This window comes from Folsomia candida, unplaced genomic scaffold, assembly GCF_002217175.1.
Source record: "Folsomia candida strain VU population unplaced genomic scaffold, ASM221717v1 Fcan01_Sc013, whole genome shotgun sequence".
Taxonomy (NCBI): domain Eukaryota; kingdom Metazoa; phylum Arthropoda; class Collembola; order Entomobryomorpha; family Isotomidae; genus Folsomia; species Folsomia candida.
In genome coordinates this window covers 405206-476514 of record NW_019091205.1, presented here as the reverse complement: position 1 = coordinate 476514, position 71309 = coordinate 405206, and the positions used below count along the sequence as shown (strand labels likewise).

The window sequence follows — 71309 nt, the reverse complement described above, 5'->3', positions numbered from 1 at the left end:
CTTTACATAGACAAATGCACAAGTTGGCTCTTATTTCCAATTTATTTAATCAATGAATGCATATTTTTATTACTTTATAACAAAGAGGAAGTAGGTCATCATCGATCATCGTGTGTAATTATGTAATTTTCCTTAATTAACCCTAAAAATTACAGTTGCATGAAATGCATTGCGCAATCTTACTCTCTTACTATCACATCGCCATTCGTTACACTATACGCAAAAGTCGCTTTATTTTGTTCAAGTTTGATAATAAATATGACTAGGGAACGTGCATACATTAAGTTATAAAATAAACGGCCATAACACCCACCCGTTCCCTATCCTACTCATGGTAAGCTTAACGTGAGTAGGATAAGTGACCAAAACTCACCCACCCACCTTTTTGATGACGTAATATATGCACGTTCCCATACCTGATGGTGTCTCATTACCAACATTCGTAGACAGTAACCATGGCTACGCTACACATATTTGTAAGCATGAGCCGTTTTACTTTGTTTAACTTTACCAATAAATATGTATACCAGATCGTGTCTGGTGGTCACCAAGAGACGCTTATTCTTACATAGACAGTAACCATGGAAGTAATAACGATCCCAGAAAAACGTAACCCAGGAAATTACATAACAATTTTAAAATTTATAATATACATATTTTCCTACGTATTATTCCTATTTTTACTGCTGTCTTATATCCTAAGTTATATTTACAAATTAATTTTAAAATCCTGTCTCCTTGGAAAACATATCAAAATATTGCCCCCATTAGATTCCTGTTGGGCGAATGAATCTATTTCCCCGTCAAATATAATATTTAAATTTAAACTTAACAAAACGAGCGACAGTTTTTATAGTGATTTTAACACCAAATTAACCAGGACAATTAAAAATGAAAATTTTTCCAAGTTAAAATTAATCATTAAAGAGAAATATGGTTTTTACGTGTATGAAGAAATTAACGAATTAAATTTAAGTAATCATTTAATTAAAGTGGAAAATATTGATATTAAGGAATTTACCGAATTGTTAATAAATACCCGGTTGCCTAGCGACCAGCCACAATGGAGGATTTATTTTGTGGAAAATAATCACCATGACTATTTACTATTCATGTTCCATCATTGTTACGGCGATGGAATTTCGTGGATTAATTTTTTATCCACGTTACTTGAAAATAAATGTGATTATTTTATTAACCCGTTCGAGGGTGTGGTCATTCCGGTAAATTTGGTAAAAACTATGCTTCTAACGCCACACTATTTCTGTTCCCAGTTAAAAAATATATTAACCGAGTATAACGAATTTCACGGTGATTTAGTAAAAAATAAGAAAACAATTAAAGAATTTCAATTAGACTTAAGTGACATTAAGAAGAAGTGTAAAGTGGAAAATGTAACAATTACGAAATTTATAGAAAATAAGATAAAATCCGGTTTCCTCTCAACCTTTGACACGTTACCGAGCCAACTCTTGTTAATTTCGCCCTTTGCTAAACTACCTTACTTGGATTTTAACCTAAAAAATCAATTTTATCCGTGCTTCAGTTTAATTGAATTTGACAACAAAAACTTAAATAAAAATATAAATAATGGAAACCATGGCAACAAAGAGTGTAATTTAGTCATAAATAAATTAATCGGTGGATTGATCGCTCCTCTGCAAAAACTCCTCGCTAATTATGGTGCTCGGGGGACAATGTCGTTCTCAAACTTGCCCACTTTTAAGAATAAAAGCTACATTTGTACCTCGGAAATTTTGGGGATACATTTTTTCCCTCCGATCAAATTTCGGACGGGGTTAAGTTTAGGATTGTTGGGGGCAGAAGATAAAATTTTTGGGACCCTGGGTGTCGATCAGAGCTTAATTGACCGGGGATTTGACATTGATAAGTTCTTAGGCTGTGATAATAACTGCGGTGGTCCAGGACGTGGTCGATTTTTAGATTGAGCAGGAAATATCAGTCTCCATGACGACGAATTGATACCAATAGTATAACGCGGTGAAGATTAAAATGTGCCAAATATTGTGGGAGCTTAAGATGTAGTTGAATTTGCCTGGATACAGTCGCTACAAATGTATGGAAATATAATAATTTTATTAGGGGGTGTGTGCCTCGAAATAAAGGGTGGTTTAAATGTCTCGGTACAATGGGAAATTTTAGAAGGAAAAATTGAAAATTTCGTGAATTTGGCAACTACATACGTCATTTCGTCAGTTTTGAGTTGAATAATCCCTTATGCATTTCATGACAATTTTCGCATGTCTGCAACCACGTATGTACATACATAAGTTAACCAAGATCAGTTTACACAAGAACCAAAAACATGCTTTTATCCTCTTAAATTTTTGCATGCAAAAATTTTCTCAGAGACGATTAATTTTCGTCAAAAGCTCTTTCGTTTGATAAGTTTACGTAGTTAAGGACGTACAAAGGTTGACATGCAATGACTCAATAAAAATTTAAATCCAAAATCCTCGTAACTACATAATCGAGATTTATGGGGTCTTCACTTTACGAAATTTTCCTTCGTATATACTACGAGACATGTAAACCACCCTGCATTTTATAAATTTTGTTGATTTCGTAAATACCTCAGGAAATTTGGAAACATAAAATCCAAACGCCAAACTAGAGATGAGATACATTGTAATAATTCGTGGAAGCAGGTGCTGTGTAAAACAACAAAGAAAATGATTATTATGAATGCCTCGTAACCATGACAACCATAACTATGCATCAATCAAGAAACTCACCTTGACCTCCTGATCCAAATCGTCATGACTACCATTGAATACTAAAAAGTGGACCAATTTCCCCAAATACTCGAAATTGCCGCCACTACCCCTCATCCACACCCACTGAACGGTCGGAATGACCCCGTACGCAGCCCACGCCCCGAATAGAAATAATCTCCACTGGAAACCACCCTCACTGTCGGCAGGGATAAGTTGAGCGGCTAAGGCGATCAGCAAAATTGCGAGGACGGTAAAGGTGTAAAATTTGAGCCAGAACTAGATACATATTAATTTATAATTAATTAGTATTTTTAATTGTAATTAATTAATTAATTGTAGTTAATTTTATCCATTTACCTGATCACATTTATACGCGAAATATATTCCACTAAGGTAAATTCCTAGTAGACTTAGCGATACCCCAAGTAAATCGGCTCGTAACCTATGTGAATAATTTAATTTTTAATTAAGGATTTAATTACTAATTAACTTTAAATCCATACCAACGATGATAACTTTTGTCACTGCAGCAACAAAACGTATGATAACACGACGATAGCAACATGCATGCCTGTAAGTAACCATGGAAACAATGTATTATTATTTTTAAATCATGGAAACAATAATAAATTGTTGAATCATGAAAACGATAAATTCTTTTTTTAACCATGAAAACAAATTATTTTTTTCTTTAAAAAATCACCATGAAATTTTATCACATACCTGAAAACAAACTAAAACACTTAACCTAATCCCCCACTCTGCTCCTCCCCCTCCACTAAACAATTCCCCCACCGTTAAACCAAAAAATACAGCCCACCCCACAAAATGCGTCCATATATTGATCGTCTCATTATTCCAGGAAAACGCACTTTTCACACAGCTATGAAATCTGTCCACATTTTTCCTGTATCCGTTCGTTATGTACGGATTAAATTTTAAATAAGGGGGAGCGGACGTAAAAGGAACCACGGCGGGATGGGGTGTGCCAATTAATTTTCTCCTGTCAATATTTTTCTCACGTGGTGGGGAGGGAAACTCTTCAAATTCATTATTATTATTATTATTTTGGGGGGGCATTTTGCCAGGGGACGTTGCCGTGGCAACGAATGAATCAAGACTGAGGGCAAAAGTGTGACAAAGAAAAAGTGAGCGGAGGACGAGTTATTGTGCAATTTTGTGGACTTGCTTGACCTAGAAAATGTTGTCATGCGTTGCCATACCAGCATATGAATTATACGGCGTTTAAATCGTAGAGTTATTGTAAATAAGTGATCCTCCATGCCGATACATGCACGCGCTGGGTATGCGGATTAATAATTAATTCTCATACACGCGCCGGGTAATTAATCGATTATCGATTGTCTTAGTGACAAGGTTTGGTTTCCTGGTTATCATTATTTACTTGTGGAGTTGGCGTGAAAGGATCGATAGTTATTGGAAATTAATGAAGCACTTTTGGTGGTAAATATTTACCTGGTGGCGACTGATCATATTTTCTGGGGATGTTTGTTTTAATTAATTCGCCCACTCCATATGGAAAATGAAGAAATTTAAAGGTGACACGTGGAGATCGGATATCGTAGGTACATGCAGAAGAACATTTTAAGACCTTGACCACGATTGCTTGACTTTGAGTTAAAGTGTCAAATAATCGTGGGCCTTGATCTATTCAAAACAAGCATCGTTAATTAAATACATATAGAGTATGTATGTACATATATGTATATTATTTGATGATGCCGGGTAAAATAAAGGAAATCATTAAGTGAAACATTTTTGAAAAAATTTGCAGACGTGAAAAGCTCTAGCATTTGTTAGATTACTAATTTACTACGCTGATGGGTCGCGTGCTGAAAGCCAAGCATGAATTTGTACTGAGAAATTACGGCTATGAACTGAGGACTGCTTATTTACTTAAATTATTCATAAACAGATTCTCATACATAGGTAGGTAAGTAAATGCATACGTATGCATGTACATACGTAGGTACATACATGCATTTATGATGTATGTAAATAGGTATGAACAGGTGCATATCGTCGCTGCAGATCCATAACATGCCAAGTTGAAAACCAGTTGGAAGAAAAAAATGCCAAGTTGAAAACATGTCGGAACCATAGCATGCCAAGACTGCTTTGAAATGTAGTGCAATTGGCATGTTATGGTTCCAACATGTTTTCAACTTGGCATTTTATGTTCCCAACTGGTTTTCAACTTGGCATGCTATGGATCAACAGCGACGATATCACAATGAACTTACGCATTCGATGGTCAAGTTGTATCTACTTTTTTGCAGAGCTGGTGCGCATGCACACCAAACTGTACATGTATGTATGTATGTAATATGCTACGTATTATATACGTAAAATAATAATGTGCAAATTCAAAGCACAGCAAACTTTGTAGTTTGATTTGTTAATGAAGTATAGAAATTTGTTGGCAGAGAATGCATTACTAAATGTGTATGTTATTATCATTTTACATGTTACCTACATATATCATTTGATATCTTTATGAAACTGCATAAACGACCAGCGCAATGTCCAAGTGCATATCTACATATGTACACAGTTGTACATATGTTCAGATGTCAATATTAAGTGCATTCTTGCATAAGTTTGTAGTTAGCAAAAAGTACAGTAACAATGAATCAGCGTCTTCTTTTGTGCAAAATATTATTCTTACGTCTGCATTAATGGTGCACAAAATGCAAGCAAATGAATGAAATGTAAATTCACGCAGGGAATTGTATTTTTTCAAGAAATTTCATAAATACATACATACATATGTTCCTATTATACCAAATGGATTTAGATTCAGTTAAATTAACTTAAGATTCAGTTATACAGACGTCTTTACTGATTTGAAAATATATTTATTAGCGATTATTTCATGACTTGATATACGAGCCAATGTGTATTATCATACATATTATATATCAATTTTAACGTTTTTACCCGAAAATGCTTAATGTGTGTAATTTTTTAAGCGTAAAATATGCTGCAAACTTAAAGCAAATAGTCGTCGACATTCTTACCTCGAGACTTGTTAAATATTTAATCCAAAAAGAAATGCTGACATTCACTGCATATTCCAGAATATTCATGCAATCAACAAGCCACCCTTCTAAGACGTGCTTTTTGCAAATAATGCTTTCATTCAGTAAATTATGAGGTTGTTTATGAACCAAAAGTCGATAAACTTACTTAGCATGCATTTGCAACTTTTACTCTAATTAGCTCTCAATAAATGAAGCATTCATGCATTTTCTGCAAATGCATACAATTTTACATAAGCGAGGTGCTTATTTAGCAAATGAGACATCATTTATTTATGACAGAAGGACATTGTCCATACCTATTAATTAATGGGTTGGAATCAACAACATTCCGAATTATGTAGATGAGTATAAATACAAGCCGCAGAGGAGTTCCCTGTCATCATTCTTTAATTGAGATTTATTGAGTAATTAAACCCAGCCATACATACATACATATATTCGAAGAATTAAAGGTCTCAGAAACATGGAAGTTTCTGTGGTATTAATTTTACTGGGTATGGTCTACTCAATTGTTTATTTACCTATGTCATATTTTTTTTAATTACAAAATAATAATTTTAAGTATGATCGCGAGACGTGCTTTGCAAGTTAATTACAGCATTGTCCAGTTAATTTGAAAATTTTATTTCAGTTTTTGGCAGCCACGCGGTCACTGGAGCCCCCAAAGAAATGGAAACGACTCACGTCCACTCGGCGTCAGGAAGACTGCAACTTCCAGAGGTTTTCGGTGCGACACCGATGTCATTTTCATACCATGCCGAAATTACTCCCATTGGCCCGAGATATCTTGCACTTGACAGAAAAATACGTTTCCAAAAATTACTTAATTTTTTATTTTATTTTGGTTCGCTATTAAATTGTCAAGATCAGTGGCTCTTCTGTTAAAAACACCTGCAGGAAATTAGTCTACAAAAATGTCTAATAACACCTACGAAAAGTGCACGAACATATTTTTAATTTTTAATCTGACTCTTTACAGATGGAATCAATTTCTGGAAACATATCTGCCACCGTGCGTCCCAATAAGTTTGCATCCACCTTGATCCATATAATTTTCGAACTGTTTTCCACCCTTGGAAATTCGAGTCGAGCCCTTATTCCTGCAAGGCTGGAAAGACCAAAAGATTTTCTAAGACATTCAGTAAGTTGTCGTAAATAATTCTGTTACAAAAAATAGAAACCAAAATCCTTTAAAACATGGTACTTCAAATATTTTTTGCTTGAGGGAACGTCCATATAATTCGTCAACATTTTACTTAGTGGGTGGTTTACGTCCTCCTATCTGCCCCATATTAAAATATCCTACATATCCCTTAATGTATACGTGGGGTGGGTGGGTGCTAAAATCGAAACCTTTCGGTGACATTATACATACATAGATAGCCCATGATTTTAACAAACTCGGCCAGATAACATCTCAGACTTTTGTTGTCGCTATTAATTATTTTGAACGAACAAAATATTTAAAAAAATTCTGCTGTGTTTTCATACCATATGTTACTCAATAAAATAAATTTTAGGGGCAAGTGCAACATAACATAGATGACCCACGACCCTTTGTGTCCAACCAAGAAAGTCTTTCCTTGCCCCATACCCGTGAAAAAATGTCACCCTACCCCGAAAGCAATGCCACCCCATCGCTTCGTCTTGAGCCAGAATATATACCAGGATGGGAGGCAGATATCGATGACTTGGTTAAGAGAATGATCGCTGCACAATTTCAAGTCGCCGTTGGAGAAGTTAGCAAGAGCACGGCCCTGGCCGACGACTTGGGCGCAAATGGTATCGAGCTCCGCTATATTGCACAGACGATTTGGGACAAGTTCGCTTGCAAGGTAACAAACGAAGAAGCCGAAAACTTCAAATTGGTTCTTGATGTGATCAATTTTGTGAATTTGAATTGTTTCAAATTTTAAATGTAATGGGTTAAATTAACCTAGAAATTGTAGTGTTGTTATGCATATTTGGTTTGCGGGGCTGTCAAAATTATGAATTTTTAATAAATATTGGTTGAATTATTTAAGGTGAATAACAGTAAATAAATAAATTGGATTGTATGTATGCACCTGTCCACTAATTATGGAAACATATTGGGGAAAATAAGCATGTATATACATACTTATTTACCATAGAAAATGTGGCGACTATTTATCCCATATTTATTTCAATTCCATCTCTGAATAAAATTGTTCTGTCAAGCTTACATATGTTTTCCTGTTTTAGAAGAACTCTAGCATTCCGATTTCTCGGTAATAAAATTGTTATTATTTGATATTAAGATTATACCGGTCCGTAAAAAATCGACATTTTACAACTTTAATTCCAATCTTAATGAACATATGTATGCAAATTGTATGTAAATAACTCATCATTAGCTCAAATGTGAACAATCCCCATCCTCCATGGTACATATATTGGATGTCCATCCATATGTAAATATTCCAAGCGCATTGTAACTCCGTTTCACAACTTGTGATTTTACCGCGACATGTAATACCACCTCACATTCCCAATTGTCAAACAGAATTTAATAGCCCCATATATACAGTATTAAAGCTCCCTCTAGTTATGCTTGATTCTCTCATTAAAAATAACACCATTGACCCGCCACACCCCACCGCCCACACGTCAAAGCCAGGGATCAAATTTGCAAACGAAATTTGCGAATCCTCCCCACGACTCGAGAAATAAACCACTTTCGACAAAGTGACTTCAAAGCTGTACCAATCCCTCCAAAGCGATAGAAATCCGGCTTCTCTCAACCGGTCAGCAACATTGGTCAGTTCCCTAAAATATCTCGGTGGAAATTCATCCACCCAAATTTTTTTAGTTCCCAGATTCTTCGCGGTATAACAATCCCGCCTCCAATGAAGTATTTCAAATTGAATTATGTGAATTATCGCCGGCCCAAGGCCCGATTCGACGTGATGAGCAACCTTTTCTTGTCCAATGGCCTCCCATGAAATCCCATGAATTGACATTCCCTCCGTAACAATGGTCCTATTAAAGGCGGATGAGATGTTTTCAAGTTTGAAATCGTGTTCAAAATCTGTCCTGAATTCACCTTTCAAAAATATCACGAGTTTGTACCCGTTATCCACAAATTCCCGGTACTTCGAAAACACGACACTTTTCGCAGGAACGGTCAAATTTGCGGTGAAGTAATTTTCATAGTTAGATTGCAAACATAGCATGGCTAAAAGCAGGGCGAGATATAGTCCTTTGTCGGCTTGTTGAACAGAATCTGATGCCTGTTTTAGAAAAATATACGTAACGCCCCAAACCCGGTCGGAAACGGGTCGACCCTTGTGCCGCGATAGGGTGGACACCCTCTGTATAATAAATAATGCCGTGATAGCCACAAATGAGACCAGGAGGGCGACATAGACGTCCACCTCGTACGGAGAAGTCCACGGGATAAGCGCCATGTCTTCCGAACTGTCGTAAAAGTCGCAGTAGATGAAGTCGAAATTGTTAAATTCTAGATTGGCGAAGGTGTTAAAGTCTTCGCTGAATCGGGCCCTGTTTAGGTTTAGATTTCCGAAAGATTTTACCCCTTTGAATTTCGCGGTGTGCGGAATAAACGTTATATTCACCACGTGGCTCAGCGTGTCCAGGTATATGTCCCGCCAGTGACAGTCGAACGGGAAGGATGCCGCCATCGAGGTGGCACAGCTGGTGTTGTAGGGGAAAGTAATTTTTAGTGAAAAACTGTCCACCCGGTAGGAAATGAGAGCCCAGGATTTTTTAAAAGTGTGCAGTGACACTGGAAAATTTTCAGGGGGCAGGAAATCAATCGGGACACCGGGAACGGTGCAGTAACTGCAGTGATATAACGTGTGAAACGTGTAGGTGTTAACGTTTTTCACGGCCAGAGTTTTTCACGGCCACTTTACAAGGGCAGAGGCTTGCGTAAATTGGCAAAAAGCTTCCGCCCCATTGTTCTCCTGAAATCATATACAAAAATTTTTGAAAGATTCCTATATAATAGACTCCTGGCTCAAGTAAAACTATGCGATCAACAACACGCGTACAGGAAAAAGAAATCATGCCAAACAGCTCTGTACGATTTTACCAACTATGTATACGAAAATCTTGATGTTAGAAAAGGAAAAGTTGCTGCACTTTTCATAGATTTGAAAGATGCGTTTATATGTATATCTCACAATCTGTTAGTACGTAAACTTTTAGACAGATTTAATGTAAACCCTCACTTAGTTAGGCTAATATTTGAATCACTGAATGGTAAATCGTATATATTTATTGCTGGTGAGAAATATTATAAAATGTATGCAGGTTCTGGACAAGGCTCGATTCTCGGGAGTCTCATTTTTTGTTTATTTCTTGATGACATTTCTGAAATTATAGATATACAATTTTTAATGTATTCTGACGACATCGTAATCTATACCCATGGATGTGACACCGAAATTATAAAATCCTCGTTAGTAGCCTGCTTCGATAAAATGTGTACCTGGTTTGATGCTAACAAAATGTATGTAAACTTTGACAAAACCAAGTTCATGATATTTTGTAAAGAACACGACTCTGTACCAACTAATATTACCCCATTTATTGTACAAAACCATACAATTGAACGGGTCAATAGCTTTAAGTATCTCGGCATTCTACTCGACCCAGCGCTGAACTTTAACTTACATTTTGACTCAATTTACAAGAAATTGTGCGGTAGAGTTAAATTCCTATATGGTGTCAAGAGATACTTAAATCTGCAGGCCTTAAAAGCCATGGTTAATGCACACCTACACTCTTTGACTGATTACTGCCTTGACATTTGGGCCATACATAATGACACTAAACTTGACACCTTACAAGCAAAAATCGATAAATACCTATGTATTTATTTTTACTCGAGAGTTGCTAAGAAAACAAAAAAGAGTACAAGTATTTCCTTCTCGTGCATTCGCAACTCGGCTGAAATGACACGGATTCGTGACGATTGTAACTTTTTGACATTAAGTGAGAGACTGAAGTTTGTAACTCTTAAAAATGCTTATAAGAGATGGTCTCTAGGCAAGCTTTCTTTTTCCGACAGTAGAGTTTCCTCGAATTTATCCATGCCGAAGCTTGACCCTATTGTGCACAGGACTGAGTCCCGTAAGCGGGCCCTCACATATCGCACCTACAAATTATGGAATGCCCTCCCAAAAACCTGGACATTCAAAGACATGACTTACTCAACGTTTTGTGACTCTGTTAAAGATTATATTTTAAGTCTTCGTGAAACAGTGTAAAAGCAACTGTATGTATTATTTAGTTTATAGTTATAGAACATTGTATTAGTTCAAATTTTATTTGAGATTGTCGCTGGGTGTCCAGGGCTGAAAACCAGCACTTGTGCTGACGCTCGTACGACACCATTAATAAAAACTTCAATCAATCAATCAATCAATCAAGAGTGAAGAACAGATTGGTCGCCATCTTCCCGCTTTTTGGAATTCGGTGGAAAGTTGTGGCTATGAATTTGGCGGGTAAGGAATACATTTGAATAAAGGCGGCAAAATTTTAACCGCGATAATACTCGCGGTTCCTTTCATAGTACCGAATGAAGTTGGAGATGTCATTTGAAAGTATGAAGTTTATGGCACATCTTTCCATTGCGTGTGAATGGAATGAAGTTGTCAGGGGGGAGGTGGTGTCCAAACTGGGGGGAAAATAGGTCGGGAAGAAGATCATGTAGGAATAAGGAGATATTTTTGGTGTTATAAAAAATGAGGAAAGTTGTAAAATTTGTGGATGAGTTTCGAAATATTTGATACGTACGACGCAGGACAATATTTGTGGGGAAATAAGGTTTAGTAGGGTCAAAAGGGACGACATGACGGTAAGAAATGGGGGTACGATTTCTAATATTCCTGGTTTTGTGTCAGTCGGTTAGAAAAAGAAAATTGCACAAAAGGTAACAAGCACAAGTGGTAAGTATGTCGGGATTTTGATAAACTATTGTAATACATTTCCTGTCGTGGCAAGTACTGATTGGTTCCATGTTGTTCAATATATATGCGTCGTACTGGCAGAGAAGGACGTGCATAAAATACGTAACGAAGAAAGGCCTGGTAAACTTTCATGTAATGAAATCTGAAGCCCGTAAATATATATGTAGCATGAACATTAGCAGATGGGGGATGGATTATGATTTTTAAATAATGTATAAATTAGTGTTACATATTTCGTGAGCCGTCCTTACTTTTGTTCCACTCATAAATTTATAAAGAAACAACTTATTGTACAAGTTTAACTGCAACAAATTTGTCAATTCTAATCAATAACTAATACCGCACTCATCAGGTATTTACCTAGTTTCCCAAATCATTAAAATAGCTTGGTGGTCTGAAATATTCCGGTGTCATAAATACTAAACGTACATAAATACATACTGGTAAATGAAGAATTGTTCGTAATTTCGCAACATTAAGAATTCACCTTACTTCCTACACGCGTTAAAGTTATACAAGGCTTTGCGGAATTAATAAGTATATCCTTTAATAGGTTAACATACATATTCCAGTGTAGTACTTTAGGACGACTACAATTAGAAGATTTTTTTAATATCCAGATAGGGACACTAATGTAAAGGGTGTTAATAAAGTCCGATCCCATGAATTTTTTGGAGCGCGGTTGTTACAAATTCAGCTGGAACTTTTGAACCAGTGAAGTTATTTATTTCAAATTTTTACCATGGGAGGAACAACTAAACGTGTAAGTCATGAGCATCTTAGAGTTAAGATACAAACATTGCATCAGCAGGGGTTTAAACCTGCAGAAATTGTGCAAAAATTGGGCTGCAGCCGCAGAACTGTTTGGAAATGGAAGAACAAAAATTTTGTCCACGACAAAAAGCGACCCGGGCGACCCAAATTAACTATGTGACCGTGCAAAAATTTGTGAAATCTACGAGGTGGGGTCACACAGCTTACAAACTAACCAAAAAACCTCTCATGTCACAAAAAAATATCGATGACCGTCTGAAATTTGGAGAACTCCTTCAGAAAAGTGGCCATTTGAGTGAAAAAAGACTTGGTGAAGAATTGCGCAGTCACATCCTTTGGACTGACGAATCTATTATTGAGCTATATCCAAAATTGAACCAACAAAATGTTCGTTACAGGACAGAAAACAAATCGGATGTACCATCAAGAGTAGTCCCAAAATTCGGGCTTAAAGTTATGGTAGCGGGTGGATTTTGTGCACGTGGCGTGACTCCTCTACATATCATACCAAAAGGCCAAACAGTCAATGCAAAGTATTATATGGAAAAAATATTACCTATCTATTTCGATAGCATGGGGAACAAGGAAATATTTCCGAATGAAAGAAAAATAGTTTTCATGCAGGATGGTGCTACAGCCCATACAGCAAAAGCGAGTTTGAGTCTCATCAAGACGCAAGTTTCAACGGTCTGGAGCAAGGGGGTGTGGCCCGGAAACAGCCCAGATTTGAATCCCCTGGAGAACCTGTGGTCCATACTTAAGGAAAATGTATACAAAGAACCACAACCCCGGACGAGGGAAGAGCTAGTAAAAAAAGTTCAAGATGTATGGAATTCGATTCCCACAGACACATTGGAAAAATTAGCACAGAGCCTTAAACAAAGAGTTGAGGGCATGGTTAAAGTAAATGGTAACAAGACCAAATACTAAGGTAAATATGTCGAACATTTTTTGTAAGTATGACGGGTAGTTTTTTTTATACTAGCCTTCACTTTTTTATAGGAAAAATGGGATCGGACTTTATTAACACCCTTTACGGCGCTGGTCATTTAACTTTTTCGAAATAAATATATGTAAAATGATTTCATGGAAAGGACAATAACAAATGCTATTAATGCCGATGTCACGTTTTTATCTGAACCGTGGTACAATTGTTGCACGGCAAATGTGGAAATCGATTATGCTGTAAATTAAAAGAACAGTCATTTCCATAACTCGGCACTTGTTATATATTATTTCCACAAAGAAATGCTGACCATTAGTATTCCAGATTATTTGTGAATAAGCCATGCTTTTATGTAAAAGATGATTTCATTCTGCGTATCTTAATTATGAGGTTGTTTATTAAGTCAATAATCCCTCTGCATTCGCATGTACCGTAAAAACTCAAATAGTAGCCGTTGCTCAAATAGTAGCCTTGCTCAAATAGTAGCCCTGTGTATTTTCATAGTTTTGTAAATAATGACCGTGCTCAAATAGTGGCCCTACCCAAATAGTAGCCTTACTAGTACTCGAATAGTCGCGTCTCCATTTCCATACAACCACACTTCTTGTCAATTCGTTGAGATAATTAAATTATAATTCAATATAAGCGCAGTTACGCACTATCGAAGCGATGAGTAGATGACAAAACACGAATTTAGCTCATCAAATGAATCGTTGAAAAGCAGGTCGAGCAGTGTAATATTCTAATGGACTACAGAGGGTGTTTACAGATTTTGTGGAAAGACAATTTTATGGGTAAACTGCGAACCCTTTAAAAGTTTTGGCGCTAAATTTCGAACACGCAATCCCCAAGATCACGGTCACACATGTACCAAGTTTCAAATTTCTATCTTCAAAAATGAGCGCAAAAAGTGACCTCAAAGTGGAGGAATCGGTGAAAGGGGTTTCCAAACAACAGACATTTTTTATCTCTTCCATTGAAAAAGCTTTGTTCTAAGCATCCAAACCCAAAAAATTCCATCGGACTGGTGTCAGGTTACTTAAAGTGTACCCCGGAAAAAGATATCGAGTCATCCGGTCATTCCGGGGTTTGCCTTTAAATCTTGGGCGTCCGGTTGGGAAAATACGGTCGTATATGATAATGTCGCGTCGTGATGGATGCAAACCTTCTCAGGCTCCCCAAATTGCTTCTTTGCAATTTTAACCTCGAACAACTTATGTAAGACACTGTCCATAAAGTGCTTCGAGTTTATTTTTGCATTAGACCTAACAGGTATCAATGTTCGCACTCCACGGTACGTCATTGCACCTACCACCAGGAATCAGTCAGACAACTTTTCCTTCTTTTCAGACGCATGCTTTGAAATCTGCTTTCGGTCGGTTTTGTAGCAAATTATTTTTGTCCTGTTGAAGTTTTGAATGCAGCAGAGTGTCCCGTCCAATGTGACGACAAATTCGAAATTTTTATTCCCAACATGACCTTCAAACAGCCTCCGGCTGTTAGTTTTTTTTGTTTACCAAATGGGTAAATTTAAGTTCGCGGACTTTCGCCTTCCTCTGCACGGCTTTTTTAAAATTGTGCTATACAATACGATTAACGTGTCCAGGAGACACCTGGCATTGCATTATGACCTGTCTTTTGGTTGCAGGATTCTGATTGCTATCGTGGCGATCAATGTTCTTCAGGGTCGCAGAATTCATCGTTTTGAGTGGTATGCATTTCGTCGCATACGTTTGTCGGATGAAACTAGTTACTGGCGTTTTCTTACAAAATTGATACAATTATATGTGGGGGACACGATAAGATGGGTTCCAAATTTTTGGATTATCGTTTGGGCACTTTTCGCGGCCAAATTTGCTTCGGAAACCGCTTTCGCGGTTCGTCCAATTTGGGGTAACTTTTGGGGGCCATCTTTGAAGATACAAATTTGAAACTTTGGGCAGGTGTGGTTGTGACCTTCGAGATTGTGTGTGCCAAATTTGGTGCAAATTGGATTACGCGTTCAAAAGTAATACATGTAATTGTCTTTCCACAAAATCTGTAAACATCCTGTACGACTCTAAGGGCAAAATTGGTGTTGTTATTAAAATTTAGTTTGAGCTTGATTCAGGAAATAAAAATAATAGTTGTATGCAAATAGTAGCCGTGTCTCTCTTTATAATTTTAGAAATAGTGACCTTGCCCAAATAGTAGCCTTGCTCAAATAGTAGCCGGGTCCCAGCCACCGATTTTTTAAATTGTAGCCCCCGGCTACTATTTGAGTTTTTACGGTATTTGCAATTCTTATTCTTAATCACTCCTCAATAAATCAGTCTTTCCTGCTTTTTTCCGCAAATGCATGTATTTTTATATCAATAAATGTATGTACACATAGGCTAGATTCTTACATATTTTAGCTTCCCATATATTAAGTACTATGCAAATACGAAACATCTTGCAGAATCATAATTAATTACTTATTAGTGAATATATTATACATAACTTAGGCAGCAATATAAGAGTATTATTCACCATCGATTTATATATTGTTTTGCTAGTCAACTATGTGCTTAAAATAACATATTTTGACTTACTACCGAGAGAAAGTTTATTTAAGCTGGCAAGCTTGTAAGTTATGCAAATGAGCTGACAACAATAATTCCAATATTAAAAAATTACTTAATTAGCACGGCAATTCCAACAGTACAAACTAAACAATAAATAAACTCGTACAAACTTACTTCCAATTACAATAATCCATAACAAACATTCGCTTTTGACATTTACTTTTTAATTTCATCAACACTACTAGACAGAAGTTTTCGGATTTTATTAAGCATTTCAGTCCCCACGATATCATTTCCGTCATTGCCATGATAACCAACGCTGGCACCTTTTCCTTTACCATCTGTTTCCATGTCTGAATACACGATTGCCGCAATCCTTGCTTCCAACATCTTCGCGAAGGGAACCCAAAACTTGGGAAGAATTTGGCATTCATCGACATCCTCGTCGTCAGTGTACCACTCGTCTTCATTAAAATTTTCCAGCCGTGCGAGAACACCAGCACGCCGTATCTTTTCGGCTCTCCCAAAATCCCTTTAATGTCTGCCCCGAATTTCTCCGCTTTTCGGAAGAAATGGAGTAAAACCCGGGTTTCCTCTTCACGGGGCCAGTTGTCCAACAATTTGGTGCAACAATAGAGATCGGTGACAAGTCGCACCCACATTTTCCTCATTTCGATTCTGCTAGACACTCTGAGGAACATCTTCACAACCGAGGCCGGTTGTGATTTCATAAATTGGAAAAGATCATACTTTAAGACCTCCGAAATTTGGAAGAAGTTGACCATCACGAATAATTCTTTCTGCTCCATAAAACCTGCGCTGTACAGCATAGTAAACTTTTGAAGGATTTGCTTGAAAGCCGCAAAATATAGTTCCAATTCTCCACGCTTTTTGTCCTCTCGCAACTCAAAAATTTGGATATGGAGGCAAATTTGTTGAGCTTTTTTAGCAAACTTCATCCCATCTTGGATCCCGTCTATGGAGAAGAAGTCATGTAAAATTGCCCTCATAATGGTCCAGTCCATCCCGGAGTCCAAAATGACGAAAAACAACTTGTTGAAATCAGATTTCTCTTGGCAAATTTGCAAAAGCTTCGTCACAAGTACGGTATCCTCCAGTTGGAGAAATTTATTGAGCAGATGCTTGAAAAGGTCAAGGTTTTTAAACAAATCTCCGTCGTCAGTTGTATCGATTTCCAGTGATACGAGAGCGTTGGCTGCATGCAAAGTTCTTGGTGAGTTTGCATCCCCATATTTAGTGAGGAACAAGTGAGTCTTAAATCTCCAAAATTCAAGTGTCTTGAACCAATCTTCATGCTCGAAAATGTCGTGGTCATCATCGCCAGGGTGGAAGAATAGGTAAACGTCCTGACCAAATCCCCCGTAGTTCTCTGTTGTATCTCGTCGCAGGTCAAATTCCAGGCCTGTTGTGCAAATATTTTCGTCTATGTCGTCCCGATTGTCTATTTCGCCCTTTAAAAAACTGGCAAATGTGACCTCCAATTGAGCATCTGCACTTGTCAGGATTCTCAGTCCGCTGATGAAGTTGATCATTTCATTTTCATTGTCTGAATCTCTCACCAAGGTGTCTTTTGTACCATGAAATAAGGTTATCCCGTTTTCGCGGAGAAGGGGGCCGAGAAACGTCGAGACAAGGGTGGGCTTCACGGCTTTGTTAATGACCGTGAGAGGAAGGACTTTAGCTGATTTGTCACTACCCTTGTTCTTCCATTCTTCAATTATTTGAAAGAAACTGGGTGTGATGTTTCGCAGTGTGGGGGGCTGTGGTTTCGTGGTGGCGTTGTCCACCTCTATTTCCAAATTATAGATTATGCAGGATCGTACTCCGGTCAAAATTTCGTCATGATCCTGATTGAGATGAGAGTAGTAGGCGAGATATTGTGCAGTCCATCCCTCCCTGGTCGTCATGCTGGTCGCCATGTCAAATTCTTTGGTGTTTCCTTCATGTCGGAAGCGGAAATACCCTCCGGTGTAGTGAGACGGCAGTTGGATGACGAGATGGCCAAAAGATATTCGTTTTTTCGAATCTAAGCATTTTTCGCCATTAATACGTACTGCATCAGGTGGAGAAAGTAAGACGTCAAAATTGGTTGGAAATTTGCCTCCGGCTTTCTGAATGATGACTCTTTTGATAGTCCATATCATTCAAACCAAATCCTGTCTTCACTTCGCTTAACAAAGATTTCTCGAATGTCGACCAGTCCTCGGTATTCATAATCTTTACAAAAAATAGTAAATTACATAATTAAACAAAGGTTAAAATATGATAATTGATAGTAAACTAATTCACCTCAAATTTCGAAGCTGCTAATTCCTCGATAACCACTTCGTCCTCGTGTAATGGAAATCTAACAAATTTCCCATTCTGTAAAAACATTACAAATTGCAAGTAAACCCAGACTAGATAGCTTTTTTTATTTGAAAAGATGTTTAAATTACCTCAATGATTCTCAGCCCAATTATCGGCACATTGCTTGGTTTTCCTCGGACCACAAATTCCCAGATTTAACAGCGGCTGCAAATTGGTCCATATATTTCAAAAGTTTGAACTTAATTGGGTGTTCCAACTCCAATTTTGAAATTTTGTATGGTGCTGCCTCCTTGTCATTGTCCGAACTGGATGTAGACGACCTTGAGTAGGATGACCCCGAGGAAAACGATTCGTCGTTAATCTCCATCTAATTAAATAATAGTTATGTGTATGAGACTCATATATATAACTCGTATTATGAGTCATATAATATGACAGAGATTTATGTTAAGACAAATTAAATTTACATATGCATATCGGAAAATTAATTAGCTTGCCGATCAGAATCAGATAAGAAACAAAACAAATGTAAATAAAATACTAAACATGGAACAGGTAAAAATACTGTTAGATATTTCCAAAATAATTAACTAAATTACCTTCAATTTCTGCGAGAAAATGCGGGAAAATAAGCCGGCCAAAGATCGCGTACAAAATGTGAAATAATTTCTCGATCACCATGTGCTGCGAAGTAAATAGAGACGTTGAGCGAGAGTACATGATTGTAAAAAATTCACTGTAGTTTAGAATCACAATCAAAATCCTGGATTGTACCTTTCGGAGGTTGAGCGAGAATATTTTATGGGAGGATTGTACTTCTGATTAATTTCTGCCGCAGATTTGAAATTATAAACAATTGTTTACAAGTCCAAAAGTGACAGACAGTAAAATGTCCACCTTAAGTTCAAGTTTAATTAAATTGGATGTGCTCACTGGTGATTGTGATGCCTTTTTGTTGGCTGCTGCAGCAAAGCGGATTAACAAATTTAACAAATCTACATTTTTCTGTTTTGATGAAATCGAGGTTTCTCGTTTCAAGTTGGATTTTAGATTTGAAAAAGCGGACATTTTGCGATTGAAATCAGAGTTACGGGTTCCAGATGTGTTAAAAATGCCTAATAGGACAGAATTCAGCGGACTAATTTGTGAGCCTTCCTGACATAATAATTACACTTGTAATTGATAATAATTTTATGGGTCCTTTCCATATATTTCAGGCTTGTGTGTTATGCTACGACGCCTTGCTTATCCTAATCGACTCTCAGATCTACAAAAGTACTTCGGATTTTCGCCTCAAGATTTGTCCTACATTTTTAACTCAATGATAAATCATGTTTATGACAATTTTTATCATCTTCTGACATCTCTCCAGTTATGGTGGTTATCTCTTGAACATCTTAAAGAGTTTTCGGGAGCTTTGGTCAGGAAAGGGTGTCCAATTCCATCTTGTATTGGGTTTATAGATGGTAAATTATGGCAAATAACAGAATTATGAAATTTTACATTTAACATGTTTACAAGATCTGCATTTAATTTGCCAGGAACCTTGCACAAAACTTGTCGGCCCACTCGATCCCAACAAGAAGTTTATAGCGGTCATAAACGGTCGCACGGACTGAAATATCAATCGGTTGTGACTCCAAATGGAATGGTTGCAAATTTATACGGACCTATCCCAGGGCGAAGGCATGACTCATACATGCTACATGAAAGTGGGTTACTTGACAAATTAGCAGTTCATTTGGGTGGTCAAGAAATGTACTTGTATGGCGACAGTGGATATCCACTCCACAGAAGCTTAATCACTCCACATATTGGAAACCAACTTTCAGACCAGCAAAAGTTATTTAACTTAACGATGAGCAAATTGCGGGTTTGTGTAGAATGGGAGTTTGGTGAGATAGATAAACAGTTTACATTTATTGATTTTAAAAAGAACTTAAAAATATTACTGCAACCAGTGTCAAAATATTATTTTGTAGCTACCATTTTAAAGAATTGCCAAAATTGTTTATATGAATGTCAAACATCGAAGTATTTTGGGGTTAAGCCTCCGACACTCGAGGAATATTTGAGAAATCAAAATCTAAACTAATCACAAACATGTTCTAGAAATGAATGGAAATAAATCAGTTTATTGCATGTAAGCTATTTAAAATGCTATATTTCACATTTTTTCATGAGCAATTGTAATAGGGCTGTCTGAGTTGCCATCTGACTCTTGCGTTCTTCCTCTCGAAGGATTAATTCTTTTTCTCGCAATTTAAACTCTTCTTTATCTTTGTCCCGTTGATGATTAAAACGGTCCCTCTCCAACTCGAATTGCTGCTGTTGAAGGTCTAATTTTTTCTTCTCTAGATCTCGGTCGACCACTTTTTCAGCGCGCTCGGCGTCATAACGTTGCTGTTCGACATCAAGTCTTTTCATTTCTTGCTGGCGTTCTGATTCCTGTTTCTCTTTCCACAAATCGATTAGAGTAGAGTCAGTTGGACGCTTCTTTGGAACAGGGCCAGGATTTTCGGGGCTCGAAACTAGTAATCAAGGTTAAAAATGTCACCTACTATCCAGCATAATTCATTTGAACAATACAGAACACCAATACAAATTAAATTAGCATTACCACTTCTCTTAATCGTTGTACAAGCAGCAACACGTATCTCTTCAGCCTTTAATTTACTATCGTCAAGTTTTTTCTGTTTTGCTTCTGTCTGACCTTTTTCCAATAGCTTCTGATCATCAATTAAGGACATTAGGTCGTTTAAGAGCCGCACTATTTCGCAAACCTCTTCTTCAATTCCGGACCTGGTTAAAAAATGTCAATAAATATCTAACCAGTGGTTTTATTCTGATGTGTTTGAATATTTGTCACCTGTATCTATTTTTTGTTTCTTCCTTACGGTGTGCTTCCAAAACTAAATCAAACCGTCGATAGACAGCGAGCTTGTCCAGTGATAATTCAAATAATTTATTTATAGAACCCGCAATCGTAGCCCATGCGTCGCCCGGTTTTACTGAGGAGAATGGGGTGTGCGCCAAAACAGCCTTAACTAGGGCAAGGTCATGATTCAATTTCCATCTAAATTGTTTCTTCCTCTGCTTTCTCCCATCAGCAACAGCAGCGTCTGCGTCGTCTCGTTTTCGCTCTTCTTCCTGCTAACGATTTAATAATTGAATATTTAAATAGGGTTGAATTAAATAAATAACCATTAGCAAGTACCTCTGAAAGTAATTGTTCCATATTCTGCACTTCCAATGAATCGTTACAACTCAAATATAAAGAGAGCAATGAGAAATATTTTGACCAATTTTTTTCACTTATTATTTTTTTCGGGAAACAGTGATTTTTGGATGACTGTTTAGAAACGCATACAATACAATGCTGGTTGGAGACGGAGATTTGTATTTTTGTGTTTGACTAAAATTCTGACTAATATTTGATTTTCCCGCTGGGTTTACAATCGCAAAGTACAATCATGTACTCTCGCTCAACGTCTCTAATAAAACTCCTACTCAAGGGAGAAAGTTTCCATTCAGGGGGACGTCCATATGCTACGTCATGAGTGAACAATGGTAGGTGTGTGGTTTTGGGTCGGCTATATATCATTCGTGTTAATCGAACGTCCATATATTATGTCATCGTTTTAGTGGGTGGGTGATTTAAGTCTTCCTATCTTTCCAATGTTAAAATTACCTATCCCGTAATGTAGACGTTGAGTGGGTGGGTGCTAAAATCGAGAATTTTTGATGACGCTATATGTGGACGTTCCCTAAGGTTAATATGAATAGGATGCAGGAGAAATGCGTGACGGCTCTAAAAATTGGCGTTTTTTTATGACATGTGAACTCGGTAACGTGTTCTTGGTCTGGGGCACAACACGACTGACGGGAAATTATTTTTAACGTGATTAATAATCGCTGATTATTGGCCGGCTATTTTCCTTGATATTGCATAATAAAAATCTTTAAATGAAGGAAAATTTCCCGCTCACAAAATTTTCCGTGAGTACGATGTCGAACATTTATATATGCACTTAAGTATATACATAAATCCCAGTATAATATTTATATTTATTAATCAAGCTTGCTTCTTTACAAAGCTCGTTATGCCTGACATATTCGCATTTCACAGCACATAAGTTTGGTGTATAATTGTCAAATAATTGTAGAAGTTTGATAATATTTATACAATCAGGAATTATTATAGTTTAGTGTCATATATAGGTTTTGGAATTATGTACAACGAGTATAATTAAAATGTATTCGCACCTTTAATTAAAATATGATTTATTAGTTTTGCTCTGAAAGTCTTCTTATCCGTACAATTTCTTCAAATAATATGTCATATATTAAATGATATATGACATTGTGTAGTAGTTTATTGAAACACAAGCTTCCGGAAAACAACTGTTTCCTTCTTCAGGTGGTCAGAAATAATTACAATAATTATTTACACTTGACTCGTATTTATTTCCAATACTAAAATACTCCAATAATTCATAATAAACATTCGATTTTGACATTTACTTTTTTATTTCATCAACACTATTAGACAGAATCTTTCGGATTTTAGTTAGCATTTCAATCCCCACGATATCACTTCCATAATTGGCAAGATCACCCAAAATATTGGCACCTTGTCCTTTACAATCTTCTTCCATGTCGGGATACACGATTGCCGTAATTCTTGCTTCCAATCTTGTCCCGAATGGAACCCAAAATTTGGGAAGAATTTGAGATTCATCGACATCCTCGCCGTCAGTGTACCACTCGTCTTCATCAAAATTTTCCAGCCGTGCGAGCACATTTACCAGGACGCCGTACTTCTTCGGCTTACCCAAAATTCCTTTAACGTTTGCCCCAATTGTCTCCGCGTCTCGGAAGAAACGGAGTAAAAACAGGGTTTCCTCTTCACGGGGCCAGTTGTCCAACAATCAGTGCCTAAACTAGGCCACCTACGAGGGTGGGCAAACTTATTGATGCGCCCCAAGCCGCAATCTTTTAATAGCACGAAAAAAAAAAAGATATACAAAAATTGACATCTGGAAATGAAAACCTTTTTTGAAATTCAAATTTTAAGAATCATAAAACGTGTAATAGGCTTTTACGTGGCGCATGTACAAAAAAATCTAAATCTTAAATGGCAGCAATTAAGTGTCGTAATCCAGTTAATTGAACATTTAAAAAAGAAAAGTTTTCTAATCTTGATGAAACTTCAAATTTATGCGCAAAATATTATTTATTTGTTTTTAAAATTTTTAAAATTGTAATCCCAAAAATGGGTTTGCGGGCGTACGGAATTACGCCACTGGATGAGGTGAGCTGTCTCAACTATCCGATGGCTTTGAGTTTGACAGAGTATGTTTTTGGAAAAAATTTAGCCCACTGTGCTTGTTATTTCAAGGACCAACTTTGTTATAGTCAAAAAATGTCAAGACTTTCACCGGAAACTAATGGCCCATGCCTTCATACAATTGCAGAACAAGCTTTGCAAATTATTTTTCTTCAAAAAGAAGGATACGTTGCAAGAACCCAAGCTGCACAGCAGGGACATCATGCTTAAGCACAAATAGTCTGATAAGTGTCAAGGTTTTTTGTCATGCAGAAAGAAATGCATGAAATGCTTCTAATGCATTTGAGGTTGACTAAATAAAAATCGAAATGTTTATAAAGTTTTTTAAGTTTCAGATTTGAAGGTGATTCTACGTGTATTTATATGGAAAATGGAAAAATCAAGTAATAATCTTTATTATGAACAAAGAAGTACTTTATCCTGGTGAAAAGAAATATTTATAAGAAAATATTAATGATGGTCGGATGTATGGGTAGTATCAAATTATTATGATACGATTCGGTATCATATTATTATTAAATTATGAATATTGCCATTCCCATTTTTTGAATTCATTAATTTTTTGAAATCATGCTCATAATTGTTATGCTGCATCATTAATATTGAAAGTTGTAATTGTCAGGTCCTTATTTTCTGCTACCACCCAAATTTTCAATTATATATAGTGCTTAGCGGGGCGCCTACCGGCGCCCCCTAACCTTCTGGCGCCCCGGGCAATTGCCCTGCTTGCCCACCCCCAGTTTAGGGCCTGCCAACAATTTGGTGCAGCAATAAAGGTCCGTGACAAGTCGAACCCACATCATCCCCATTCCGATTTTACTACTAAAGCTGAGCGTCCTCTCAATAAACGTGCCCAGCTTCGATTTCATAAATTGGAAGAGATTGTACTTCAAAACTTCCGAAACTTGAAAGAAGTTGAGCATCACGAATAATTCTTTCTGGTCCATAAATTTACCTGCGCTGTACAACACGCAAAACTTCTTAAGAACGGATTCGAAAGTGAATTGGAGAGGAGGATATTCCTTGTTGGTCCAAAAACTGGGGAGGAGTTTGAAGTTATGTACACTCAAAACAAAACGGTGTCAATATATGACTATGATTTAACCGTCTTGGTTACAATTGTGATTCCGAGTAGTAATGCATTTTTTCCGTCCGGTCATAACATTATAACTACCGGTATCAAAATCATCATAACTCGGATTCAACATTGTAACCTAGGCGGTTAAGTCATATATTGACACCGGCGGTGTTGATTCGACAAATTTTTATTTTGAGTGTACGATTAAAAAAGAGAAAACCCTGTCGTTCAAGACACTCGCGGTGGCGGTAGATTTGAATAAGCATGGAAGCAAGGAAGTCTTTTACAAGGTCAACGGACAATTGATGTCGGTCTCTATCAGGGATCGAGGGGCGGCAAAGGTTAGATTTTTCATTTTCAGTTTAAGTAATGAATTTTATAATATTTTTCTCTAGGAGCATACATACTTTCCATCCGAATGCAGAGAAAGGAATCTAAGGTCAAGTCGGAGCACCGATTCCGGGGTCAGTGATCGAGCTGAAGGTCGCTGAAGGTGAAAAAGTCCCGCACTCGTCGTTCTTTCCGCAATGAAGATGGAAATGATCGTACAGGCTCCGATGGACGGCGTCGTGTCAAAAATTCATGTCACAAAGGATATGAAATTGGAATGCGGAAGATTTGATCATCACAATTGTATAGATATGTTCTTACGTATGTATTTATACACATTTAAAGGTAACGTAACAATAGGTAGCGTAACATATTTGTATTTAGTATTGGCCATTGGCTAGAAAATTAATAAAAATACGTACATATATGTAATCACAAGTTATACTAACTGATGGGATACAGACTAAATATGTGTACCTCTTTTTGTATTCAACCCCTACATAAATACATATGTAGATTCGATCGATACATTGCATATGGGACACTTTTCTACTCAAGATCATCCGAAGCATGAATCTTTAAATACGTATTTGTAGCTCTACATAATTATCACAGATAATTTTGTAGATTACGGTAGTATGCTTACAATCTGTATCATATACATATGTAAATACGGTCCGGTTGCCTCAAAAAGTTAAGAACTTAATCAAATATGCACATATGTATGTAAATACATGCACAAATACATGAATAAGTTAAGATTGGATGAATCATGTAACGGGAAACGTGGTAACATATTTAATGCATATATACATACTTATACATGCATATGTATACATGCATATGTATTGTGTAGTGTAATGGATAATGGTACTTGTACATACACATGCATAATGAAAATAAGATGCAGTTTTTTTTATCCAGTTACTATACCAGTGGTGGGGAACAGGTTATACGTCAAGGTGACTATGATTCACCAATTTCTGCGTTTCAATAGGACGATCATGCCACAATTGCACCACTGCATCGTGCCAGTTTCATCCAATGTCAACTTCAAGTATGGTTTTGCAATGTTTGCATCACGCTTTCACCGCCTGCAAAGTTGTTCTTGGTCGTTACCATGCAAAAACCCAGTACTTGCTCCTCAGTTCGACTTGTGGAGCGTGTGCAGCACAAATTAAATTATCAATCACGCTTGCACTTTTACAAACTCAGCAGTAAGTGTTAAAAATTTGTATATCCAAGAACTGTACATAGTTTGGATTTTCATGGTTGTTAGCTATTCATATTTTTGCAAAATTAAGACGCAACTTTCATGTTAGGAAAATTTTTGCATAATTTGATTTTGCAAACTTTGTACGTTCACCAATTCATTTAATTGTGGGGCTCACTTTCATCAAATATAATTATTTATCCTTAAAATTTGCATAGGTCAAAATGTCTAGAAAAGCTGGATTGACGCTGCTCTCGTCTCCAAGTCTCAAAATGATACGAAATTCAATTCAAATCACTGGAGCAAATCTCCAACCAATTAGAACCTTAACATCCATGACGCACCTGTCTCCTCGGGTGTCATTTATGTCGAATGGTAACACCACCGGGCTTCTCTCAAATCGACCTTCCCTCACAAAATATCGCAGCGAGGGACGACCCCTCACAATAATCCTCCCATGGTTCATGGCCAAAAAGAAAGCGGTGGAAAAATATGCAAAAGTCTACTTGGACAAAGGTGCGTAAGTATGCATAGGGTTGGTCCCATCCGATCCGATAATATCAGATCCGTCGGATCGGATCGGATATTTTTATCCGACCATTTGCTACAACATGGTCGGATAGTATCCGATCCGATCCGACGGATCGAATTGGGCCGGATCGGATACATGTTATAGTAAGTGGTCGAATAATTCGGATAATCCGATCGGATCGGATCGGATGACCAACCCTAAGTATGCAAGTGCATGCAAATTTTAAATTTTCACGAGTAAAATTTCTCATGATCCAAAGTTTAACAATTGTTTTAATTAAATCCCCTCGATTTACAGGATTCGACGTGCTAACAATCGGCATGAGCGGGGCACACCTCTTTCTCCCCTCGCTTTACGAACCAATCATAACGAGGGAAATCCTGGCAACTTTATTGAGCTCAGATCACGATGAAAAAATTGTCCACTCCTTTTCCGCCGGGGGATTCGTCTTTACCCGAATCCAGAAGCATGCTGAGTTATCTCCTCATGGGGAGAAGTTTCTAGGGACGATCAAATCCCAAATTTACGACAGTATGGCGGATATCAGCTCATTAAAGATAGGAAGTAGCAAAACCATCTTTGTAACAAGTCCACTACTTCAAAAAGTGTTTTCCAACTATGTGGATCTACATTTGAAAGTTTTTTCCGGCTCGACGAAAATTCTTTTGGAGTCGATAGACATTTTCTATAATAAACCCGTCACGCATGCGCCAGCTTTATTTTTGTCGTCGGAACTTGACCCAATCAGCCCTCCAAGTATGCACAGAGGGATGATCGACTGTTGGAGGGGACAAGGGATAACTTGTGAGCATAAAGTTTGGAACGACACGCCACACGTTGGACATATGAAAGTATATCCGGAAGAGTACAAAGAGCTCGTGTGGAAACACTTGAAACGGAGTGGGATTAATGTTGCGGAAAAGGATGTGATTCGCAGAAGGGAAGAAATTGTGATGAATGATGGTGAAAATATTACCAGGAGGGGGGATAATAATCGAGTGCCAAATATTGTACAGTACAAAACGTTGTAAAATTGGATGGAATATATAATAATAACGTAATAACAAAATAATATAATAATAATATAATAATAATATAATAATAATAATATAATATGTTGTTAAATACAATTGAGCAACAAATTTATTTGTGATTAAGCGTGAAAAGGCTCTGACAAAATGACCTGGAATGACTAAGCTACAATAAATATTTAATACGTATTTAAATAAAATATTTTTATACATGTGACAAACATTTTATCGAATCATCGTCTTTAAATGTGGGTGGTTATTTGGGAGTGGTTGTAAACGAAAAATAATTTTGTGTTGAATTAAAATTTTTGAATTTTCACGCCATTCGAAACTTAACTTTCTCCCCTTTCACTTCCGTCGCGGAAAATTAGTTTCACTTCCGTTCCAGACAAACATTTCAAGCTTATAATATAGTAAAATATAGTAAAATAGCAATTCATCAGTGTTTCTTTTCGTGGGCACAATATTATTTTTCTTGTATACGTATGTACATAAATGCACTCATAGTGCATATACATATGATCAAGTACATGTACATGATCAAATACATATAATCAAATCTTATAAGACTGCATGTATGTAAATGCATAAAAACCCAATACAAATTAATAAAAATGCATATAAATGAATGAAATGCAATTCATTGTAGGAATTTTCATTTTTTAATGAAATCTCATATTTTTCTAAACTCATAATAAATTTGTCTAAACTTCACGTTAGATTTAGTAAAAAAAGAGGATGATACAACAGTATACATATGTATATACATAGTAGGGTGATTAATGCTGCTAATTAAACTTAAGTACAGTATAGTGTTTCTTCCACAAAGAAATGCTGACATTAAGTGTTCAAGAGTATGGATGGAAAGGCCACGCTTTTAAGTCATGTTTTCTGTAAATAATGCTTTCATTATGTATAAATTATGAGGTTGTTTATTAACCAAAAGTAGATAAATTTTCTGCATCGGTGTGCATTTACAACTCTTATAAATTCATTCTGGCCAATTTTCAATAAATTAATGTGTGTTTCATTCATATTTTCTGCAAATGCATGCGCTTTTAGCACAAGATCTCTATGTTTATAACCATAAACAACCCGCTTATTTTGCAAGTAAGCATTTCATCATTTCTTACCGAATGATACTGTCCGATCAAATTAATTGATTGGTTGGAATCGTATTTATGTACAATCGTATGATGCATTACATACTTGGGTGGGTATAAATACAAGGCGCAGAGTAATTCGCTTTCATCATTCTTGGAGATTTACATGGTTGACTATCTAATTAAAACCCAGTTGTACATATATATTTACATTTCTTCGAAGAATTAAACGTCTCGGAAACATGGAACTGTCTGTAGGGTTAAGTGGGACCTTAATTTTACTGGGTATGGTCTACTTCATAATTGTTACTTTTTTAGCGTGACGAAAATTACACATTTGAGATCAATTAGGGGTATTAACTGCGAGCTCGCATATTCGCAGTACAGCATAAGTTGTTGTAGTTGCCAGCTGAACACCAGAGTGACCAAGTTCGCTCAGGAATTTGCAAGGCAAAACTTGTTGCCAACTTGCGAACTTTTTTTACAAACGTTGACCCCCCCCCCCCCACCGAATTATTTATTGCGAGTTTTTGTTATGCTTTTATGTTTAAATTGTTTCATTGATCCTGCCGTATTTAACAAATTAAGCACAATATTGTCGAATTTATTTCAGTTTTTGCCAGCCAGGCAGTCACTGCAGCCCCCAACGAAATGGGAACGACTCAAATCCATTCGTTGTCAGGAAGCCTCCAACTTCCTGAGTTTCTCGCGACACCGATTTCATTTTTATACAAAATTAAAGTTACTCCCACTGGATCGAACCAGACTAATTTGCAGGTATGTATGTATGTAAATATCTGATATCATACAAGTAAGAAACTGCATGGTATCATGATGCAGGATACCATGCAGTTTCTCTTAAGTGAAAGTTGAGAACACACATTAAAATAGGGTGGTAGCTGGTTGAAAATTAGAGTTTTCTAATTTTAAGGCAAGAATGTAGGCGAAATTTTATCAACGGTATTTATGCCCGTTAGCTTTTAACGAAATGAAATGCACTGTTTCTGCCGCAAGAAAACACCTGCACGTAAATTACATAAAAAAAATCTTTTAATACTTAACACCCATCAATAGTGCACGAAAATGCAAAAACAAAATAGTAAAAACATGTAACATAATAATATTGCAATTTTTCTCAATAAGTATTTGAAAAATTAAGAATTAATAATTGAACAATTATTAATTTTACTTGAATAACTATGGTATGGAATTGGAAGAGGTCGCAAATGTCGTAAAAATTGTGAAGTATGTTAAAGGCGTCCCTATAAATCCATCCAAAATTTTGCTATCTTTTTACTAACCCGTTTGTACCTTTCCTGCTCAAATTTTTGCAACCTACATACATTTTTAACCAAAATATTTGCAGACAAACTCAATCCCTGGAAACATATCGGCGACCATACGCCCAAATAAGTTCGCATCCACCTTGCTTGCATCCACATACTTTTTGAGCTATTTTCCACGCCGGACTTTGGGAAACATTCAGTAAGTTTTTCACTAAATAATTCTGCAACTAAAAATAGAAACATAAATTCCAAACTTAATTTTTTTGTTTCATGTAAATTATTTGCCACACACCTCTCATTTTTTTGTTTCACTTTGTTTTGAACGGAGCATAGTTTATATTACTAAAACAAAATTTAGTCACGTTTCTCCACGTTACAATCATGTAAAAATCCATAAAATAATTTACAGCGACAAGTCCAGCAGAAATTAAAATACCTGGACGACACACGAAATGAACAAACCTTAATGTCGGGCCATGTCGAAAGTCTTACTTTGCCCCATGCCACTGAAATCTCACCCCACCCCGAAAACCCTGTCATCCCATCGCTTCGCCTCGAGCCCCAATATGTCCCACGATGGGCGGAAGATGTAGACGCCACAGTTACGAGAATCATCGCTGAGCAATTTAATGTCGACGTTGGTGAAGTTAAGGACAACACGTACCTGGCGGACGACCTGGGCGCCGATTCTATCGAGCTTGGCACACTTGCAGTGAAGGTTTCGGACCAGAATGATTGCAACGTTTCGGAACAAGCCGCCAAAGATTTCATATTGGTTCTTGACGTGATCAATTATGTGAAAAGGAATTGTTTCAAACCGCTATCCTAATGGAATTCGGTTGCCAAGATATTGTAGTGCCGTGCTTAGTCATGCTTTTTTAATAAATTTTGTTTTAATTATTTACCGTGAATGAAAAAATAAATAAATTGGATGATACGCCTCGGTAAATGATTGAAACACCTGCCAGTTTTTCACTATTAAAGTTGTTATGATTTGATGTTAAAATTATTTATACCGGCCCATAAAAATTTGCTACCGAAATAGTAAAGCCTTAATACCGATCTAATACTACGCGTTATTACTTATCAATACCACAACAGTATAAATGTATAAATAGTCATACATAAATGAACATAGCATGGTATTATTTTAATCCTGGATTTCTAAGAATGTAGAATGTCCATCCACGCGGATTGTAAAACAGCCCCAAAAAGCTTCCTCTGGCTCTGTTTGATTCTCTCATTAAAAACAACACGATTGACCCGCCACACCCCACCGCCCACACGGCAAATCCTGGGATCAAATTTGCAAACGTAATTTGCGAATCCTCCCCACGAATCGAGTAATACGCCACTTTCGAAAATGTGACTCCAAAACTGTACCAATCCCGCCAAACTAGGAAAAATCCGGTTTCCCTCAACCTCTCCGAAATTTTAGCCAGTTGGCTAAAATACCCCGGAGGAAATTCATCCACCCAAATTTTTTTAGTTCCCAGATGCTTCCCGGTATAGCAATCCCGTCGCCAATGAAGTAGTACCATTTGAATTATGTGAATTATCGCCGGTCCAAGGCCCGATTCGACGTGTTGAGCAAACTTTTCTTGTCCGATGGCCTCCCATGAAATACCCCTCGTAGCAATGGTTCTATTAAAGCTGGATGAGACGTTTTCAAGTCGGAAATCATGTTCCACATGTGCCCTGAATTCACCTCCCGAAGTTATCACGAGTTTGTACCCGTTTTCCACAAATTCCCGATACGTCGAAAACACGACACTTTTCGCAGGAACGGTCAAATTTGCGGTGAAGTAATTTTCATAATTAGATTGCAAACATAGCATGGCAAACAGCAGGGCGAGATATAGTCCCTTGTCGGCTTGTTGAACTGAATCTGAAGACTGTCTTAGAAAAATGTACGTAACGCCCCAAACCCTGTCGGAAACGGGTAGACCCTTGTGTTGCGATAGGGTGGACACCCTCTGTATAATGAATAAAACTATAATTGCAATAAATACAATTAGCAGGCCGACATAGACGTCCCCCTCGTACGGAGAGGTCCACGGAATAAGCGCCATGTCGGTCGAACTGTCGTAAAAGTCGCAGTAAATGAAGTCCAGATTGGCAAATTCTATGTTTGCGAATTTGTTAAAGCCATCACGGAGTCGGGCCCGGTTGAGGATTATATTTCCGAAGGACTTGGCCCCTTTGGATTTCGCGGTGGTGAACGTAATGTTCACCATGTGACTCAACGTGTCCAAGTATCTGTCCCTCCAGTGGCAGGCAAACTGGAAAGACGCCGCCATTGAGGAGGAACAGCTAATGTTGTAGCGGGACTGAATTTTTTGCGCAAAACGTTTCACCCGGAAGGAAATGGGGGCCCAGGATTTCTTAAAAGTATGAAGTGACACTGGAAATTTTTCGGGGGGTAGGAAATCAATCGGGACACCGGGAAAAGTGCAGTAACTGCAGTGGTATAAGGTGTGAAACGTATAGGTGTCGGCACGTTTTACGGCTAAAGTGAAGAACAGGTTGGTCGGCATCATCCCGGCCTTCGGAATTAGGTCGGAAGTTGTGAATATGAATTTGGCGGGCGAAGAGTAGGTTTGAATAAAGGCGGCAAAATTTTGACCGTGATAATACTCGCGGTTTCTTTCAAAGTATTGAATGAACTTGGAGATGTGGTTTGAGAAAATGAAATTTAGGGCACATCTTTCCCTTGCGTGGGAACGGAATGATGTTGTCAGGGGGGAGGTGATGTCCAAACTGGGGGGGAAATAGGTCGGGGAGAAGATCATGTAGGAATTGAGAGGCATTTTTGGTGTCTCGAAAAATGGGGAGATTTGTGCTTGGGTATCGAAGTATTTGATTCGTATGACGCAGGACAATATTTGTGGAGAAATAAGGTTTAATAGGGACAGAAGGGACGACATGATGGTAAGAAATAGGACACAATTATGTCCACTTCGTGGTTTTGTGTCGATAAGTTAGAAGCAAATGGCAGAAAAGGTAACAAGCAAAAGTGTTATGGCGGGATTTTGAGAAACAATTAGTTGTGACGAATTTCCTGTCGTGACAACGAACGATTGGTTCGTAAACGTCCATTTACATATGTGATCCACTCATAAATAGAGAAACAATATAACGATCAAATTTAGCATATGCCACTGGAACTCTTATTTTATCATTTAAATATTCTTATTAATTATCATTACAGGACCGCCATGCACACTTACATACATACGCTCATCCGGCATGTGCCTAGTTTCGCAGACGATTAAAATATGTTGGTGGCCTGAAATATGTATCTATTCTTATAAATACATATCAATTATTATTATTAATACTAAACCTACTCGTAATGAAGAAATGTTTGTAATTTAAAAACATTTAGAATTCACCTCATTTCCGACATTTGCGTTAAACAAAAGCTTGGTTTAGCTGCATGACTAGGTCGTTAGTATGTATGTATATAGTCAAAGATGAATAAATTAGCGTGTACACATATATTTTACTTTATAAGTTTCCTGTACACACACATATAGAGATTTATATATTTACGTAGGTGTTTTATTATTAATTTTCAAAAGGTATGTTCCGCACTGTTTCTGACCAAAATTTTGATGAAATAACAAACTTCAAATACATTTAGGAGGCTGTGATTTTTTTCAGCTCTGTGGGTTAACATAAACACTAGCAATAAATCGGCAAACTTTACCTCGACGGAAAAAATGCTAGATTTGCAAATTAAATATCGTAGTGTGATTTAATTTTTAATGCTGGATCGGCAATACGTGTCGCAGATTTATGGTCGAATCCTTAAAATTTACGATGAAGACTGCCCAACACAAAACACAAATTCAATTGGGTCAATAATTTTAAATGATGGCGAAACGAGGTCTCGGGCAAAAAGTCGCCAGGACGCTCAAAATCCGTTTCTTCCACAGAAAGGCTCCGGAAACTAGAGGAACAAATAATGAGAGATCCGCGATTGAAACTGTCCTATTTAGCAGATGAGATGGGTGTTTCAAAACCAGCAATTTGTTCCATGTTAACTGAAGACTTGGTTTCCGCTGATGGTTTCCGCCCGTTGGGTACCAAAATTGCTTTCAGCATCTCAAAAACAGGATCGAGTCGACTTTTGCAATGCCAATTTTAACCTATTAAATGAAGACCTGAACCTGCTCAATATTTTATTAGCTAAATATGGTACCTGAGTTTACTATTATGACCCGGTGACCAAATAATAATTCCCTCAATGGAAGCACGAGGGGTTGCCACCGCCCGTGAATTGAAAAGTGCAAAAATCTGACAAAAAAATGATGATGACCACTTTCAAGGATACCAAAGGTCCCCTCCTTATAAAATTTATTGCTGGTAATACTGCAATAAATGGGGCCGTGTATGCAGGAACCCCGAAGGAGCTGCGTCCTCTGGTTGAAAAGAAACGTGGGGTCAAAATAAAGAGTTGGCCTTTTTTTAGACGACAACGCGCCACCTCATACCTGGCTTTTTGCGAGGGTTAGTGCAGACGAAAATCGCTTTACCTGCACAAACCACACCCCGTGCAGTCCGGACTTGACCCTTAGTGATTATTATTCGTTTCGAAACTTAAAGAAAAACATCAGGGGAAAACGGTTTTCGGATGATAATGAAATCAAGTCGTAAATTTTGGCATATTTTCGAGGTAAATTTTAATGAGTTATTGCTAGTGTTAATGTTAACCTACAGAACTGAAAAAAATCACAGCATTCTAAAAGTATTTGAAGTTTGTTATTTCATCAAAAGTTTGGTCAGAAACAGTGTGGAACATACATTTTGAAAATTAATAATAAAACACCCACGTATTTGTGCTATGCATACATATACATCAATTCAGGAGTCTTACATAGGAGATATTGACCAATTCTTGGGCATTTCTATGAAACATTTACAACAAGCTAAGAATGTGTCGTAACCAGGATAAGTTATAATTTGTTGAAAGACATGGACCTATAATGTATTTACTTTTGTATGCAGTTATTTAGGATAAACATATGTAGGACATATACATATGCACCTTTTATCGGATAATTGTATATATTATACACACATAAGAAGACTAATCTCAAAGAGGACATATTCCCGTAGATATGCATACATATATGTATAAGTATCTGTATTTCATCCACAAAGAAAATGCTGAGTGTTCCACATTATTTATGCACAAGCCACGCTTTTAACCCGTGTTTTATATATGTAAATAATGCTTTCATTATGTATAAATTATAGGGTTGTTTATTAAACAGGGGTCGATAAGTTTTCTGCATCGGCATGCATTTGCAATTCCTCTTCTTATCAGTCCCCAGTAAATGAATCTTTCATGCATTTTCTGCAAATGCATACAATTTTCACACAAGCTGTAAACAGATATTTATATCCATTCATAAGCGAGGATCTTATTAAACAGATCAGTGTCATCATTTTTGACAGAAGAACATTGTCCGATCAATACGAACAAATTAATTAATGGGACAACGTGCCTAATTATGTATTTATGTAGATGGGTATAAATACAAGACGCAGAGCGGTCCGTCGTTCTTCATTCTTGGAGATTTACATTTGACAACTTAAACTCAGCCGTATACATAAATAAATATTTGTAAACCATCAAGATTTAAAGTTCTCGGAAACATGGAAATTTCTGTTGGGTTAATTGGTCCCTTAATTTTACTGGGTATGTATGGTCTATTCAGTTGTTTATTTTTCGACCAAACTCGATTGTAAAGTTTGTAAAATAATTCTACAAAATTTTGCAAAACGACCCCCTTAATCTGAATAAGTTCACGAAACTTTGTGAGGTACTTCTCGTTTACATTCATGTTTTTTAAAGTTTGAAAATTAATGAAATTGATAGACTTTACTGACAATGTTAAAAAGGACGGCGTATTTAAATTTCCTCATTATCTTGATTTTTGCGGAATATCAATCATTTTAAGTTCGAATTTTTGCATTAAATGTTTCCCTGTATTTAACAAATCAATTACATATGTAATTGTCCCGTTAATTAGAAATATATTTATTTCAGTTTTTGCCTGCCACGCGGTCACTGGAGCTCCAAACGAAATGGGAAAGATGGACGTCTACTCGGCGTCAGGAAGACTCCAACTTCCGGAAGTTCTCGTGGCCACACCAATTTCAGTTTCATACAAAGTCGAAGTCAATCCCACTGGATGGAGACAGCCTGCTCAGAAAGTATGTAAATATTTGATGTTGTGCATATAGATAATTTCTATTAAACGAAGGGGTAAATATCGCGCGCATATAAAAAATAAACTGTTGCGCATGACAAGCGAGTCTACACTCTTAGAAATCCAGTATTAAAATAATACCAAGCGGTATTCATATATGACTCTACAAAAATGGTATTGATAAGTAATACCGTGTAGTAATGGCTCGGTATGCAATGAAAGTTTTACCATGTCGGTGGCGAATTTTTACCGACCAGTATAATTGTGGTACCATGTGGTACTAACTTTACTACCGAGAAATCAATACCCCCGTGACTATACCTAACAGTCTACATAGGAAAACTTTGGCCAACTATTACTTACTTAAGTATCTTCTTGCACTTTCCAGTCTTAAATGTTTTCAACCCAAATATTTTCAGACGGGATAAATTTCCGGAAACATATCTGCCACCATGCATCCAAACAAATTAGGATTCACCTTCCTTCACATAATTCTTGAGCTGTTTTCCACCCTGGGACATTCAAGTGGGGCCGTTATTCCTGCAGAACGGGAAACACCAAAACATTTTACCAAGCATTCGGTAACTTGGTCTAAACAACTCAAATTCTATTTTGGATTCGGGGTATTCATTTCGAGTTAAAAATAATCAAACAAATTTCGTTAAAAACTTTGGCTTGCAGATTCATTTACGAACAAGAGTAGTATCTCATCTGCAAGAGTAGTATTAAGTAAAAAAATTACCTTAAAAAATTAAAACGTTAAAAAATTATTTGTATTTACATAATTGAATGAATACCCCTATTTCAAAAATAATTGAATTTTCCACCGCTACAAATTTATGATATGGAACAAATTAATATACAGGGAGTAGATGTGGATGACCCAATCTCATCCTTCCCCAAATCCGATATCAGCATATCGCTTCGAAAGCCGAAATCCGTTTCAGATGTAGCCTCAAAAGTTAAAAACATCATCGCCCAAAAACTTGGCGTCGACGTTGGACAAGTTACCGATAACGCGACCCTGGTTGAGGACTTGGGTGCAGATTCCCTTGAAATGCTCGAGATCGCAGTGGCGATTGAGCAAGAATTCGGGTGCGGCATGTCAGAGGACGATGTCCAGAAAATAAACAGGGTTATCGATTTGGTTAATTTTGTGAATAATCCTGGATGTATCTCACCGCCGTAATTTTTTAGAATCAGTTGGCATAAATTTTGGCGTGTGTTATAGGTTTGTGGGATTTTTTAAATTATGATTTTTTAAATTTTTCTTTGAATTTTTTGATTGAATTATTTTTATTTTGTCAAATAAAAGATTAATTGGATTGTGTCTATTACATAATTTATTTAAACAAATTGGAATAAAATTGTGAAAATTCTGATAAAGGGTCGTACTGATTGATACTTTAGGTGAATGGCGTCTTGGGTCTATATATATCTTTACAAATATTTTTCTTAAAAAAACACGGTTGAATTGTTGTTCGGAACATATTTACATATTATATAAATTATCACTTCACCCCAAAGTAAATATACTGCAAATTAAAAGAAAATAGTCGCGGATACTGGCTAAATATTTCTTCCACAGAGAAAATGCTGAGTGTTCCGCATTATTTATGAACAAGCCACGCTTTTAACCCGTGTTTTTCATATGTAAATAATGTTTTCATTATGAAAAATTATGGTGTTGTTTATTAAACAGAAGTCGGTAAGCTTTCGGCATCGGCATGCATTTGCAATTCCTCTTGTTATCAGTTCGCAGTAAGTAAATCTTTCATGCATTTTCTGCAAATACATACACTTTTGACACAAGCTGTAAACACGTATGTATTTATATCCATCGATAAGCGAGGTTCTTATTTAACAGATCGGTGTCATCATTTTTGACAGAAGGAGCATGTCCAATCAATACAAACAAATTAATTCATTTTTTAATATTGGACAATCTCGTGCAAATCATCATCGTCATATGACCTGAATATTTAGAATGCAAGAAAATATGTACTTCATACATATGTACGTATGTGGTTCTGAGATACATATTAAGAAATTCGTATAAAAAATACAAAATGTACAAAATATTTATTAAGTAATTAACGCTCCATAAAGTTGCCCTAGAAAAACTTTCCAAAAAGACCTTATTCCTCTCTGTTTTACATATACTTACTTATAAAAACCAAATGCAAAGTGGGTACTGTGTCAAGCAAGGTCAAAAGGGACAGTTTTCTAAGGGTTCGCGTAAAAAGGTATTTATTATTTTGCAGCGAACCTTTTTATTTAGAATGACCCAGTCAAATGTAGATTTATGTTTTCCCTTGTTGTAAAAATGTTTACCTCCAGCGTCTGAATTCCAGGTTCTCTTAAAAACTGAGGATCCATACAGAGCGAATTCTTCGATGTCTATATATTTTGAATTTTTAAATCGTTTATTATTTCTGTTTGTATAACTAATTTGTATTAATAAAATTTATCTTGAATGAGTACAATATACATACATACATAAATTTGACAATTAGAGAGCAGAGAAAAAGTATTGAGACACTTAGAATTTTGTCCTGTAAAAGGTCAAAAACTTGTTCTAGAAATCTTAAATTTGAGTAGGATATTGTAAATATATATAGCGTTCAGGGTCCGGAACCAATAAGACTTGAGTGCATTGTCCACTTCGTATTGAATGTTCTTCTTCACGCCCGCCATTACTGCTCTTTCGGAAGACTTTGCAAGTTCAATGTTATTTTGCTTCCCCCAGAACCGAAATCTTCTTTAAGTTTCGACTGTTTCACGAAGCTGGGAGTATAACTTCTTACATAGAGTCCAAAATGTTTCGATATGGAGAAGATAACGGAAACTTGGAAGGTTTTCATTTTTCAAAATCAAACTCCAATTTGATCACCATGCATTTTGATGTCAGCCAAACCTGAAATTTCTTGGACAATTTCGAATAATACTTTAATTTCTCTTTGGTTTTCACTTGAGACATATATTTGCCATGAAAAAATTCCATTCCCGGAGTTTCTGTCACATTTTTAAGGACGTAGGACTTATCGCCACTAACCAACTTTTTTGGTGAAATTTTGTTGTAACGCTTGGAAAGTGTTGCGTTTACCATTTTTTCTTGACCTTCTGTATGTTTTGCTGCAGATATTTTTTCGTACACTTTGACCCACAATATATGGGCCTTAGTATGGTACAAATAGTTTGTATTAATCTTTGACTTCATGGCCGCATCAGGCATGGACCTGGATGGAAAATTTTCTTAAAAAAATGTAATCGTTTTTGAATTTCGAGGGGTCGATATGATGGTTTTTTCTCATGATGCTTATTTGAAGATGACATTTTCGGATTCTCCATACTTTTTTATGCAGGTCTTAATTCTTGCAGGACCGCATCATTCGGCGTTGAAATGTAGTTAAGTCTTCCACGAGTCTTTGTCACCCAAGTTTTGGTGCTTACGAAAAACTCGTTTCGCGAGTTTGTCGCTTTGAAACGGTGTAGGAAATTTATGTTTTATTTAAAAGTTTTGAAATTTTGGACTTAAGCCGGTGAATATATTTCGAATGCTGCCCAAAAGTTTCAAATTCAAAAAAGTATGTTTGACTACTTTCCCGTCAAAATACAAAAGTATCTCAATACTTTTTCTCTGGTCTCTATGTACATACACATGATACATACATACATACGTGTGTAGTAACGTAAAAATTTGTATTTTTATAAAAGCTGAAATATTCATTATACAATTTATTGAAACTAATTCAACGGTTCTTAATTTCGGAGTATTTTTATCCGTAGACACGAAAAATCTAATTTTTACAAGGATTCTTGTATGGAAATTATAATAGGAAAAATATTTAAAAAATGCTGCTTTTCGACATATTATTTTAAAAAAGTCATCGAAAGTCATTTTATCATCAAAAAATTAAAGGATGGGAGGAAAATAAATCCTATTTGGTTACCAACTAGATATTCTTCCCCTAACAACAAATCCATAATTTCCTAGGAAAATTGATTGTAATTTACAGTCAAAAAATTAGTGTTCTGTCAGAAAACAAAACGTATTTGTGACCCTGATGAGGACAACATTCGTTTTAATAGAAAGCTTGGTCGAGTGTAAATAAAACTATATTTTTTTAGAAATCAAAACCGCTTGAAAAATCTTTTTAAAAAAACTACTTAAGAATTACAGTTTTTAGCATTTGCAGTCCGATTAGGTCTTTCTTCCTTAATTGGAAACTTTTCATCACATGACACTAACTCTGTCACATAGTGCGTGAAAATTGTGTGAAAAGGAAACGCGTCCCTATAAAACCCAGGCACTCCATTCATTCTCGCAGTCTTTGTTCAACCTTTAGCCAACTTACACAGGTATGAGTTGTACTTTCCCTCGTTTTTACCACATAAAATACATAAATATTTTCAGCTTCGGTATTTTTTTCGAAATAAATTTCTGGAAACATATTTAGTACCATGCGTCCCAATAATATCGGAATTACTTTGCTCCTCATAATTCTTGAGCTGATTGCCACCCTGTGTCATTCGAGTGGGGCCGGCTTAACTGCAACAATGAGAAGACCGAAGCATTCTGGGGGATATGAGGTATGTAAATTGTCCTGAGTAGATAATTTGTGTTCTACATAATTTTAAAGAAATCAAAAAAGTTTAATTTTTTAAAATTTATTTTGGCTTTGTGCCATATGCACTAAGTTTGTTGATTTTTTGGAATGAACGATACGTCGTATTAAAATTTTTAAATTAGAGTTTTCCTTAAATACTGCTGATACATATTTAATAAAATAATTTCAGACGCAATTCCAACCTGAATTCGAAGACATTGATGCCACACGACATGGACGAAGCTTAATGTCAGATAAAAAAATAGTTACGAATAGGGTTGCCGCGGGTAACGGGTCGGGTACCCGTTACCCGCATACCCGCACGATTCTTGCGGGTACCCGTTATCTGCGGGTAGCGAGAACTACCCGCACGGGTAACGGGTACTACCGTTTTTATTTAATTTTCTACATAAATCAGTTCACAAACGAAGTTAGTAGCAAGTTAGTCCATTTACCAACAAAAGCGTCAATGTATTATTTCTCCATTCCAAAATTTACCATTTGCCAGCAACTAGCGTTGACAGCGAGTGTGTCTTTTCAGAGGTCACAGAAGCCTACGCCAGTCTAAAATGCTTTTCACTTCCCGAAAATGCGGAGAAATCAAATTTTCTCAACATCATTTGTCTGCTCTCAAATATCGGTTTGACTTGTATTTGTGTCAGAGAGTAGCTGGGCTGCACTTTTTCAATGCCCAGCCCAGCCCGGCCCGAATTTCTTGGGCAGTAAAATGCCCAGCCCGGCCCAGCCCATCTCTTTTGTGCCCGCCCGGCCCATGCCCACGTGGGCTGGGCTGGGCAGGGCATGCCCGAAAAACTTGGGCAGCCCGCTATACTCTGATTTGTGTGTACTTTTGTAAGACTGACGAGATTTTAATTTGTGCTTTGAAGGTAAAAAACCTAAATCCGATTGAAAGTAAAAATTTCATTTGTGGACAATTTTTTCATGAAAACTTCATTTAAATCAAAATTTCAAAAAAACAAACTTAAATTGAACCTTTTTCAAGCTATACAAAGATTCAATCCTGAAGATTCTCAAGCGAATTTATCGCCAAAAATTAGGAATAGCGTGATACTTTCCGCTGAATGGCCACTTTGAAGAAAAATATTAGCGATCTCCACTGGACGAAAACCATGGTGGACTTTGGACTTTGCCCCCAATAGTTTTCGTCAAATGGGGTATTCAACAGTAAGATAAGTGATATGTAATTCCTCATTTTTGGCTTGATTTTTTGATATACTTCAATAAGAAATCCCCGTATAGCTAAAAAAAGGATCCATTGTAAGCTTAAACCTTGGTTGCAAAAACATCTAATGACATCTACCAAATTCTGGCATTCGTTACTTGCATAGCATTACCTCAAATTACTTGTCAGCCCAAATGAACAAATAATTGATTAAATCAAATTTATTCTGAAGGATGGTTACTTCTTAACTTAATTCTCAAAACGGGTAGCGGGTAACGGGAACCCGCACGGGTACCCGTGCGGGTACGGGTAGTGGTGCTGCGGGTAGCGGGTCGGGTAACGGGTAGCATTTTCGCTACCCGCGGCAACCCTAGTTACGAATCTTGATTTGCGGCAAATCCGTGAAATCTCACCATACCCCGAAAACCCAGTCTTATCGCTTCGAGAGCCTAAGTCTTTGAAGGAAGATGTAGCCTCGACGGTTAAAAGGATCATTTCTGAACAATTTGGTGTCAAGATTGGAGAAATTAGAGATAATTGGTCCTTCGTCAACGATTTAGGCGCAGATTCCCTCGATTTTGCCCATCTGATAAGCACCGTTGAGCAAACATTCAATTGCGAAATACCGGACGAAAACTCTGAGAGATTCACTTTGGTTATCCATGTAATCAATTATGTGAAGGGGAGGTGTCTCAGACAGTAAAATTAATAGAATAAATTTGCATAAATTTGTGTTTTCTTGGATTTTCGAAATTGTAATTGTTAAATTACATTTTTAAATTTTTTATTGAATTTTTTATATATCTGATTGGAACAAAAGGTATAAATTGGAGTGTATGTATCTATTTATTAAAGAATTGAATAAATTTTAATAACATTTATAATATAATGTAGTTTAGATGAATCGAGTTTTTAAGTTTTCGTCGGTAAAATCTTTCCAATAAAATCATTCATTCTTGGGTTGGTGGCTGATGGTCGACAAACGAGTTGTCGACACCTCATTGGTCGACAAACAACATGTCGCCAAAACAGCTAGTCGCCAATCTCAACTTGTCGACAGACGACAAGTCGACGCAGTACATCGGTCGACATGGCATATTGGTCGCCAATCTTAACTGGTCGACAATAAATTGGTCGACGCCAATTAAAAGTTGTAAGAAATACTTGCAAGGGAAGTTGTATATGCAAACACTTGATTTGGTACCAATTATCCAGAAATTTAAAAATATTACACTTTTTAAGCTAAACGAATTAGCTTTGCGACCAGACTTAGGATTAGTAAGCATGTGTCGTTTTCCACGACGAGAGGTAATTAAAGGTGAGGAGAATGGTTGGTCAAATGATGAGGATGGCTTAGATGGTGCCGGATCAGAATCAGGCAACAAAATAATTTGTGTTAAAGCTTCCTGAAATTCAGGCTGGTCACCTCCTTTTGTGCCACGTGCAGATTTTCGCTGGCATTTACAATTCGTCCCATTCATGTTATAGGCTACTCCAGTTAAAAAAGTCAGAAAATCCTATCCTTATCCATTATCACAGAGTCCATTATCCATTACCAAAGGTATTACGATTACGACTTCATCAGGTGTAATCCCGGGTATCGTCATCAGTTGCCCATAAAGTTTAGTCATTATGTCAAAGGTTCCATCCACTGCCCAAATGCATAAGGATAGTTCAATTTTATGGGTTAATTATGTCATAATTAATTTATCACATCAATTGGATACATCGATTTTACCTTGTTGACCATTTTTAAAGGGGGCAAGTGCTCATTCAAAGCTTCTTCCTTTAGTCTTGCGTGAGCCTCTTCAAGCTTAATTCTGTACGCTTATGTACATATTAATTCCGTGTAAATTATTGGGAACTCTCTTTGATAGATTTTGCGTAAAAATGTCGTTTTGTTTGTTAAAAAATTGCTCCACGGCCAAAATATCCTCATCTGTTAACAGAATCCACTTCACTTTTTTTGGAGCGCACCGCCTCAGGGGGGCCCTTCATTTCTTAAATCTAGTTTTCCTTTGGAGGATAATCATCAGATGGCAAGATCCACGTTTCGAAGCCTGAAGTCCAAGGTTCAGTTTGAGCACTCGTTGGATAATCTGCAGCGACACTGTCAGCTGTAATGCTAGTTTCCGGTGAAATTCCGTAATTTTTTTCGGATTCTACCCTTCAGCGCCTTGCCAATGGGTGTGGTCGTTTGAAGTTTTAAAAAAATACTTCTTCGACTGTTCTTAGTCAACCCAATCCCAGTGAACATTTTTGTGATCCTCTGGACTAAATTAAAGTTCATCTTCGATTTCTGTAGTAGTTTTCAAATTGAGTATTTCTCCTCCGAATTTTTAGGTGGAAAATTTTTGTCTCCTGCGTCCTTTCACGATTTTCCCTACCGATATGCGTTGCAAGTAGTTGAAAGTGAAATTATATTTCTTATAGAAAATCGCACGACGAATCCAATGCACTTATTAGATTTTTATTATCTCCAGCGGTTTTGAAGTAAAGAGCTACTTTCAGCTTGCCTGGGCCTAGTAGGTAAGAAGACATACTCCTAGCTTTGTGAAACAGTCGAAACTTAAAGAAAATTTTGGTTACGGAGGGAGAAAATTAACAATGAAGTTGCAAAGTCTTCCGTAAAAGCACAAATGGCGGGCGCGACGAAAAAGACTAAATACGAAGTGGGTAATGTATTAATGTCTCGTTTCTTCGCGGATCCCTAGCGTCAGTAATGTTTACAACATCCTACAAAAAATTGAAATTTCAAAAAATCATTTTTGACCATTTTGAGGCCGAATTACCTAGTGTCCTGATACTTTGTCTCTGCTCTCTACATATTTTGTCGACAAATTGAAATTGGCGACCAATATGACATGTCGACCGACCTACTGGGCCGACCAGTCTTCTGTCGACAAGATGAGATTGGCGACTAGTTGGTTTGGCGACATGTTGTTTGTCGACCAATGAGGTGTCGACAACTCGTTTGTCGACCATCAATCCGGAACCCATACCGTTAATTACTGAATAAATATATCTGCTCAGGATATTTATTGCGTACGAACAAAGGTTGACGGGAGTACATACACTTAATGCCAAGATGTGAGAAACAAGAATTATCTAGGTAAAGATGAGGACAAATTAAAGCAAATAGTCACCTTATTTAAATGCGTAGTTACATAGAGGGGTAAGAAAAAGTATTGAGACACTTGGATATTTTGTCCCGTAAAAGGTCAAGAAATAATTCCAAAAGTCTCAAATTTTGGTACAATATTATAAATATATCTGACAACAAAGAAGACAAAAGTATGTTGTCCATCTCATATTTAACGTTTTTCATCACGTCCGTCATTACTGTTTTTTTGGAAGACTTTGCAACTTCAATGCTAATTTTCTGCCCCAGGAACCAAAACTTTTTTGAATCATCGACTGTTTCCCAAAGCTGGGAGTATTCCTTCTTACACATAGCCGACATTTTTTTATTGGTCGAAGATGAGGGATGTATATAGGGTTTCCATTTTTCGACGTCAAACCGAATTTTTTTTTCGATTCTCCCTTGATAGTTGTTCGATTGTGGATTAGTCCAAGTTCGGTCCGAAAAATTACATTTTATATTTTTTGATACTCATTGATGAAAGGAATCAGGCGGTCTATCATACATTTCCGAAAACAAACCTGTGCGTCCCCACAGCCCTTCTGAAATGGGGGGTCCGAAACATGCCCAAATTGACGGAACGCCAGCCAAACCTGAGATTTTTTGGGATATTTCGAAAAACATTTTAATTTCTCTTCAGTTTTCAGTTGGGAGATATATTTCCCATAAGAAAATTGCCCTCCTGGAGTTTGTGCCACGTTTTTAAGAACGTATGATTAATCGTCAGTGACCAACTTTTTTGGTGAGATTTTGTTGTAAAGCTTGGGAGGTCGTGCGATTACTATTTTTTCTTCAGTTCCCGTATGTTTTGCTGGAGATTTCTTTGCATATGTTTTAACCCCCATTTTATGGGCCTTAATATGATACAAGTAGTTTGGATTTATCTTTGACTTCATGGCGGCATCAGGCACCGACGTGGATGGACAATTTTCAAAAAACGATTCAATCGTTTTTAACTTTTGAGGGGTCGATATGATGGTTTTTTTCAAATGGTGGTCATTTGAAGTTTACATTTTCGGATTCTCCATACTTTTTATGCATGTTTCAATTTTTATACGGCCACACCCCTCCCCGTTGAAATGTAGTCAGGCCTTCTTGGAGTCTTTCTCGCTCAGATTTTGGTACTTACAAAAAATTCGATTCTCGACTTGCTCGTTTTGAAATGGTATAGGAAATTTTTCTTTCGAGGAAAACTTCTGAAATTTTGGGCACATGTAGCCAGATATATTTACCTTATTCCACAATAATTTGAGATTTCAAAAGCTAGTTTTTGCCCATCCCGCTATTAACATTCCAAAGTGTCTCAATACTTTTTCTTACCCCTCTATCTACATTTGACACACAATTATTCAGTCATGCTTGCTGTCAAATTAGCCAAAATTTAATGATATCGAGTTTTCATGCACTCTAAATAAAAATGAGTAAAATTTACTCAAGGTTGGGTAAAAAAAGAGGATGACACAACTAGAAGGTAAAATTTGTCCAACGTTGTGCAAAATTTATCCAAAGTTGCGTAAAATTTGCCCAATGTTGGGTAAATTTTACCTTTTTGTTGTGTCATCCTCCTTTTTACCCAACCTTGGGTAAATTTTACGCATTTTTATTTAGAGTGTGTAATTTCGAAATTAAAATAATTCAAGATGTTATTGTGAGTTTGGTTGCAACTATATAAATAGATTTATTGTTTCTTCTTCATTTTGCTTGTGTAACGGAATAAGGCATACTAATTTTTTATATGATACAATTCTGCAATTGTGGGTTTTTAATCATGAACACGTGCATCGTTGTGATACCAACACCTCCATCAGACGCCAAATCGACCAGACATTGTGAAACTGAGGATCCGACGATCGACTGCAAATTGAGAAATTTCAGAATTTATCAAGTTTCAATACTAAAAAATGTGGTTAAAAAAATCTCCAACTGCAGAAATGAATACATCAGTGGCCATAATTCATGCATAAATTACCCTGACATCAAAATTTCTTTTAAAAAATATTTCTTTGAGATTTTGTGGAAAATTCGATAATAAAATTTTGACTATTTTGATATTTTTTTTCCAACGTTTGTAATTTTCCCTACACCGATCAATGTTAAAAAATTGTTGAGTTTTTTGAGTTTTTCGCTAAAAATCTCTGAAATATGGAACTAGATGAATTTATGGAAATCTAATTGGTTGATATCGGACATAATTATGAAATCAACACCGTACTTAAAGCAAATTTTATTAAAAAATCATTCCTTCAGAAAAGTGAACTCACCTTAGCCACGGCAGCTGGCGGATGTTCGACCCTGTTGGAAAAGGATTTGCCGACATGATGAAATCCGAAGCCGATCAATTTATTTCTCAAATTGTAGAGAAGGAAGGCAGGTCGAAAATAGTTGCAATTCGTTTCCTGGAACTTTTCCTGTTGGAACCAATTGTGCACCCCCATGCCGACGAAGCACTTGTTGTTACTCCACCCCTCGGCTAAAGCTTGGGTGCGGTCGTTCGGGACAACGATGAGGTGAGAAGGGTCAGATCCGTTCTGGAAGTAGAATTGAGTCCCAGTCCCGTCAATAGTAAGTTGGTCGGACGAACGGCCTTCAGCGCAGATTGTGCCTGAAATTATGTAGTTAAATAGTTTGATAAAAGACTGACATCTTAAGGGAAAGTCATCATTTAAATCAGATCATTTTAAATAATTTCGCTGCTCTGGGAACTTATTTTAAAATTTAGGATGACAAGTTTCTAGGCCAGCTCGATGCCAATTAAAAAAATATATGTTTATATACATTTAAGGCAGAGAAGGATGATGCAATTCCTTCCACCCCTGTTCAGCAGTGAACTCTCCCTGTCCATAAAGATGCATGGAAACTAAAATTGCGATTTAAAATCGCATCATCTCTGTCAATATCGCATGTAATTCAATTCTTTTTAGCAAAATGGAAACCTAATTTATTGGTTTATCAAACCTTGGCAGTTTCACTTAGATTTATTCAGTTTTCACTGAGATATGCGAGCATTTATCAGTTTTCAGTAACAAATGCTCGCCTATCTCAGTGAAAACTGAGTAAATTAAAGTGAAACTACCAAGGTTTTATAAACAAATAAATTAGGTTTCCATTTTGCTAAAAACAATTGAATTTAATGCTAAACTCACGGAGATGATGCCATTTGAAATCGCATATTTTTCATATTTTTTCCTCGAAATGGGGTGAAGTGCAACACCGCGAAATGTATAAAAAGTCTCTTGGTGTTTTTTTTCGTGTTGTTCTTGATACGTTGAGTTTTTTCTCCTGTTCCAACTGACTTATCAATAGGTACGACCATATTTGGTCACGATAAAGAGTAGCAAACTTTATTCGAATTGAGGTGTGCATTACAGTTGGCTGAATTTGAGAGGGAAGGGGTAAGTACTCGAGATTTTTGTAATGTGAGTTTATTTAATTGTTAAAAAATTATTAACCACAGGGGGCTGGTTCGTATCATCGTATGTCTCACCGTTTGAATTGTTGGCAATACGTAAGCCACCAGCACGTATTTATTATCAAACTTTCAACTAACTGTTACTTTTTGTCTCGATTCTAGTCAACTACGACAACGTCGTCCCTCTCGCATTTCCATTTGAATTGTTGGCAATACGTAAGCCACCAGCACGTATTTATTATCAAACTTTCAACTAACTGTTACTTTTTGTCTCAATTCTAGTCAACTACGACGACGTTGGCCCTCTCACATTTCCATTTGAATTGTTGTCAATACGTAAGCCACCAGCACGTATTTATTATCAAACTTTCAACTAACTGTTACTTTTTGTCTCGATTCTAGTCAACCACGACCACGTCGTCCCTCTCGCATTTCCATTTGAATTGTTGGCAATACGTAAGCCACCAGCACGTGTTTATTATCAAACTTTCAACTAACTGTTACTTTTTGTCTCGATTCTAGTCAACCACGACCACGTCGTCCCTCTCGCATTTCCATTTGAATTGTTGGCAATACGTAAGCCACCAGCACGTGTTTATTATCAAACTTTCAACTAACTGTTACTTTTTGTCTCAATTCTAGTCAACTACGACCACGTTGGCCCTCTCGCATTTCCATTTGAATTGTTGTCAATACGTAAGCCACCAGCACGTATTTATTATCAAACTTTCAACTAACTGTTACTTTTTGTCTCGATTCTAGTCAACCACGACAACGTCGTCCCTCTCGCATTTCCATTTGAATTGTTATCAATAAGTACAACGCGGGGGACTCTTCATCATGTCGTACACATTCTCTGTAATAAATTGTAGTTATTACGAGTAATTGGATTGTAGTATAAATTGTAGTTATTATTTAATTAATTTATTTAGATTTCCACAATTATTAGTTTACGTTAAGTTACAAATATTGTCGTGTTTTGTTTATGTTAGTTTAAAATATGCCTACTATATCTAAGTTAAAAATGAGCAGGAGAGAAAATTCTTTGTGCCGTCTCAGCCATCTTGGCCGTACAAGGCGGACAATTGAACCAGAGCGGACAATTGAACCAGAGCGGACAGTTGAACCAGAGCGGACAATTGAACCACAAGTAATAATTAACTACCAGCAATCTGCTGAATATTTTGAAAGCATATACGTTAAAAACACTTCCGGAAGGAGAATTTTATCGTTCAAGAGCTTGATTGATGGAATTAGTGACATATCGTCTCATTGCTCCAGCTGTAGCGTTGCGAAAATTTCGTTGGATTTAGAAAGGCGGAAAGGATTATCGACGGAATGCGTTTTTAAATGCGCCTGTGGCTGGGTTGCTGTTATTTGCAGCGATTCAGACTGCAATACTCTGTCAATTAACGATAGTTTTACATGGGGGTGTGAATGTTCTCCCGTTGGGTTTTCGGCTGGAACGTCGTTACTAACAACTATGGATCTCCCGTGCCCAGATTATAGAACATTTAAAAAAGCCGAGGTAAACTGCAAGGCCCTAAAGGAGGATGCGTTTGCACAAGAGATGAAGGAGAACCTGGCCCGAGAAAGGGAGCTGGCTATAGAAGCAAACAGTTTTGTTATAGTTGAAGGAGTTAGGTATGCAGCAATAACAGTATGTGTTGACGGCGGGTGGTCAAAAAGAAGTTATGGTCATTCGTACACAGCTAATTGTGGCATTGGTGTAATAATAGGAATGCAAACGAAGAAAATAATATTTGCTGATACTCGATGCAGTACCTGCATTGTATGCGATAAAGGTAACATTGAAAATCAAGACCACGATTGTCCTAAGAATTGGTCAGGTCCAGCTACTGCGATGGAATCACATATTTTAAAATCCGGGTTTGCTCAAAGTCGACTACACGGACTAGTATATAGAAAATTTATTGGGGATGGTGATTCTTCTGTGCATGCAAATATTGAAGACGTGTATCCAGGAATTAAAGCTAAAAAAAATTGAATGTAAAAACCACTTGTACAAAAATTTAACAAAGATATGCATGGCACTGGCAATGAACAAAATAACAGGAAAAAATGCAAAAAACATTTCCATAGAAGAGAGACGCAATTTAAATAAACATCTACCTCGGATTCCAGTAGCCATTAAAATGGCTGTAAAGCATTATCTTCAAAACAAAACAAATGATTGTTGGAAAAATCTACAACACGATATCCTCAATATTCCGTTCCACATTTTTGGACGTCATCACAATTGCGAATCATATTTTTGCGATCCCAATGACTCTACTAAAGCGGTTGAAGCAGACAGCGTGACGGCTATGATGTCGTGCAGTTTTTGGGAACCCTTACAATCAGCCCTGAGGAAAATAGCCAACGAGAGCTATAGTTTGATGGAAAACCAGACAAGCAATGCTTCAGAGAGCTTTATGTCAGTTGCTAATAAGTTTATGGAAGGAAAAAGAAAAAATCTTGGCCAGAAGGGTCTTTACCGACACAGAATGCTTGCAGCTGTGTTCTCTTATAACAACTGCTCATTCTGGCCTGCCAAAATTTATACAACACTATTCAACAAACCTCCATCCAGTCCATGGAGGAGACGATATGCTGTTTCGTACAGAGAAAGATGCCGATCTAAAAAACCTAAGGCAGCTAGAAAACTTGTATTTCCGGTGCCTAGTAATGGAAGGGGTGACAAAAATTATGGGTGTAATCCAGTCAAGCCAGATATGTCAGAGGATGTATTAGCGGCATCAATAGCCTTGTTAAAACAGTCATTGCAAGTTGATATATATCAACAGCAAGAGATTGAACAACAGACTAGAGATCAATCAGGTAGTTCGAGGTGGCAGATTGAAAGAATAAAACGAATAACAGCATCAAATGCTCATTTAATTAGCAAACTGGGCCGCAAAACGGACAATACTTGCACGCTGAATAAACACTTTGGGAAAAGAGTGTCTGATCCCGTTGATGGAGTATGGCAAGAATAACGAAGAAAATGCTATAAAGGCTTACGAGATGGTAAAGGGATTGATCCCAGGATCAGTTAAAAAATGTGGACTCTTTGTTGATTTGAATAACGGAATTTTCGCAGCAAGTCCTGACCGAGTTCTGGATGACGACGGTTTATTAGAAGTAAAATGCCCCCCTTCTATTCGTGATAAAGATCCAAAAGACTGGCCCACATTTTCACCAAAAACAAGTTGCCTTGAAAACCGTGATGGACAACTCCGGTTGAAACGTTCTCATGCGTATTATTACCAGGTTATAATGCAAATTTACGTTACAAACCGTCAGTGGTGCGATTTCTTTGTTTGGACACCAGTCGGATATCATCTAGAAAGAATTTCCCGCAGTAATGACACAGATAAGCTATGGGAGACTATGAAAATCAATATGGAATATTTTTGGGACAACGACTTGGCACCGGAGCTTGTTGATTCAAGGTTTGACCGAGGATACACTGAATATAGATGCCCCGAATCTAGAAAAGATGCCGTCGCTAAAAAAGCAAATAAAAACACTCTCGCAAAGAAACGTAACCACAAAGGTCATGCAATAAATAATTAGGATGATACTCATTAAAACTAGCTTACGTGTAACAATATATTTATAATTTAGTGTTAATTGTAGTCTTTATTCTAGGATAAGTAAATAAACTTTCAAAATCATATATGTATGAAATGCACGAATTTTTTATAAACGAGTTTATTGCAAATGTGAAACTCAAATAAAGAAATCAAATAAAAATATAATGAAGTATTTTTATTCCATAAGAATCAGATCTTCCTCTTCACGAGATATTTCCTTTTTGCTCTTGCAATTAGGTCGCTGTCATAGGCCTCTACATTGGTCAAAGTGCCACCTAGCGATTCTGCACACTTAAAACTAATAAGCCCATACCGAGTAAAAGTCAACTCGTAGTGTGGTAAAAACAGCGACGACGCTGTACAGGGTTAGCGAGCTCAGAAGTGCAAAGGGGTAACCAACTTTACTTCACGTTGAGTTGGCGATAAACCTAAGAAGGGGTAATCTGTTTTGCCCTATTACGGGTAAACTTTACTCAGAACCTCTGCAGAGTTTTAATACGGGCACTTTTTTATGTTCACTGTTACTTTTTTATGGGTTGCAATACCAGATGCGCCAAATGCTAATAAATCAACTTTTTTAATTATTAATTTATATTTTATTTAATTGAGTTTATAATAGTAATAAGTTCTGCGAGGTCCTCTCTTGTTCCAGAAAATCTTCATCTGTGACATGACGCTCTGGAAGAAAATATTAATCACAATTATTTAACTACCAACGTTGATTATTATTTGCAAAATAACTGAAGTAAAAATGGTTTAATTGTCTTACCTTCTAATTTAATGATATATTTGGCCAATCCACACTGCGTGAGAACTCTATGCACCTCCGATTGATTCATATCGATAAATGTCAAATAATTGAATAGTTAAAATAATTAACAAAATATTTTCTCCGAAGTCCTGCAGGAGACGTAAATACTTACGTAAAGACTGAATCATCGGCGTGGTCTGGCTTGCGAAATCTAAATACCCGCTCTACTTTTTACTCGAGCTAAATAACCATAACTCCATATGAGGTTGCGGTAATACGCCCACGAGTAAATTGGTGGCTTTTACCTGTATCGAGGTTATTTTGTATACAATATGATTTAGGGTTATGAATTTTACTCCACTACGGATTGAATTTACCTCGACCAAGGTTGACTAGTTTTTAACCCAAAAATATGTTAAGCCCATTTCTTAGAGTGTGGGAGGTGGCATGGCACGTGCTTATGAAATATAATCTCCGTTAATTGCATATCAAGGTTCGTTGGTATATACATACACTCTGAAAAACCCAGTATTAAAATAGTACCAAGCGATATTCATTGTGTAGTGGCTCGGTATTAAAGTTTGACCATATCGTCGATACATGATGTCGCTAGAAAATTTATGCGGAAGGTATGATTTTAATACAAAACGTAGTAACCTTAATTCCGTGAAATCAACATCTATGAACTTAACCATACCAGATTACTAACTACGTCACTTATCAGTGACGTAAAGTTTATGACGATAATTGGTTACATATTTTTGGAAAATTTGTGGCACACCAGCAACTATGTGGCACCTTATTAGCATTATGCGGCAAAATGTTTGCCGTGAATGCCCCCAAACTTACACAGCTTAGGGTCAAGTCAATTTGAAACTTTTTCCCTTGGAGAAACCCAAGGAGGAATTGGTCGTCAAGAATGTCACAGAATACCGAAAGTTTGGCATGCGCTGAATAGAATATTCTTATGATTATAATTAAATCCTAATTGTGAAATATTTCATAATTTAACTATTTAGTTTTAGAACCTGAGAGGACAATCTACTTACCTATTTTCATTCTCATCGTGTAAAGTTGGGTGCGACGTTGCCACGTTCTCTTTCGCTCTCTCTCCCTCTCTCCCATGAATTTAAAACATATTCATGCTCTCCCCTCTCTCCCAGTCGGCAATGGCAACCATGCATTTTACACCGTAGGATATGTATGCCCATTCCCAAGCATGCCTATATGTATGTACCCTTCCCTTCTATACATGTACTACTCATGCTGTTCGGCGACTGGCTTATACATACAAGTGCACAGTTTTTTAGTTAAAAATAGACCACACTACTCAACAAATACTATCCCAACTTTCAAAACTGAAAATTAAATTGCAAAAAAAGTATAAACTAAAATTGCAAAAAAAGCTTAAAATAAAATTCCGAAAAAACTGAAAGTTAAATTCCGAAAAAATGAATAAAATGAAATTGCAAAAAATCTGAAAAAAAAATTTCAAAAAAGCCCGAAATTAAATTCCAAAAAAACTGAAAATTAAATTGCGAAAAAACTATAAAATGAATTTGCAAATAATCTAAAAATAAAATTCCGAGAAAACTGAAAAATAAACTGCGAAAAAAGTTGCATAAAGCTTAAAATAAAATTGCAAAAACGCTTAACTTACAATTTCAAAAAAGGCTAAAATTAAATTCCGAAAAAACTGAAAATTAAATTCAGAAGTATAAAATGTAATTGCAAATAAGCTAAAAATAAAATTCCAAAAAACTGAAAATAAAATTCCGAAAAAAGTATAAAACGAAATTGCAAAAAAACTGAAAATAAAGCATAAAATTAAATTCCGGAAAAAATGAAAATTAAATTGCAGAAAAGGAGAAAATTAAATTGCAAAAATGGTATGAAATAAAATTTTAAAAACTGAAAATAAAATTCCAACAAAACTGAAAATTAAGTTGTAAAAAAACTTAAAGTAAAATTGCAAAAATTCCTAAATAAAATTGCAAAAAAAGGTTTAGAATAAAGTTGTAGAAAAGCTGAAACTAGAATTGTAAAAAGCTTAAATTAAAATTACAGTAAAAACTTAAAATCAAATTTGCTGAATAACTTAAAATATAATTTTCCAATAGGCTTTCTTTCGATCTACTATAAGAAATACAATAATAATTGGGAACCACATCACCATTGGTCAGGGGGGGGAGTGGTCAAACAGAAATCATAAGAATCAATGTAAAGTTAGAACGGAACAATATTCTTCTATTCTTTGTGCACCATATGGTGTCATAAATTTGCGCAGATATTTCGACCACACCCATTGCCGGAAAAGGGGTGTGGTTGCAATCAGTACGCGATCATAGCGAGGCGCAAAGCGCCGGGAAGGGGTGTAGCTCGTTACCTCTAATTTTTAACTTGAGTTGGACCTTAATATCGTCATGTGTTGTTTGCGAGGCCATCGTGCACAGTCAACTGGTTATTAATTGATAACGGCTTTATGAGTACAAATACTTATCAACTGTAGGATACAGGACGAATAAATACAACTTTTTGGAACTATGTAAAACTTATTAGGCAGGTAGCAACTAAAATAATTTGCATGCTGGAATGATATGTAATGTCAGTCCTACATACGTTAAGATGTGGTTCTGTATTTACTGGAGTATGTAAAATGTACCTCAACTTGGAACAACTCGATCATGGTTACGTTGTTTTTTGCAGAAAATTATGTAAATAATGAAATTTATTCATTACAGGACAAATTAAAAAAATGGATGATATATAAAACTGGATGATACATAATTAAATCGATTATTTGGTGCTAAAAATTGTTTCCTCATTTATTTAATCCTTTAGTGGCATATAAGTAATCGGACAATTGTACTTCGAGTAAAGGTTAAGTAATTCATACCTACGCATAGAAATAGTTGACCCTGTATACTTATGGGTAATATTCGTAATTTGGAAACTACAGTATTCAATGTTTCCCTACACCGTTTCCTTTATCATGTGATCTGCAAATTACATACAGATTAAATTATCCCATGAAGGAACGCTTCATTACTAAAGTATATATAAGTATGCATCACCTACGGCCAAATTCCATCATAAAAGGCATCATTCGCTTTCGCTCCAGCAATTAGGTGGCTATCATAGGCCTCCGCATCGGTCAGAGTGCCACCTAGTGATTTTGGGAGAATATTTGGTGGCACGTGCTCATGCAGCGACTCCAGTCGGGTCGAGTGAAGATGCACCTAGTCAAATTCGGAACTACTTTATAAATGCTGTTGGCAGTGTCAAGTTAGAACAAGAATCTAAAAACTGCCCTACTGATACATACACACGCTGTCAAGTCATAAAGAAGAATTTGAATAACATGATTTGCATACCCTTCCTCCTATCTTGTTGCTTATAACCTTCCTAAAAAGGGGTAAAAAGGTGTGAATAAGTGCGTTTTCGTTCACAAAATGTAGCGCTTTTGGACTCGCGGGGAGACATTTCTGATAAAAAAAGCACGTATTAATTATATTTTTATGAGGCCATCCATAAATTATGTGACGAAATAATTTATGTCTACTTACGAAAGCAAGGTCGACCGTTTGCATCAGATATGGAAACGAGGCCATCATCTTGGATAGGGGGAAGTCTTTAAAATTAAGAATTAAGACCACGCCGTCCGGACTGAGGTAGAAATAGCGGCGTAAACCCTCATCCAGAGCGAAGTGCGTGACCGCGATGGACTCCGCCACAGAGCAAAAGGCTGGAGTCCAAGTGCCTGTTTCAAAAATTATTGAAAAATATGTGAATAGTTTAGAGTACACTCTTAAAAATAATGTCACCATTATCAAAGGTACAAGTAAAAAATATTAAAACCGGAGAAAATGGACGCTAACGTGGGAAAAATTTACACTTTCCTAATATACTGCGCACTTTTCCCCACTACGGATGCAAATATCTCCGCCAAACCTGCAAATTGGCAGATAGTTCTGTTTCCAGAGTTCAAACAAATTAAATTTGTGATCCATTGATTGACACTACTTTCGTCAAAACCTGTGAGCGTATGTTAAGCGACCTCCTTTATTAGTTGATGCAAATTGTTACAGATAACAGTAGTAATAGTAGCAATAGTCTGTAGTAATTAATGTAATCAAATGAATAAAAAATAATGGTTAATTTTCTGAAAGTTTTGTTTTCTTACATGTATTTAGGACAGCAATATATCTCCCTTCCGGATCTTTGTGGCGGAGCATTTGGGCGAAATCGGTATCCAATAAGGCCACCTTGGAGGGTCGGAAAGGGCTCATTTCCTTCCTATACTTGACGGTCCGCATGTTCATGTATTTTTCCAGCTATTACAAATTATATGATTATTTGAGCCTTGATATTTGTTAGAAATAATTTGAAATGTACGAAATATTAGAGGTATTCATGTCACACTGTGTGACTCACACATAAATTCTCCTAAATAACTTTACAAATTTTCTAAATATAATTTCAGTCAATTGTATGTCACTTTTCATTGGTGGGTACTCTCTTAGAGGTCCAGTGTTAAACTACTACCGAGCGGTGACTCCATAGAACTGGTAGTGATACGTAATACCGTATATCAATATCTGCGTTGTAACATATCGAATTTTTAAGAGTGTACCACCAGTCGTTTCTGCGTGAGTGACGTAAACTTTATGACGACAGCTGATTATTTTTGTAAAATTTGTGCAACATACAGTCGCAATTTTTTCAGTGAAAGTGTTTGCCGTGAATACCCCCAAACTTACACAACTCAGGGCCACCTCAACTTGAAACTTTTTCCCCTGCAGAAACCCGAGAAGGAACGGGTCGTCAAAAATTTCATAGAATGGGGCAAGTTTGTCATGTTCTAAATAAAAAATATGATTGCACATACAAGTACATAAATGTAATTAATTATAAAATAATTATATGTTGTAATAGTAAGAGTAATTATAAAATGCAAACCTATGCTTGGAATTTGAAACTTTGGAAACTTACCTCTAATTTTTAACTTGAGCTGGACCAAGCTATCGTCATGTGTTGTTTGTGAGGCCATAGTGCAAAGTAAAATGATTATCAATTGATAATGACTGTATGCATTTATCAGTGCAAATACTTATGTATGTATGAGCTGTTTGATACGGGACGAATACGACTTTTTGTAATTTATTAAACACATAAATACGTAAATACATACATATGTAGCAACTAAAATTATCTGCATGTTGGAATGAAAGGTGGTGTCCAGTCCTGTATTGAAATGCGGTTACATATGTATTGAGATATTGGAGTATGTAAAATGAACTTGAACTCTCGTTCATGGTCAAGTTGCATTTTTGCATGGAATTGAACGAATAAATTGGTTCATTGCCTGGAAATTTTTTATTTACATACATTATTCACGCCCATGAGTCATGAGAGGATTAAGGTGCGTTGAGTTATGTACATAACGTTGATGAAAATTGGTCTTATTTAAGTAATCTTAAAACTGAAGTATGCAAATGTGCACACGGATGTAATGCGGTAACCAAGTAGAGCCATGCATAAAACCAGCGATTATAAATATATATATTTGCATATAAATCTAAACTATTTATATAAAGCAGGCAAGTGTGTCGCTGCTGGGTCGGTGGCTTAGTTGAGAAGTTAGCCTCTCCTTTTCTCTCTTCACTCTGCAGAGAGAACAGGAGAGGCTAACTTCACTAATGTTGGGGTAACGGGCTTATCGACGGTCCTATTTTGCACGTCGAATGACGGGCTTCTACACTAGTGTAAGTATAATACACGGTATATAATTGGATAGATCGGCGTTGGAGGACATATTTTTGAAATTGAGTTTATTGACAAGCTTTCGGCACAAACAGAGACCTTTATCCGGTCATAAATTGGGGTCAAATCACAAATGGCGAAGTACGTTCATATTTGTTTCTTGAAATTAATGAAGTGCAGTTTTGGGAATTATGGCGATTAATACTTATAATACTTTAAAACTTATAATAAACAGAAATAATTTAATCTAAATTTATAAATATAAATATATATATTTTGTATTCAAAATGTGTACCATGGTAACCTACCCATATTACCACTGTGCATATTTACTCAGCACCGTAGTAATTGTTTTCTTATTACACACTACATTACATTATTGATTAATACACAGTCGAGGAGTATTAACGTTGGCATGTGTATACGGACATATGTATGTACATACGTATATAAGTATGTTAATGTTCAGCTTCGTAGTCAATGCACAGATATTATAATATATGTATATGTATATATATGTACTCGTGAGAAATTGCATTTACATCAGAACTGGTAGAACATATGTAGATGTGAAGATATGAAACTAAAAAATATGAATAATAGTTCCGAGTGTACGAATAGCCGTTCTAGGGCAGCATTGATGCTAAATATAGTTTGATCATTTATTTGGTTGAATAATTAGATTGTGAGTAATTATAAAGTTTGTTTAGGCGATGTTTGGTATAAACTCGTGTGGCAACACTGGTGAAATTCAAAGCTACTCTGTCCTGGATCATTATTCATGTGATTGATTATACATACATACATCAGGTTATTATTATACTCGACGGGTAATACGTGTCAAGAAATTGAAGAAGTTCAAATTATCATAAATGTCCAATTTGTTTGATATTTAAATATTGGACAAATTGAACCATTTAAATTTGCAATGTTGAAATTTGCCATATTTCGGACATTTATTTTCAAATTTGTCATAAATACCGGTTACATTAGAATTGTGGCAAATTGGACGGTCAAATATGACATACCGTAAAAACTCAAATAGTAGCCGGGGGCTACTATTTATAAAATTGGTGGCTGGGACCCGGCTACTATTTGAGCAAGGCTACTATTTGGGCAAGGTCTCTATTTCTAAATTATGAAGATTGACACGGCTACTATTTGCATACGACTTTGATTTTTATTTCCTGAACCAAGCTCAAATTAAATTTTAATAACAACACCAATTTTGCCCTTAAAGTCGTAGTCCATTAGAATATTATTCTGCTCGACCTGCTCTTCAACAATTCCTTCGATGAGCTAAATTCGTGTTTTGTCATCGACTGATAGCTTCGATAGGGCGTAACTGCGGTTATATTGAACTATAATTTAATTATCTCAATGAATTGGCAAGAAGTGTGGTTGTATGGAAATTGAGACGCGTATATTCGAATAAGGCTACTATTTGAGCAGGGCTACTATTTGAGCAGGGCTACTATTTACAAAATTTTGAAAATAGACACGGCTACTATTTGAGCACGGCTACTATTAGAGCAACGGCTACTATTTGAGTTTTTACGGTATTTATTTATGTATACGACATTTAAATCTTCTTGAAATGGACAGGCTCCACCCTTAATTGTACTGCACCTGGACAGACAGACTGTTTTATGGTCACGTGTGGCCAGTTACTTTTTTGCAGAGAACGCGACTGTTTTTAGTATATTAAAAACAGTGTGGTAATTAATGTTTTATTTAACAAATACCACAAGTATTATTCTATTATGCCATTATTTGCACTTTTCTGCACTTCCAAAAATTTTCTGCAGTGAATATTTTGGCCAACTTTTTCGTACTTGTTATTGCAAAATTAGCCCTTGTATTTTTAACTTTGGGTTTAGCTTCACGAAATGCTTGATGGGTCAAGATGCTAGAAAGCCTAAAGACTAAGGAATTTATGTAAATCAGCTACAACTTTCCTCTAACTTGTACATAAATTAGTCCGTTTACCCAGCAACAAGCAACGTTGCCGTGATATTACTCACTCTATCGATATAATTCAAAAAGTAGTTCATCTCCAACCCGTTCTTCATTGTATCCACACTTTTCAAAAATTCTAAACTAATCGCATTCGGCAACATCGACCTCAACACGGCCCTTCTATACTTGTCCGTCCCATGCATTCTCGTCATCCTTGAAATGAACAATTTTGACAGCATCCCCGCTCTGGCAACGAGACAGATCACCGCAAACTCTACAACTAACGAGAATACGATAATCCCGATGCAAATCGCGATTAGAAATACCTACGTTTCGGCATCATTCGATATTTGCGCCAACAACGTGAACAATCCGTAGGTCGATAGACTAACCGCCGTGAAGTGATGCAGACACGGATTTACGAATTCGCGAAACAGTTCTTCTTCAAGGATCGTCATGACGTGGAGCATCTTGTACATTTTTACGGCGGAAAAGAACCCTAATCCTGGTCGAAGTTTGTAGGATAGATCCTTCCCAGTGATCGGAACTAGGAACATGGTCCACAAGTAGAGACACCCAATGCTGTAGCCCATCAGGATAAGACAGAGATCCAACGTTTCGAACATGAGGGTTACACCGGTAGCGGAAAAGAAGCCGAGAACTGCCTGAATTGATAATGACACCAGGGGTCCGTACAGTTCGAAGTTGTGGATGGCGCGTAACAGGGTGTAGAGCGGGTTCCATGGAGATATTGCGAATATGGTGACCAGAAGAGGAGACACGCCTTCTAGCAGGAAGCGGAGCAAGCGGGAGACTCGAGACATTTTCTCAATGGCGGAGTCCACCTTGGCGCCGTATTTGTGGTCGTTGTCGGGGAGCATTTCTATTGTAAGGATGCAAAAATGTAGTAATGAGTTTTGAACTGGTATGAAAAATTTCACATACACATTGTTCGAAGATTAAGAAATAAACTAATCCTTGCTTAAATCGAGCTATACTACCGGGATTGTGAGTTTATCGAGTAACCTAAACTTTTAAAGTTAACATTAAACTGTTATTCCCGCCAAGTTTGGACGATGCCGACTTTACGTTAACTTTAATTCATTAATGGTATCTCTTATTCTGTACAGTAAGTAGCGAATTTTTGTGTAGAATAAGGTTCTAGGTATGGAATGAGACACTTCAAATTTCGATGGAATATTTACATACGCTTCCGTTAATTCGCACAATAACCTTGTAAACCTAATGTTAGCATCTTCGCTAAAGGCAAATTTACGTTGGCGCAAAAATTTAGTGTCCGAACCTTAACACGCAATCTCCTAATTTTGAACAACATACAAAATACAATTTGTTACTTAATTAATTATACTTTATGTCAATACTAATTTTGTCAATAACAAACAAAAGTTAACCAACCTTCCAGTGTTTCCTCCAAGGTGAACATGATTTCAAAGCCGTGGATTAATTTCCTCGATCCCTCCGGTCTCATGAGGATTCTCGCGTAGCACAAGTACGACGGTAGTATGAAGCAGATCAAGTAGGTTAAATAAAGGGTGAGTTGGTCGTCAACCCCCTTCGGAGAATTGGACAACTGGACGCATCTCACCAACAAGGAGGGAAGTATGATGGATGCAGCAAAGATATTGAGACCTTGAAAAGCCCGCATGTTCCATTGTTTGTCTAGAGCAATGGCCCGTCTCAGTTTGGGATTCCAAGTGATGAAATATGTCGTGAACAAGGTGCACCTCTGCGTTGCGAGGATTGCACCGCGAAAGTGATTTTTGTATGCGTTGTGTAACATGGTTTTAATTGATGCTTTACTTTAGTACACCTGGACGACTAAAGGAGCCCTGGACGATTTAACTCCATAAGGAAGCTTAAGCCGCATTGAGAGCCAATACCACACAACGACGAGGTTTTCGACCCCTCCCAGATAACCTCTCATTTTTTTGAGATTCTTAAACAATCACAAATTTATATAAGTTGTCTTTGACTTTGGCGTACAATTTAATGCATTCTTGATAAAGTTTGATTCCAAAAATGAACAAATGATATATTTAGTAAATAATATTAGCAGGAAGAAGTTTATTATTGGTTGGCGCTGGGAGTGGTCGAAAATGGCAAGCGAAAATGTCCCTGTGACATTGTACTTCGTTTAAGTACAATGCGATTTTTGATACGTCCCTACTGAAATGATTTTAGAATGAGACCTTAGCGAGAAATTTAAAAAAAATCTTGCTAAATTTATACAATATGTATGTACAAGTGGAGCATGCAATATCCAAGGAGAAAGATACTCATTTTCGACTACAAATGAATTGAACAAAAACTTAGAATGATGTAATTCCTATTTAAACGTATGGTATTTGAAGTATTGTCAGTTATTAAGGATTTCTAAAATTTTGGCGAACTAATTGTAATGCTAATTTGCATTTCTAGAATTATGTGGTATTCGAAAAACTAAGTTTAACATATTTAGTACAAATGTTTGTATGCACTTCATTAATTATTTATATGTCTTGTTAGCATAATTATGTCGGTCTTTATGTAAATATGTATGTGTGCACTCTTATAAAACAGATATTAACTTATTTATGTTTTTCACTATAAGGTAACGACTTATTTATTAACTGTGCAATTTGTCTAATATGCATTACTGCAGACGTGCGGAACGCCACAACTCCATGTTCAAGTAAATATATCCTTTAGCCAGAAAAATGTCAAATTATGTATTTATGTAATTCGGTTACTGTAAAATTATTTAAATTACGAAAACGAAATGGTGAATTTTGGGATTATTTATGTAATTTATTTGCCATCGCCACTTTGTTTTAGTGGAAAACGGTATGCAATCTGTATGTATGACATACTTAGGATTAGTTACCACTAAATTCAAAAAGGAAAAGTCGACGATGAAATAATTATGTAATAACTTTAAATTTGACAAGCTATGCAAAGCTAACCTACATACGTAACAATCATCTTTATGCATCATGAGTCATGATTCATGACAAACTTAAATTAGTTACTTAAACTGACGTATTCAACGAATCAATAACTACCAGCACATGGGTGAAATAGATGGAACTCAGAAATGAGTTTTTTTCACAAGCAAATGATCCATCAAGTGGCATATGAATATGCATATCATGCAAATAGATACATCCATATTTAACTACATACATGCATACTCTTGTGTAAATTTAGATCTGGTCCACCAGCAAAACCCATGACAGCTTAATTCATGAGCTAATCGTTAAGTTACATATGTACAGAATGGATAGGGTAGACAAAATCCAAACTAATCCACAGGCTGACTCGGCTTTGACCAGTTCCATGTCTCTGCCAGTAATTAAATAAAAGTCGGCAGCTGTTTTTTTACCGAATAGTTAACTGTAAATTAAGTGTTTTAGGTTCCAGTCTGTCCGATTTCAGGAAACGTCTACTGTTGAGCATTTAGTAAGTTATTTTTCTAACATGATTTAGATAAATACTTTAGAAATTGGAAAGAAAGAAGTGATACATAAATACGTAAGCTTTACTTAGAGTTTAATGACATAATATTCATAATAATGCAACGATTCATAATAATGAAATGATTCATAATAATTAAGTCAGTCTTTAATAATGTATGGCACAAATATGTATGAATTTTGCAGGAACTATAACACGTGAATGTACCTGACGAGCGAAAGTATTTACGCAAGCTTTGTCCTGCTAAATAGGGTTTAGTTGGTAAGTATGCAACTCGTTTAAAAAATCTCAAATCCGCAATTACGTAAATCCTTCGTTGGTTGTTTCCAAATTTTGTGAACTTAAATTTTTTAAACTTATTTTAAATAATCTTCTATTTTACTATACAACCTCAACTATTATTTACATTGACAATCTTGCAGTAGTATTCATTTGTTGCCAAATTGTGGCAAAGTTAAATTAACCACAAACATATTCGACTCTGTAAAGTTAATTATTTTATCTCAAAATCCTATAAAAATTCCTAATCTCACACAACACAGTATAGATTACGTCTCATTTAATAGGACGTCTTCTAAATACACTTGATACTTTGGCATACCCTTTGGTATTCCGTGTAAATATATATATATTAACATTGCTAAATTTCATTTTGTTTAGGTGCAATCGTGCAAGACTAGGTAAAAATGACAAACCCTTGGAAAACGAATAATAGCCTTCAAGTACTGGGGACGGAACCCTTGGGAGCGGGTTCATTTGGCTCTGTTTGGAAAGCTCAGCATGTTGAAGATGAAAACGTTTATGCCGTGAAACAAATCAATGTTGCTAAGGCGCTGAAGCATTTTTCAACATTTGAAAAAATCAAGCGAGAAGTTGAAAATCATGGAAAAGTTCAAAGCACCTTTGTCCTCCGGTATTATACATTTTGGTTTGAATCTGGCGGTAAAAAGGTGCTCGATCCGCCATCCTCTCTTCAGACGCAACGCACTGAATTTGACTCTTCAACCGCAAGCTCATCCACAGGTAAATTAATTCTTTAATTATAAATGGTGCAAAAAAGTTAAATATGTATATAAACAGTTAATTATTTAATATTAATTAGCTTCCAGCTCTGGCTGGGATGACCTTGATGACGACAATAGTCACGATACCCTAAACCTGTTTATTCACATGGAATTCTGTAATTACAAACCCTTGACGGAATTCCTACTTGAGAATGAAACATTCGAAAAACGAAGCAAGGATTTGCCAAGAATTCTTGATCATCTATCCCGCGGTTTGGAAGCAATCCATGCTCAGAACATAATTCACAGGGATTTAAAACCAGCAAACGTCATCTGTGCAAAATCCGCTTACACTGGAAAAACTCACTACAAAATTGCTGATTTTGGTCTTTCCGTGGTTAATCAAGGCTATGGCGAAGACGAATCAATATTTGTGGACGATTTGCTTGGGGAATCCATGCAAGATTTAAATTTGCGTGAAAACCCCTCAATCAAAGGAACATTAACATATCGAAGTCCAGAAATGTTGGAGGGCGTACAGGAAGGATATACGGAAAAAACTGACATTTTCTCCCTTGGTCTCATATTCTTGGAACTAATCTGCCCCCAACTTTTAAACCGTGCCGTAAAAATTCGCCTTTTTACAAATTTACAAACTGGAACTATTCGATCACAAGATATTCCTGCAGAATATTTCATATTCTGTGGATCTTTATTGCATAATCAAATACAAGTTGTGAAAAGAATGTTGGAGAGAAGCGCCGGGACTAGGCCGAGTGCTACAGAAATTTGCACCTTAACTCAGCAGCCGGTACATTTTTCCAAAATTCAAGAGCCGCAGAGTCCAAATAATTTTACTGGCAGAGAAAAAGCGCTAGAAAAGATTTCTTCCATTTTTAGCTACTCATTTAAAGTCGTAGTAACCAGCGAATTTCCCGGTATGGGCAAAACTGCATTAGTTTCCCACTTTGTGAAGGAATACCTCAAAAATCAACCAAACATAAACTTGGTCTGGATTAACACAAGGACAACGGCGAGTTCAAGTTTAACCGCTGAAATTGAAGAACTTGCCCTAGAACTGGATGTTGCCACCAGAGTTACGAGTCCCGTTCCAGTGGTGCGGGAATCCGCACATATTTTTAACGACATCTGTAGAAAAATGATGGAAACTTACGATCCAATTTTTGAAACTATATTTATCATTGACTCTGTAGCAGATGAAGATTGGATTTTGAGAATAACGCATACCAACAAGGTTCCCGCGATTTACATAATCGATAGTGAATATTTCGCCAAGGCGGCTGAAGATACGATTGTGAATATCGGCCCATTTTTGGAAGAAGAGTCAAAACGTTGTCTTTCCTTGGCATGCGTTGGTCGTCAAGAATATCTGGATTTCAGCGCCATTTGTCGCGTAACTGAAAATCACCCTGCAGCAATCTCAAAAATTTCAAAAATTTTAAAATTTCTACAAGAAAATCTGCAAGAAGATGAGAAATCTGAATGGATTGGAAAGATTGCTGATGATTTTATTCGTACTTTGGCTCAAATTAAACAGCATGAAGAATCATTTGAATGGAGTGATTTTGAATATTTGCACGCTGCAAGTATGGCGTTAGCGATACATTATCTTATTCAAAATTCCCGCCTCCATCCAAGTGGCATCACCACAACTGCCATCACCATTTTACAGATTTTAAAATGCGTGGATAATACTGGAACCAGTTTGAACACCGTGCAAAAATTATGTCACGGAATTATCCCAAATTTGAAGCAAGATGATTTGGACGCCGCTTTACAACTATTGCGCCATCTTGACCTGGTCGTCTTACCTGAAGATTTTGTTGAAGCCGCGAAAAGTATATTCCAGAGTGTTCTTCGTATTGATAGGATTCTTCCAGATTTTTCTCAGGTTGAAACTTCTAATGGGATGAAAATCCTTCAAGGGCTTGCGAATTCAACCCGAACCGCTATTATGGACTCCCAATTCTTTTGGTTAATGACCCCAAACAAGAGTAAACAGGTGGTGGAAGAATTTGCTGATTTTGTCGTTTCACTCTGTCAACGGACCAATAATACGAGCTTGCATGAATTATCAAAAATACTACCCAAGAACTTGGAGAATATGATAAACGAACTTTGGAGTTGGAGTATCAGATCATAAAATTACATGATCACGCTGGAGAATTGGATTTGGAATTTGAAACATATTCAAAATTAAAGATTAAATGTGACAAAATTTTTAACGATTCGAGAGATGATTTCCTGCTACAAATTAACACCCAGTTTGCTTGCCATCTTGGACGATGTGGAAAAACTTCCCAAGCCCTGGAAGCCTTTAAAGCGAATCTTGCCCTTCTGGAGGAATCTTCCTCAGAATTGCGGGATGATCGTGCAATCATGGCTACAAAAAGCTATATCGCATCCCTTTTAGTTGAATTGGATCGTTTCCTGGAAGCTGAACAAGTTTACAATGAAGTTTTGCACTGGCGTGAAATCAACCTTGGAGAGAATCATTTTGTAACATTGAATACGAAAGGGGACCTCGCAAAATTGTTGCTGCTTCAAGATAAACACGCCCAAGCTAAGGATAAGTTGGAGGAAGTTATAGCCCAAAAGTTGGAAGCTTATGGGCAAGATATGGCCGCCATAGAGGATATTTTAAACACCAAGAGAGACCTGGCTGTTTGTTACGTTGGTCTAGGGGAAAGAAAGAAAGCTCGAGTTCTATTTAGGGACGCATATCTAACATACAAGGCCAGTCTTGGGATCGATCATCACGTGACCCAGAGTGCTAAACAGTTTCTGGACACATTGAACGCGGCAAAAAGTGAGTGGAAACTTGCGAAAAGATGAATTTATATAATATATTAAGTACGCTGGATCAAAATTCTTGTGAAAGACATATGAATATAAAATATTGTGCTAATAACAAAGTCCTGACAGTTTAGTATGTCAGCGTTAACACATTAACCCTATTCGATCATTATTATACACATTCGGTGGATGAAGATTTATATTTTTTTTTGTAATTGGGAAAAGCCGTTAGATTATTATTATATAGCGAAATAGAAATACTTATAAGCATACGTTTATATATATTATATCTCCTTACGTTGCATAATAATGCTTTGTAGTGAATTAATAAACATATGTACACATACATTCTACATCGTCGCAGGATAGTAGTATCTAACATTCAGGATAATAGTTAACATACGATGTTTGCATCGTTTTTGCAGAATTTAGGGTCAACTGATACGAACGATTTACAATAAGGGTGTTAATTCATAAGGGTGTCATTCAAATTCATCAAAATTAGTTAAAGAAAAAAGCTGCGGTTAAACACCGTAAAAGTCGTATGCTTATTAATTCGAGTTTTAATTGCAAAATTTTACAAGTCTTAACTTCGTAACTTACGAGGAATACGAAGAATACGAAGCAATCATGAATACCCTTAATGCAAGTTTGAATTTATTACGACACAAATTGTATATCAAGTATTACTTTATACGGTGTATTTTACACATACATACATACCTAGTCGTTTACACTCAAGTGTCAATGACATACAGCTTTATTACCTTTGTAGTTCTCAACTTAGCAATTTTTGACTAATTTTACCGAAAAGCCAGATAAATTTCAATTCAAAAACAATTTTTAGTCTTAAAAATTTCCTCCTCCTGCGTCAATGCTACGCTAAAGAAAACATGACCACTCCTCGATGGAATTACGCACAGATTCCAGGGGCATTTTGTGGCATTCGGGGGTCAGAAATTTTTTCCAAGCCTCCGTACTTCTACGGGGTTTAGAACACACCTTTGCTCCTAACTTTGACCATTTTTCATATTCCGGTGATTCAAATCCAGCAAGGATGATGACCATTTCTGATTGTAGATAAAGACCGGAATTTGTTTTTTTAGCTACGCTTGGGTCATTTTTTGCACTATAAATTCGTGTTGAGCCCTGCTGCGAGGTCCTATCGATTCCATTGAATTGGATCTCACTTAGGGGATGTACCACGGACTCAAAAACGTATTTTAAGAAATTTAATTCCCCCACCTCCCCCCAATTTTCAGCAAAATGTAGAGAAATTAGCCCAATTAGCTCCCACCTGCCAAAATCATTAAAAAACCTAGATAATGTGACTTTCTGACCCTTTGTCTATATTGGGGGATGTCTCTGACCGATTTTGCGCAGATTAGGACAATTCACTTGTTAAAATATTTTTCCGATGTGAAAATCTCCTCATTTGTAAAAAGAATCCTGCTCACTTTTTTGGAGCGTAACGCTTGAGGTGACGCCTGCATTTATTTAATCTGGTTTTCCTTTGAGGTACGATCAAGATGTGGCAAGTACCACATTTCAAAGCCTTAAGCCTAACCTACAATTTGAGCACTCATTGGATAATTTTCATTGACACTGTCAGCAGTGAGCCCGGTTTCCGTTGGAATTTCGTGAATTTCTTCGGATTCCAGGCTTGAGAGGCTTCACGATGGGTGTGGTCTTTGGAGGTTTTCAAAAAATTCTTCTTCGACTGTTCTTAGTCGATTCGGTCCCCATGAACGTTTTTATACTCCGTTGGGCTAAATTAAAGCACACCTTTGACTTTTTCAACACATGTCAAATTCACTATTTTTCTTAGATTTTTTTTGTGAAAAACTATCGCCGCCCGCTTCCCTTCAATTTCCTATATATTTATCCAGATGTTCAAAAATTACAAAGTCCATAGTGAATCATAATGTAAACAGCATGACGAATCTAATGCACTTATCAGATTTTAATTTTGCGGCGTAGGTTTTTAGCAATCAGCTATTGACACTTGAGTGTATACGACTAGGTACATATGTAGGTACATAATGTATAGTTTGCACAGGTAGTATGGACACATATATATGTATATATGTGCTTACTTGTTTACTATTTCCCAGTAATATATATATATACCGAGGACCTAAATTGTTAAGCTCTCCGTAATCGCTAACTAAATGTCATGTATTCATTCTGAACATTCACCAGTAGAAATTTAAGTTATTTACTAATTTATCATAAATGAACCTTAATATATATTCAATATTATATCTTGTGCCTAAAATACTCAAAGCCGACTTCCTAATTTAATATATTACTCCAGAAGATTCTGTGAGCGGAAAGAATTAGAAAAATGATATTACGATATTGATATTGATATTATGAGGGAAGAATCTGGTATTTTATGAAATGAAATGTATTTGAATTCAATGCTCAACATACAGAAGAAAAAAATCAAACAATTCGTTTAAAAATTGACCTCAATTTTCTGATTAAGAGAGGTAATCGGTATACCTTTGTCGTGTTATTAAAATTAGAAAACTAACTTTGCTGTAATATGGAAAACCAGTTTTTAACTTAATACCTTATATAATATTATATAATAATTTATAATATTAGGTAATATTTTATGCCTTAAATTGTGGCGAACTGAAAAATAATCATATTCTAACTACCCATAGATAAAATGTTACCATTGTTTTTCGGAAAGAGATTGTACGGAATAATTTATAAGACGTGTCCAGACTTTGAGCTTGAGGAAAGAAAAATAAATTTATAAAATAATAGGATAGAGAAAAATAATTGCAAATTCGTTATCGTCAAATATACGAAGGAAAATTTATTACAAAGTTATACAACCGGACTTCCTTAATTCAATTTAATACAGGTATGGTTTTGCAATTGAAAGATATTATGAATTTTTTATCTCTAGAAAATAGGAAAATTTACTTTAAAGCTAATTTCAGACATACTGCAATGCCTTATACTTTGAGTAGTCATATTATTCAAGTTCAAAAGCGATATAGAAATAAGTAAGGAAGCTGCAAAATGTTTTTCATGGTTCGAGAAAAATTCCTCAAGATAAAATTTATTGGTTTTC

General features: G+C 36.5%; 6 protein-coding genes, 2 long non-coding RNA genes and 1 other non-coding gene across 12 annotated transcripts; 7 read left to right on the top strand and 2 right to left on the bottom strand.

The window, feature by feature from the left end:
- Nucleotides 1-23: 23 nt before the first annotated feature.
- On the bottom strand, nt 24-3851 carry LOC110855774 (progestin and adipoQ receptor family member 3). Its single transcript, XM_022104164.2, has 6 exons — nt 3462-3851; nt 3242-3309; nt 3096-3180; nt 2757-3014; nt 2595-2672; nt 24-2069 (listed from the first exon to the last, which is right to left on the bottom strand). The coding sequence occupies exons 1-6, from the start codon at nt 3816-3818 to the stop codon at nt 1941-1943; spliced, it is 975 nt and encodes a 324-aa protein (XP_021959856.1). The 5' UTR covers nt 3819-3851; the 3' UTR covers nt 24-1940.
- LOC118437332 lies at nt 1973-3392 on the top strand. Its single transcript, XR_004836025.1, has 2 exons — nt 1973-2106; nt 2600-3392. It is a non-coding gene; the product is annotated as an uncharacterized LOC118437332 (long non-coding RNA).
- Nucleotides 3852-6159: 2308 nt separating the features above from the next.
- LOC110855675 lies at nt 6160-7881 on the top strand. Of its 2 annotated transcripts, none has more exons than XM_022104086.2 (4): nt 6160-6297; nt 6435-6523; nt 6783-6944; nt 7324-7881. In XM_022104086.2, exons 1-4 carry the CDS (start codon nt 6267-6269, stop codon nt 7717-7719), a joined length of 678 nt encoding a protein of 225 aa, XP_021959778.1. In that variant the 5' UTR covers nt 6160-6266; the 3' UTR covers nt 7720-7881. The 2 variants fall into 2 exon arrangements, with proteins under 2 accessions (XP_021959778.1, XP_021959779.1); XM_022104087.2 differs by having other exon boundaries at nt 6435-6530.
- Nucleotides 7882-26247: 18366 nt separating this feature from the next.
- Nucleotides 26248-28485, top strand: LOC118437469 (transmembrane protein 53-A-like). The gene is made up of 3 exons (XM_035856490.1): nt 26248-26332; nt 26547-26844; nt 27158-28485. Exons 2-3 carry the CDS (start codon nt 26553-26555, stop codon nt 27889-27891), a joined length of 1026 nt encoding a protein of 341 aa, XP_035712383.1. The 5' UTR covers nt 26248-26332; nt 26547-26552; the 3' UTR covers nt 27892-28485.
- Nucleotides 28486-29131: 646 nt separating this feature from the next.
- On the top strand, nt 29132-31257 carry LOC110855703. Its single transcript, XM_022104111.2, has 4 exons — nt 29132-29279; nt 29608-29771; nt 30361-30479; nt 30690-31257. Exons 1-4 carry the CDS (start codon nt 29237-29239, stop codon nt 30709-30711), a joined length of 348 nt encoding a protein of 115 aa, XP_021959803.1. The 5' UTR covers nt 29132-29236; the 3' UTR covers nt 30712-31257.
- Nucleotides 31258-35848: 4591 nt separating this feature from the next.
- Nucleotides 35849-37829, top strand: LOC110855735. 2 transcript variants are annotated; one of them, XR_004836140.1, is made up of 4 exons: nt 35849-35990; nt 36342-36508; nt 36924-37085; nt 37370-37829. It is a non-coding gene; the product is annotated as an uncharacterized LOC110855735 (transcript). The 2 variants fall into 2 exon arrangements; XR_004836141.1 differs by having other exon boundaries at nt 35987-36114.
- A 3014-nt stretch (nt 37830-40843) lies between these two features.
- Nucleotides 40844-41358, top strand: LOC118437294. The gene is made up of 3 exons (XR_004836002.1): nt 40844-40866; nt 40965-41097; nt 41305-41358. It is a non-coding gene; the product is annotated as an uncharacterized LOC118437294 (long non-coding RNA).
- A 14632-nt stretch (nt 41359-55990) lies between these two features.
- On the bottom strand, nt 55991-58342 carry LOC110855681 (alpha-tocopherol transfer protein-like). Of its 2 annotated transcripts, none has more exons than XM_022104091.2 (7): nt 58191-58342; nt 57959-58059; nt 57382-57532; nt 56765-56958; nt 56573-56683; nt 56273-56437; nt 55991-56197 (listed from the first exon to the last, which is right to left on the bottom strand). In XM_022104091.2, the coding sequence occupies exons 1-6, from the start codon at nt 58246-58248 to the stop codon at nt 56273-56275; spliced, it is 780 nt and encodes a 259-aa protein (XP_021959783.1). In that variant the 5' UTR covers nt 58249-58342; the 3' UTR covers nt 55991-56197. The 2 variants fall into 2 exon arrangements, with proteins under 2 accessions (XP_021959783.1, XP_021959782.1); XM_022104090.2 differs by having other exon boundaries at nt 56277-56437.
- Nucleotides 58343-64237: 5895 nt separating this feature from the next.
- Nucleotides 64238-70998, top strand: LOC118437412. Its single transcript, XM_035856392.1, has 4 exons — nt 64238-64379; nt 64580-64655; nt 65055-65417; nt 65497-70998. The coding sequence occupies exons 3-4, from the start codon at nt 65081-65083 to the stop codon at nt 67560-67562; spliced, it is 2403 nt and encodes an 800-aa protein (XP_035712285.1). The 5' UTR covers nt 64238-64379; nt 64580-64655; nt 65055-65080; the 3' UTR covers nt 67563-70998.
- The last annotated feature ends 311 nt before the right edge of the window (nt 70999-71309 follow it).

What these genes read in the sequence shown, in the direction of transcription:
- LOC110855774 (XM_022104164.2), bottom strand. Translation starts at nt 3,818, where the DNA reads ATGCCCCCCCAAAATAATAATAATAATAATGAATTTGAAGAGTTTCCC. An exon ending in GACAAAAGTTATCATCGTTG is followed by an intron (nt 3,181 to 3,241) that starts GTATGGATTTAA and finishes TTATTCACATAG; the next exon opens with GTTACGAGCCGATTTACTTG. An exon ending in ATGTTTCCAAATTTCCTGAG is followed by an intron (nt 2,070 to 2,594) that starts GTATTTACGAAA and finishes ATACATTTGTAG; the next exon opens with CGACTGTATCCAGGCAAATT.
- LOC110855675 (XM_022104086.2), top strand. Translation starts at nt 6,267, where the DNA reads ATGGAAGTTTCTGTGGTATTAATTTTACTGG. An exon ending in TGTGGTATTAATTTTACTGG is followed by an intron (nt 6,298 to 6,434) that starts GTATGGTCTACT and finishes ATTTTATTTCAG; the next exon opens with TTTTTGGCAGCCACGCGGTC. An exon ending in AAGATTTTCTAAGACATTCA is followed by an intron (nt 6,945 to 7,323) that starts GTAAGTTGTCGT and finishes AATAAATTTTAG; the next exon opens with GGGCAAGTGCAACATAACAT.
- LOC110855703 (XM_022104111.2), top strand. Translation starts at nt 29,237, where the DNA reads ATGGAACTGTCTGTAGGGTTAAGTGGGACCTTAATTTTACTGG. An exon ending in TGGGACCTTAATTTTACTGG is followed by an intron (nt 29,280 to 29,607) that starts GTATGGTCTACT and finishes AATTTATTTCAG; the next exon opens with TTTTTGCCAGCCAGGCAGTC. An exon ending in CGAACCAGACTAATTTGCAG is followed by an intron (nt 29,772 to 30,360) that starts GTATGTATGTAT and finishes AAATATTTGCAG; the next exon opens with ACAAACTCAATCCCTGGAAA.
- LOC110855681 (XM_022104090.2), bottom strand. Translation starts at nt 58,248, where the DNA reads ATGGCCTCACAAACAACACATGACGATAGCTTGGTCCAGCTCAAGTTA. An exon ending in TTGAGGTGGCCCTGAGTTGT is followed by an intron (nt 57,533 to 57,958) that starts GTAAGTTTGGGG and finishes AATTTGTAATAG; the next exon opens with CTGGAAAAATACATGAACAT. An exon ending in TTTTATGATGGAATTTGGCC is followed by an intron (nt 56,198 to 56,276) that starts GTAGGTGATGCA and finishes TGTAATTTGCAG; the next exon opens with ATCACATGATAAAGGAAACG.
- LOC118437469 (XM_035856490.1), top strand. Translation starts at nt 26,553, where the DNA reads ATGTCTAGAAAAGCTGGATTGACGCTGCTCTCGTCTCCAAGTCTCAAA. An exon ending in AAAAGTCTACTTGGACAAAG is followed by an intron (nt 26,845 to 27,157) that starts GTGCGTAAGTAT and finishes CTCGATTTACAG; the next exon opens with GATTCGACGTGCTAACAATC.
- LOC118437412 (XM_035856392.1), top strand. Translation starts at nt 65,081, where the DNA reads ATGACAAACCCTTGGAAAACGAATAATAGCCTTCAAGTACTGGGGACG. An exon ending in AACCGCAAGCTCATCCACAG is followed by an intron (nt 65,418 to 65,496) that starts GTAAATTAATTC and finishes AATATTAATTAG; the next exon opens with CTTCCAGCTCTGGCTGGGAT.